Source organism: Aulonocara stuartgranti (genome assembly GCF_965226115.1).
Source record: "Aulonocara stuartgranti genome assembly, chromosome: 7".
Taxonomy (NCBI): domain Eukaryota; kingdom Metazoa; phylum Chordata; class Actinopteri; order Cichliformes; family Cichlidae; genus Aulonocara; species Aulonocara stuartgranti.
This window is the reverse complement of record NC_138945.1, coordinates 12821722-12893810: the sequence shown is the minus strand read 5'-3', so window position 1 is coordinate 12893810 and position 72089 is coordinate 12821722. Positions and strand designations below refer to the sequence as shown.

Below are 72089 nucleotides of genomic sequence, written 5' to 3'. Positions count from 1 at the left end.
CTGCTTTTGCGTCTTGGAGCTGAATACAACTGTATGTAAATCTTTGTTGCTCATGACAACACTGAGTGTTATTTCATATTAAAACATAGTAATCTTAAACTTTGATTTGTTGAAAATGAAAAAAAAAACCTGCTCTTCTGAAACCTTATGGTTATTAGTTTATTATTATTATTGTTAAAATGATTAGTTTCAGCAGTTTGCTGAGTAAATAAAAATACCCCAGTTCCACCTTCTCATTTGTAAAGAGCTTATTTTACCAAAAGCAGTCACACTAACACATTTTATATCGTAAGGTAAACCCCTCTACAAGTTAAATTACTAAACCATTGTAAATTACTGTCTGTAAGCATATAGGCTGTTCTAGGAGAAAGACACAGGGACAAGTGATACATATTGTGCTTTTATGGTTTATTTACATATGTTTTTGTTTTTCAGCGTATCCCACCACACTGATAAGTATCCGTTTTCGGCAGTCAGTGTATCGAGAGACAGGACACACCATTATGAATTTATTGGCTGTAAGTAGTGCAAAATAAGATTTTGCAATAAAGAAAATAAGATTTATTTATAATTGAGAAGCTTGGCAAAATTTTGTTAGAGCTAAAACTACACATAATTCTTAACTCCACTCAAGCCACATTTTAAGTAATGCAGATTTCATGGGTGTCTGGCAGAGTAGTTTTTGATTTTGATGATTGACAGTTTAAAATTAATTTGTTTTATACTGGGCTTTTGGTGAAAGGTTTTTGAACATAAATGTTATTAGGACAACAGTCATAGACACTTTTTTGATGCTGATTATTGGCAGACTTGAAAAAAATTGATTAGAACACTTTGATGAGTTCAGATTCTATAAACTGTTCTCATCCAGGATCTAAGGAACTACCAGTATAGCCTGTCAGTGGTGGAGGGCCTGAGGATCCACATGGAGATGGGCCACAGCTACATTGATATTCCCAAAAGTAGCTTCAGTGAGGTAAGAGTTCCTTTAATTTTGTAAAATAAACTTGTTCAGATTCTGGTTAGGATTTAGATAAACATTGATAATGCTTGAATATGTCATTTGTCACAGTTGCAACTAAAAAAAGAATAACTTCTCAGGTGTTTTAGTGCCCAAGCTTCATGTACTTGGTTTCAGTAGATGTTGACTTCTTTATTTACAAGTGCTTTGGGTTAATTTTTTGGTAATCAAACTACAAACAACCCCCAAAATTTCTGTAACTTCTAGAAACATATTGGTTTAGAAATTAGGTTTTTGTGGTCGTCCTCTAACTCCCTTCAAAGGATAACTGAAAAGGGTACAAAGTAGATTAAATCAGTTGAATGATCAGTACAATATGTTTTTCTTTACTTTCTTTCGTAAATTGTCCTGCCACATGTTGAGAAATTGTCTTGTACAAACAAGTCAAAGCTACTTAGTTTCATATAGTTGTATCGTGGTGTTTTAGGGCCATCATTGGCAAATAAAAATACGTTTTGGAGGCTGAATATAGAGGTAGCATTTAGAGAAAAAAAACCCTAATAAACCCTTGATAAATTATCTATTAAAGAGTGTGTAGTAAGATCTGTCTTGAATGAACAACCAGAAAATGATTCCCTTGTCGTTTTAAAATTCTCTTTACAACATAAAACCGAAGTCCTCTTATGCGCCCCAGATAGACATATACCCAGTATAATAAATGCTCTTGGTCCTCTTTCAACGTTTGTAAAACCATCTGTCAGGAACTTGGGGATTATCCTTGATCCTGCTCTTACGTTAGATAGTCATGTTAAATCTCTTGTTTGGTCTTGCTTTTATCATTTAAGAAATATTTCTAAATTGAGCTCTATAATATCCTATACCGAACTGGAGATTGTTATTCATGCTTTTATCTCTTCACGACTGGACTATTGCAATTCCCTGTTTACTTGTCTAAACAAAGGTTCTTTGGAGCGTCTGCAGATCGTTCAGAATGCTGCAGCAAGACTTTTGACGAAAGCTTCTAAATATTCACATATAACACCGTTGCTTATGCAGTTACATTGGCTTCCTGTCGAATTTAGAGTCCATTTTAAGATTTTGGTTTTAACTTTTAAGGCTCTTCAACATCAAGCACCACCATATATTATTGAACTTTTACAGCCCTATGCCCTTAGTAGGTCTCTGAGGTCGAGTAGTCAGGGCCTACTTGTCATTCAGTATACGAGATTGAAAACTAGGGGTGATAGAGCTTTTGCTACTGTGGCCGCCAGACTGTGGAATTCCCTTCCTCAGGACTTACGATCCGCTGATTCATTGATTACTTTTAAAAAACAGCTAAAAACACATCTTTTTAAAATTGCTTTTTGCTAACTTTGTTTGTATTTTGTCTTTTTAATCTGTTATATCTTGTAAAGCACTTTGTGATCTCTATCTAGAAATGTGCTATATAAATAAAATTTTACTTACTTACTTACTTACTTAGGCCAAAATCAAACAATGTATGTATGTAAAAATAATAAGTAAATAAAGCAAAAGTTGGCACACAGCAGTGTTGTACAGAAATGTATATTTTTCTGTATTTTTCAGGTGCAGAAGGTGATAAATGCATCCAATGAACATGTCATCAGCATTGGAGCAAGATTCAGCTCGGAGGCCGACTCTCACCTGGTCTGTTACCAGAATGAGGAGGGAAATTACCAAACCCAGGCCAACAGCATGCCTGGGAAGTCTCGGACAGGTGAGTGTCTTTAGAAATGTTCCATACTCCTCTATTTTTGAAAAATAAAACATTAGAGGCAAGCATTTTGTTGTACCATGCATATATGAACTTCTGGGGGTTTGTGTTTTGTTACAGTCACTGGGGCCAGTTTTGTGGTGTTCAATGGAGCACTTAAAGCCTCCTCAGGTTTCATTGCGAAGTCCAGCATTGTAGAAGGTACTGTGACTGGTTGTTGGCTCTGAAATACTTATGTCCATTCTGTTATTGCTGGGCCAGACTAGTCAATTGTTTTGTTTTTACCAGATGGGTTGATGGTGCAAATCCCTCCAGAGACCATGGAATCTCTTCGCTCTGCCCTCAGGGAGCAGACAAACTTCCACATACCCTGTGGCAAGATTAATGATGAGCAGGTCAGAGAGAATGTGACTGTCCGCTGGGTGGAGTGGAATCCACCTGTCAACACAGGGTAACTGCACGCAATGATTTACTCCATGTGTGTATGTGTTTGCCAATGCCAGTATTTGATCATATTTTAACTAAAACACGATGCAGTTTAAATCTCTGGGAAAACAGTACTTTCTACTGTGACCCTGTGAATTTGTATTCCTGCAGCAAAACTAGTGGAGTTGATGGAAGATCCCTAGATGGAGTGTGTAGTGTGAGGATGCAACAAGACACTGAGTTTGAATCAGACAATCGGCTGATTACATGCACTGAGGTAAATTTTCCTTTTTTCACATCAAATTGTTTGCTCCTATCTGACACCTTCTGTGAACTGAATGAGGTTTCCATTCTGAGTTCTAAAGCCATCTAAAAGTTGTGATGTGTGCATGACCTGAACTGTATTTCTGTTCAGGTATTCTACCAGCTGAAGTCTCCAGACTGCAACCTGGCATCTGTCTTATCGTCCTGCAGTGTTTTTCAGAAGGAAATAGCGTTGGCAACCTGCAGTGCTCTCACTCCTCACCTCGCCGTTCTCACTTCCAGCGGAATCAACTCACTCTCACTGTGTGTCTCGACACAGGCTGACATGGTAAACAAGCAGTGATTCAGGTTAATATTGTAAAACCTTTTTAAGACGCAGAGTGGTCTTACAAGGTATTTGAAAATGCAGATGCAACAATAGTGATGTATTAATGATGACTGACTGTATTTAAAAATCACACACTAGTATCACCACTCTAATGGTCATTTTTGAATTCTCTTGGTCAGTTATGGTTACAGACTTTCTCACCACCTTCATATGCTTGTGTTTTGAGTTTAACCATATGTGTGTGTGTGTGTGTGTGTGTGTGTGTGCGTGTGTGTGTATATGTATTAGGGGTGCAACGATATTCGTATCGATATTGAACCGTTCGATACAGTGCTTTCGGTTCGGTACGCATATGTATTGAACAATACAAAATTTGTAATTTATTTTATCAACTTTCCTTCTGACAATGGTGTCTGTGTTGAGTGCTCAGTGAATCTGCGTTCGACTACTCCGCCTAGGCTGCACTGTCGAGCGCAGATCCACTGAGCGCTCAACGCAGAGAGCATCTTCAGAAGGAAGAGCGCAGGGCAAGCTAGCGAGAAATGGTAAATGGCCTGTATTTATATAGCGCTTTACTAGTCCCTAAGGACCCCAAAGCGCTTTACATATCCAGTCATCCACCCATTCACGCACACATTCACACACTGGTGATGGCAAGCTACATTGTAGCCACAGCCACCCTGGGGCGCACTGACAGAGGCGAGGCTGCCGGACACTGGCGCCACCGGGCCCTCTGACCACCACCAGAGAAAGAAGTTAAGCTCTGGTTGCAAGCTCTGGTTCTCTCCTCCTGCTACCCCCCCAAAAACCCATCTCCATAGAGACTGTGTCAGCTCCCAAACAGACAAAAAACTAACTAAAAACCAGCAACAAACAACTTAAACATAAACAATTACAAAGAAAGAACAATAAAGTATCCACATCTGAACCAAAGAGTAAAACAGTGAAATGTGGATTATTAAATATTAGGTCTCTCTCCTCCAAGTCTCTGTTAGTACATGACTTAATAATTGATCAACAAATTGATTTACTCTGCCTTACAGAAACCTGGTTGCAGCAGGATGATTATGTTAGTTTAAATGAATCAACACCCCCGAGTCATTCTAACTACCAGAAACCTCGAAGCACAGGCCGAGGGGGCGGTGTGGCAGCAATTTTTCACACCAGCCTGTTAATCAACGAAAGACCAAGACAGACTTTTAATTCATTTGAAAGCCTGATGCTTAACATTCTCCACCCCAGCTGTGAAACTCAGAAACCAGTCTTACTTGTTATCATCTATCGTCCACCTGGGCCTTACACAGAGTTTCTGTCTGATTTCTCAGACTTTATATCTAATTTAGTTCTGAGCTCAGATAAAATAATTATTGTGGGTGATTTTAACATCCATGTAGATGCTAAAAATGACAGCCTCAACATGGCATTTAATCTGTTATTAGACTCAATTGGCTTCTCTCAAAATGTAAAAGAACCCACCCACCACTTTAATCACACTCTAGATCTTGTTTTAACATATGGCATAGAAACTGAACATTTAACAGTGTTTCCTAAAAACCCTCTCCTGTCTGATCATTTCCTGATAACATTTACATTTACAATAATTGATTACACAGCGGTGGAGAGTAGACTTTATCAAAGTAGATGTCTTTCTGAAAGCGCTGTAACTAAGTTTAAGAATATAATCCACCCACTGTTATCATCTTCAATGCCCTGTACCAACACAGAGCAGAGCAGCTATCTGAACGCTACCCCAACAGAGGTCGATTATCTTGTTAATAATTTCACCTCCTCACTACGTACGACTCTGGATACTGTAGCTCCTGTGAAAACTAAGGTCTCTAATCAGAAGTACCTGACTCCGTGGTATAATTCTCAAACACGTAGCCTAAAGCAGATGACTCGTAATCTGGAGAGGAAATGGCGTGTCACAAATTTAGAGGATCATCATTTAGCCTGGAGAAAAAGTTTGCTGCTTTATAAGAAAGCCCTCCGCAAAGCCAGAACATCTTACTATTCATCACTGATTGAAGAAAATAAGAACAACCCCAGGTTTCTCTTCAGCACTGTAGCCAGGCTGACAAAAAGTCAGAGCTCTTTTGAGCCAACCATCCCTTTAACGTTAACTAGTAATGACTTCATGAACTTCTTCACAAATAAAATTTTTATCATTAGAGAAAAAATTACCAGTAATCATCCCACAGATGTAATATTATCTACAGCTACTCTTAGTACCATTGATGTTAAGTTAGACTCTTTTTCTCCAATTGATCTTTCTGAGTTAACTTCAATAATTACTTCCTCCAAACCTTCAACGTGTCTTTTAGACCCCATTCCTACAAAACTGCTCAAAGAAGTCCTGCCATTAATTAATTCTTCGATCTTAAATATGATCAACCTATCTCTAATAATCGGCTATGTACCACAGGCCTTCAAGCTGGCTGTAGTTAAACCTTTACTCAAAAAGCCATCTCTAGACCCAGCAGTCTTAGCTAATTATAGGCCAATCTGATATGTTTAATATGCTGCTGAGAATATAGCCCAGAAGAAGCGTATAGTATAGCTTTCATTTTGGAAAGAGCCATTTCTCTGTAATAAACTCTTTTCCAAAGATGAGTGATTTCTCGATCAGATAGATTAATTTTTTTATTATTATTTCGTTGTTTCAGCAGCATTAAATTTAAAAACTGTACTTTTGAGATAAAATAGATATTTATAATTTTAATAAATGACAAATTAAAAAAGCATGAACATTTTTTTGTTTCGAAAAAAGTATCGAACCGAACCGAACCGTGCATTTTGTGTATCGTTGCACCCCTAATAGGTTTTGGGAAGTTTTTTGACCACAGTAATTGTGAAGTGAACATCTGGTATTGTGACAGCCCTATTTTATTGTGTTTAGCACTTAAAGCCTTTTGAATATTTCTTTACTGTTTTTTCTCAGGTGGAGTACCAGGCTGGCTCCAAAGGCAGTCTTCTCCCACAGCGCTACATGAATGAGATGGACAGCGCTCTAATCCCTGTCATCCATGGGGAGAGTGCAAGTGTGCCACAGACTGCCATGGACATGGAGTTCATGTTCTATATCACACATGCCATTGAATGTGCATGTAGACCATGACACACTCAAAGTTTTGGAGGCAAAAAAACAAAAACATAGCTGCAGCTTCAGGCAGGATGCTTGTTCCCAGCTGGAGCAGCAGCCACCCACACAGGAAGAAAAACATTTCCACCCTGAGGTTTGTGATTTAGAGGGATCAATGATTGGATGATGGTCTTCTGTTAAGAAGCCATTGTACTTTTGAGTGTTTCATGTTCACCAAAGCTGCTTTAATACAAGAAGCCAAACACTAAACAAGAAATATGACAACATGACCAAAAGCAACCAAACTATTCAAAGCGCTTTCCTCTGCTCTGCCTTCCAGACTCCCTGCTGGCCTCCGTCAGTGTGGAGTACCTCAGTGAATGTTTCCTACAGACACTATGGAAATGGCTCTCATTATTTTTACATTAAAAGTAGGGACATTAATGAGCGTAGACATGTGATCAGGTGCTACTATAGAGCTACTTGACATACATAGTTGACTTGTTCTAAATGCAGACATCACAGGGCTCACTTTCTCTCAAGGTACTATGCTCTCATTTGACATGATGGTTGTGATGATACTGCACAAGAAAACAATGGGCCTTCTGCAGGAAACCTTTTTGTAACTATGTCCTGGGGCTGGGCTGATGAATGATATTTGATTGAAATTCCAAGTTTGCCTTTTAATGATAATTTATAAAAACTAAACCAAACTTCATTACAGTGCACTGCTCTAAAGGACACCTATCCACGTGCCCAGAGTTTCTCCCGGTTTAACTCAACTCAAGCTAAGAAAAGTAGAGTGTTTGATCAACAAGGTCTATCTACAGGGAGGATTAACAATCGCCAATTGCTCAGGGTCTGTTTTTTTTTTTTTTTTTTTTTTTTTCCCCCTCAATTGAGTCTGCTTTCTGCAACAAGTAACAGTTGGATAGCAGAGGCTTCAGCTCTCTTCCACTCACAATGTAACTGCTATGCAGGTCTCTTGGTGCACACACATCCACTGCTGCTCCCTGCCCCGTTTGCAGCAACAATCTCCCAACCAGCATGGCATGGACCAGTGATGCTAATTTTAGCTTTATGTTAAAAACAACTCCCAATTATTTCCCAGCTGCCTACTAAAACACTCTGGTACTCTCACGACTCTCCCCTTTTTTCATTTATTTATTTGTTTTTCATTTAAATTATATTTGACATATAATTTATATGTTAAATTATATGGCAAATATAATTGACATATAATTGTTAACTGTTAACAATTATTGAGTTTTTACATAATGCTTAAGTGTGTTCATTTTGTGTGACAGAATCACTGGTTTAATTGACATCTAGACCTGTCATGCTTTGTTACTTGTTCTGCTTTATTTATTGTCAGTTAAGTGTTACACAACAACTAATCATTGATGCACAACAACCTAACAAGCTGACAGTGAATAACGTGTACAAGTTACCAATCTTATATTCGCCAATAAAATGTCAGACTTTAAAGAAAAACGACAGCCATTATGACAAAAAATCCAATGAAGATGTATCCAAGTCAAAGAAACACATTCCAATGTGGATAAAAGCAGAGACTGTGCACTACATTAAACGACAGGTCTAGAATATACATGAATTTCATACGACAAAAGTGCAGGATGCAACTCATTCAGGGGAGGCAGTCTCACCAGTGTAAACGGTTAGCTCAACTGAGCTGCCCAGATGTTTGGCTAGCTCAGTGTCTAGATGACACTTCGTAATACTCTCAGCTGAAAGCATCTGAAAAACATTTCTCTGAGCCCTGATTGTACAACAGCAGCAATAATCAAGGATTTATTTATTCTGTCAATTATAATTCGTAATTATAAGGCCACACTTTCCTTACAGGCAATGAGAGTGATGGAAACAAACCTGTGGGAGTGAGTCTTTCCTGCATGAGGCCCAGTGTGTGTGTCAGTAACATGGCTGAAGTTTGCGTCTGGAACTTTACAAATGTTTTTTTTTATTCCTAAAAAGTGAACATATGACAGGTATATTTTGGCAGGATTAAGAGTGTTGACCTACTGACCTTGATGAAACTACAGAACTATTTGGATAATAGTATTACAACTGGTGGAGGTGAGGGGTTAAAATATTCTCTTGTAGTTGAATATGTCTTTCTTGGTGAGTAGCTGACGTTAAAGCTGCTCATTACTGAGCTTGCAGGTGTAGCTCTTCTCAGAGCTTTAGTTTCTGTTTCCATCATCCTGCTGGCACAAAATTGATCCAATAGTATGTTTGTCTTAAAATCTTTCCGTTATTATTTGATCATCCATCTTCACACTGAGGTTTCATTTCACACTGAGATCTTACAAAAGAAAAGATGATGTCAATCCCGACAGTTTTTATTTCTCAGAAGGAGGTGTAAATTTAACAAAGAGGATGCTATATTAATTGTACACACTCTGCTTCTGGATGAAAATGTCCAGTCAGGGGAGTTAAAACAAAAAAATCCCTCCTGTTTTTCACAGAGATGCTCTTTCAGTGTTGATGACTTCTTGCCAGATCAAACACAAAATACTAATGATTATTTTCTCCTTTAAGATGTTTTACGTTATCTGCTTCAGTCTCAGTTAAATGTTGTTTTTGCACAGCTAATGAGAACTCTTTCATTCAGTTCATCTCACAACTTTTACTAGTTATTTAAAAAAATGAAGATGATTCTTTCAGATGAGAAGATTGATTACACTATTATCAAGTCACGAACACAGATTGTATATAAGCAATGGAATTGGCCATAGTAATGTCACCAGTTATGTGGGACTGAAGGTGCCTGTTTTCATTGTGAGCATTGTAGTGTTTTTGAATTGGATGTGAAGCGTGATGGATGGATCAGACTGAAACTATTGCTATTCAGTCTGGTCGCCTCCTGTTGGCCATTTATAGAAATTCAGAGTTAAAGCTCTTCCACATTGGCTCCACTTTACAAGCCCAGAGGCTACCTCTATCTTTTATATAGTCTATGTTCACGAATTAGCTTAGCTTAGTTCAGTGTGATTGGTAGAAACGGGTGAAACTGTGTAGCCTGGCCTCATTCAGCCTTCAAGAACCATCAAAGCTTACAAATTATTCTGTATATTTTGTTTGATGTTTAGAAAGAAGGATGAAAACCACTGGAGTTAATTGAGTTAATTGGTGGTTGGTTTTTAGGCTGTTTACATGGATAGAGCAGCTAATTGTCTTTACCAGCTAACATCAGACTTAAGGGCTGCCATTGACTGACACATTCAGTGACAGGTAACAATAGCAGTGACACACTCAAAAGTATTGTCACCTTAATTCTGTGCTGACTATAAGATGCTGAAACAACTGGTTATTTTGTTCTAATGAAGACTTTGGTTTCTGTTGCAGAAAAGGCAGAACAATAACATTTTAATTATCAGCCAAATTATTATTTTTAAGTGTTGTTATTGGCCCAACTTTTCAGAGCTAATTCTCTATTGACCATTTCTTTTAAGATAAATAATTCCTATGCTTGGTCTCAATTTCGTTCATAATATTAGTTCACTTCATGTAGTACTAAAACTACTACTACATGCTGACTTGTCTAGTGTGTAAGTTTGGACTGATTAATTCTCAAATGGACATGTCACGTTCTGCTCTTAAATGAAATGACATTCTGAATGTTGGACTCAGGTTGTCCCGCGATTTACTGCATGTTCTAAACTTGTTCTGCCTTTTACCACCCATATGGACAATTTGCTGTCTGCTGCTGTTAGCTAGTAAGCTAGCAAAGCCACTATCATCAGTGCTGATGATTACAGCCTCCTGCTGGCTGAACCTTGTTTGGTGGTCCTTTTCTATCATTCAAGTAGCGAAGAACTGAGACACGACGGTGGTTTCCAGTCTAAATTCAAGTCTCATCTAGCAGCTTTGTGGCTTTAGTTTAAAATTAACACACAAATATAAGAGTGGTATCAATCTTCTCATCCAGGTTTTGTGCAGAAGGACAAAAAAAGCTAATTTCCTCAGTTTATTGATTGGAGTAGGAGCTGTTTTATACTGGGTTCATATTTTAGCATTATTTAATGTCTCTATAACAGCTTTAGGCACTTTATAAATATCAGTGTGCTGATGTGTTAGAAAAAAAAGGTTTGGTTTGACAGATGCCCGAAGGCAATCTGTCAAACCAAACCTTTTTTTTTTTTTTTTTTTGGTAATGATATTTCTGGATCCAAACTGGCAGTTATCTCTTATGAGTCGGAATAATAAATGCTCCTGAAACTCAGAGTACACAGAGGTTATGTCCCTGTAAAATGCATTCACTTTTGTGTCCACTGTTTGTAGCAGTGTTTTGCAGCCTCCATTTGTCTAAAGCTAGGTCTGAGTTTGTTTGTTTTGTTTTGTTTTTTAGGGCAAAGTGCATTGTGTCGCATCTCATCTCACTTTTCAGTTAGGACTTTTTTTCCAAATGTATAGGTGATATCCTGTATACATAGAGATTGTATCAAACCTTGTGCATTTTTTAAATATTAAAAGTTATTTTTGAAATGTTGGTATATAAGAAAAAAAAGTTAATATTTTTGATAGAAGGTTGGCTACATTAATTCTGCAGTTTGTGTAGCAAGCTGTTTGAGAGGAGAAACAAATCAAGAAATGAATTAATTGTTAGAAGGTGGAAATATCTAATCTCAAAACACATGAAGCGCTTTCGTTTGACATGAATGTTTTTGGTAAAAATCTGAATACTGAGCTTAGTTATGAACTCTTCTGCAAGTCGTGCTCTAATTCTTAGCAACAACTGCGTTATTATGAATACTCGTGTAAAGACTTGTAAACCTCCAGGTTGATTGCAGTCTTCTAGATGTATGAAGGTTTATACAGTTTTTTTTAATCACTGAAATCTGTGAGTTGTTGATTAACTTCTCCATGTGAGATATGTTTATTAAACACTAGAAAGGTCAACTGCCGTAACTGACTGTGTTGATATTTAGCCATGCATGCAATGACTGAATGTTAAATTGGGAGGCTTTCTAGCTTCAGTAGAAATCTCTCACCCTTTGGAGAGGCCGTGATCTATTGCCTGAAAACTGCATTTATGTACACCTAATCTGCAGATGATATTTTCTGCTAACATAAAAGGTTGTCCAAAGATTTAAATTGGCTATAAATCTGACCTGTAAAAAACCTATGCAAACGAAATGTGTTCAGTGGACTGAATAAGCTGAGTCTGAATCTGTATTTATATTGAATCTGTATTTAAGGTCCTTTACTAAACACCAACCACACTTTAATCAGGAGCTCACAAAGACTTACTATTTTCCACCTAAAGCCGCTTTTGTTCTTTATGGTGGATTATCTAAAGTTGTTATTATTACCATTACCACCATTATCATCATTATTATTATTGTTGTTGTTATTGAGTAGTTTGAAAAAGGAAAAATGTGAGTTTTGATTCTGATGTAGAAAGCGGGTATGAGGGGAAATTGTGCCGTTTATACTGCCGTGCAAACATCTCTGAAACGTACGGCAGTGGTTTATGTAAAACTTATTGAATTTTACAAAGTCCACCTTTTTTCCCCTCCATTACAAAATGGACATGTTCTCCTTCCACAGTCCAAAGCCTAATAGCTTTGGATTTTGGGACGAGAACATGTCCATTTTGAGAAATATTTTGGGAGGGATATTATTCAAATTTCTTTCTCTCTCGTTAAAACAACCTTCCACTGTGTGAAAATGAGAAGTATTGATTGATTTTATGTAAGTTTTTGTAAATCATCCATTTATTCATAAGACCAGCTTTACTTTTTGAGGACCCTGCGGTCTGCATCCTAACCAGTTTCTGAATAGCCTGTGTATTTAAAGAATAAAAGAATTTTATGAAAAAACAAAACTCAACCTGCCTGTTATCTTTCTGAAAGTTAAAAAAAAAAAAATAATAAAATATTTAACTGGAGTTTCCACTTGCTTCACAGAGTCAGGCCCACAGACTCGCCACTGTTGTATGCTGCACAGCCAGGCCCTGATCATATGCTGGGGATGTATATATGTAAAAGTTTTCCAATGTACACTGCTGCATGTCTATACAAAGCTCTAAAATTCAAAGCCCCAATATTAAAGTGAACTCCAAAGTTAATGGGGATTTGGTGTAACTTAATTAGCAATGGTGTGATAAGTGAGCACTTGGAAGAGTTGCACTTATGGGCCTTACTGAACTGGCCCAAAAGCGAGGTGAAAGTGAATTAGTTTATCGGGTATTCACCCGACTCTCCCTATTAGTCATTCCATCCCTGCCCACAAATCTGTCAGGGGGAAAAACAATGACTTCTGTTTTAACTTCATTCAGTTGAGAACAAACAAGCAAGTATCAGCTGAAGAGATTCAGATATAACAGAGACCTTTAAGACCTCAAAACAGAACCTTGAGGTACACCATAGGGAGAAGTGGAAGAGGAGCTTTACTTGGAAGCAGCCACAGAAAAGGGTCATTTAGATAAATAAAACCACCGCAAAAGCCAAACCCCTGTACACACAGTATCTCAGTCGATTGAGCACAATGTGATGGTCAACAAAATCTAAAGCATTTTAGCAAAACTCCCAAATTACACTTATAGATCACATAAAACTACACAGTATAAATGAGACAATACTGTCCGATGACATAACACATGCCAAATAACAACAATAAAAAAGGCAGACTTGGTTAATAGAATAGAAGCGCATTCAGTCTGCACTAGCCTTAAACTGGTGGGGTTTTTTGCACTTTTTCTTGAAGGTAGCTATAGAATAAAAGCATTTTATCTCTGTTACTTTTATTGCATTATAACATATTACATAATTATTACATAATTATACAAACTTAATTATTTAATTAAGTTTGTATAATTTTTAATGATTATCATTAAAAACATGGCGTATTATCAAATTTTATTGATCCCTGGGGGAAATGTACAAGCTACCCAGCAGTGTATGAAGCAAATCAAAGTAGCAACATTAAAAGGATTACACTGGTAAATGGGCATGCCCTGTATAATTAAGTGACAGGATTATTTGGGGGTTGCTCATTGTGCAGTAATGTGAGCCTTTTTGAATGCCTCCCCTGTAATCAGGTTTCACAAGGTGACAAAATATAAACAGATCTTTAAGCTAAAAGATGAAAGTCCACCTATTTGTGTGAGTGTTTGGTGTGTGGGCAGATCTCTGTGTAGGGATGGGTCGGTGTGTGTGTGAGGGGGTGTGGCTTTTTTACTATTCTATCTCAATTTCCCCCAAGTGCTGTTCATTCACATAGGCTGCTTCCATTAAACACACAAGGTCACAGAGATGAGTGGACGAATAGGAGACCTGAGCCCAAAGCAGGCTGAGATTTTAGCCGAGGTAAGACATTTACAATTAACGTTATGCAGATATATATGTTCAGTTGAATGGTTTAATTGTTCTTATCTATCAAATTGTTGTATCTGTGGGCTTGAGGTAGTGTCATATGCAGTAACTCATTGACACTGGTCTTTGGTCTCATCAAAATTGGTTGATATTATGCTGTGAGTTTACTGGGGTGTATCTTTTTTTTTTCCACACAACGAAACACACCACTTTATGTTAATGTCTTGTCTTGTAACATAAATTTAGGGTGGTGGGTTAAGCCTAGAGGAAAGTTTAACTATTCTCTTTTTGAATAAATTGAAACTACAAATAAATTTAAAAAATCATTTTGTAGCTTGAACTGATGAGGCCAAGTTAGTACTTTTTGGGCCATTAACAGTCTTTATTATAAGTTGGGTATCTCCTGGTTGTAGTTTCATATATTTGTATGACCAACATATATTTGATTGCCTGTGATTGCACACTGTTATGTACAGACATGAGAGTGGTATCAAACCTCTCTTACTTTGCAATAAAGCGACCAAGTCTAATTTTGCAAATGTAAAACTGTTCCTTAAATAATAAAATAACTTTGTCTTCTCTCTGGTTCTCTCACTTCCAGTTTCGGGAGAGGATTCAGGACATCCTTCCAAGCTTGCCTGCGCAGCATGATCACTACCTCCTGCGCTGGCTCAGAGGTGAGACTTGCATTTATGTACAATACACACTGAAACCACCTGTTTATAGCAACAATCACCCAAGTCTAGAGTGACTAAAGACGAATGTAAAAAAAACAGAACCAGCTGGAAAAGATGAGTGACAATTAACAACAAAAAATCACGTGGAAAGGAGAGATCTTCGATTCAGTACACTAAATGTATGCCAGTCTCTCTTTTAAAGAGGCTGCCATATGTTTAATAAATCGGTTTTACTTTGACACATATTTCATATATGTTAGTGTTCTGTGTATTTACAAAATATTTCAATGAAAGTGCTTAAATATTGCCACTTACTGTTAATTTATTCTTCTGCCCTACTACAAGAATGACTTTGTCAATCCAATTACTTATCAGACTCCAACCCTGATACGAAGTGTGCATTCTCACTGTTCAGGTGTGTTGAGAAGCTGTAACTATCTTAAGATAAGAAAGATAAGATACTTAACGTTGAGTGAAACACAACAAACATATAACAAAATAAGTGGAAAGGTATGAGGGTCAATAAAAGTTAAAAACGAAACGTAAACCAAAGTAAATTGACTCAAATAAAATAAGGATGAAGTCGGATGCAAATATGAAATTATTTATTAAATAACAAAGTAAAATGTTTCAAAAATCAACAAAGGAAAAATCTGATTTCAAACGGCTTAATGAATATAAACAGCACATATCAGATGGCCCAGCGTAACAGAGGCCAGAGCATTGTGTTTGCATCTGTTCTCTGCTGTAACAGTGAGCGAAAAGATGATTCTCTGCTACCCAGACATGTTGTATTGTAAGGACTATTGGGTGACATATTAAAGATTTCCTGTATCAGTACTTGTGGCAGCTAACAGGCATAAAAGCTGTTAAAGACCCTCATATAGAGGCTAAACAACTAATAATGCTATAAATTAGAAGATTTCAGTAACAGGGGATATTTTTGCACAGAATGAAAGCTTGTGGTATACCACGAACTTTTCATGGCTGCCATTATACTCTACAAGTATACTGGCAGCCTTATAATGCCTGAGGCTACCTTCAGTCTCTGGTAAACTCTGATATTTAAAGCAGTTGAGTAGGAATAAACAAACAAACCTGTTCCGAACATGAAACTAAATCCAGTTTCAGTGCAAGAGTGTAGCCATACCAGAGATGGAGGGTTCAGTATCGGCAGAATACTTCTTTCAAGGGACTGATCTCATAAATATAACCTATGCGTTCATGTTGATTATCTATTATTGCCTACAAATTTGAGTTTTTCTTTTCTTTTTTGGGGGGGAGGGAATACTGCATTATATTAAATTTCATGCCTCTAACACAAGAGGGGCAAAACCTTTTACGTAGTAAGTTTATTGTGTCATTTTACTAAACGATCTGAATCTGAAGTGCGTGGTATAAGGACTCCAGACTTTTAATAAGGTGGTTTTAAATCAGTCTTCTTGTTAATTTCCACTGCCAGTGAAATAAAAGTCATTGAGTAATGCATTAAACATGTGAGCTTAGAATGAGGGAGAAGGCCTCCCTTTCTCTGAATAGCATTGGAATTGCTTCTATCTGATGCTGTGTTTAAGGGTCCAGTGAGACCTAAAAAGAAATCAAACCTGACTGGAGATAAAGAAACATAGTATTTTCACATGGGCTTATACTTGGAAGGAAGTTTACCATCCATCCATCCATCCATCTTCATCCGCTTTGTCCGGGGCCGGGTCGCGGGGGCAGCAGCCTAAGCAAAGAGGCCCAGACCTCCCTCTCCCCAGCCACCTCCTCCAGCTTATCTGGGGGAATACCAAGGCGTTCCCAGGCCAGCCGAGAGATATAATCTCTCCAGCGTGTCCTGGGTCTGCCCCGGGGCCTCCTCCCGGTGGGACATGCCTGGAACACCTCACCCAGGAGGCGCCCAGGGGGCATCCTTGTCAGATGCCCGAACCACCTCAGCTGGCTCCTTTCGATGTGGAGCAGCAGCTGCTCTACTCTGAGCCCCTCCCGAATGGCCGAACTTCTCACCCTATCTCTAAGGGAGAGGCCAGCCACCCTTTGGAGGAAGCTCATTTCTGCCGCTTGTATCCGCGATCTCGTTCTTTCGGTCACTACCCATAGCTCGTGGCCATAGGTGAGGGTAGGGACGTAGATTGACCGGTAAATTGAGAGCTTCGCTTTTACACTCAGCTCCCTCTTCACCACGACGGACCGGTGCAGCGTCCGCATTACTGCAGCTGCAGCCCCAATCCGTCTGTCGATCTCCGGCTCCCTTCTCCCATCACTCGCGAACAAGACCCCGAGATACTTGAACTCCTCCACTTGGGGCAGGAACTCATCCCCGACCCGGAGTGGGCACTCCACCCTTTTCCGGCTGAGAACCATGGCCTCAGATTTGGAGGTGCTGATCCTCATTCCCGCTGCTTCACACTCGGCTGCGAACTGTTCCAGTGCGAGCTGGAGGCCCTCACCCGATGAAGCCAACAGAACCACATCATCTGCAAAAATCAGAGATGAGATTCTGAGGCCACCAAAGCGAAAGCCCTCCGCCACTTGGCTGCGCCTAGAAATCCTGTCCATAAAAATTATGAACAGAACCGGAGACAAAGGGCAGCCCTGGGGCAGCCCATCACCCACCGGGAACGAGTCCGACTTATTGCCGGCAATGCGAACCAAGCTCTTGCAACGGTTGTATAGGGATCGAATGGCCCGTAGCAATGGGCCAGACACCCCATATTCCCGCAACACCTCCCACAGGACACCCCGAGGGACACGGTCGAATGCCTTCTCCAAGTCCACAAAACACATGTAGACTGGTTGGGCAAACTCCCATGCACCCTCAAGTATCCTGGAGAGGATAAAGAGCTGGTCCAGTGTTCCGCGACCAGGACGAAAACCGCATTGTTCCTCCTGTATCCGAGGTTCGACTAACGGACGAACTCTCCTTTCCAGCACCCTGGCATAGACTTTCCCAGGGAGGCTGAGGAGTGTGATCCCCCTGTAGTTGGAACACACCCTCCGGTCCCCTTTCTTAAAGATGGGGACCACCACCCCGGTCTGCCAGTCCACAGGTACTGCCCCTGATCTCCACGCAACATTGCAGAGGCGTGGCCAAGCGGAATGCGGCACTGTCCGAGCCGCATTCCGCTTGGCCTGTCGATACCTGTCGGCTGCCTCCGGAGTCCCACAGGCTAACCAAGCCCGATAGGACTCCTTCTTCAGCCTAGTGGCTCCCTTCACCTCTGGTGTCCACCATTTGGTTCGGGGATTACCACCACAGCAGGCACCAACCACCTTGCGGCCGCAGCTCAATGCAGCAGCTTCGGCAATGGAGACGCTGAACATGGTCCATTCGGACTCAATGTCCCCAGCCTCCCTCGGAATGCTGTTGAAGCTCTGCCGGAGGTGTGCGTTGAAGATCTTGCGGACTGGGGCCTCTGCTAGACGTTCCCAGCACACCCTCACTACGCGTTTAGGTGCACCAGGTCTGTCCAGCGTCTTCCCCCGCCACCTGATCCAACTCACCACCAGGTGGTGATCAGTTGACAGCTCAGCCCCTCTCTTTACCCGAGTGTCCAGAACATATGGTCGCAGATCTGCTGATACGATTACAAAATCGATCATCGACCTACGGCCTAGAGCGTCCTGGTGCCACGTGCACTTATGGACATTCCTATGTTCGAACAGGGTGTTCGTTATGGCCAAACTGTGATTAGCACAGAAGTCCAATAACAGAGCACCGCTCGGGTTCAGATCAGGGAGGCCGTTCCTCCCAATCACGCCCCTCCAGGTCTTGCTGTCGTTACCCACGTGAGCATTGAAGTCTCCCAGCAGGACAACAGAGTCTCCAGGTGGAGCACCCTCCAGCACACCCCCCCCCCCCCCCCCCAGGGACTCTAAGAAGGCTGGGTACTCTGAACTGCCATTCGGCGCATAAGCACAGATGACAGTCAGGACCCGTTCCCCGACCCTAAGGCGCAGGGAACAAACCCTCTCATCCACCGGGAAAAACCCCAACGTACTGGCAGCAAGCCGAGGGGATATTAGGATACCCACCCCAGCCCGCCGCCTCTCACCAGGGGCAACTCCAGACAGAGACAGAGTCCAGCCCCTCTCCAGGAGACTGGTTCCAGAGCCCAAGCCATGTGTAGAGGTGAGCCCGACTATATCTAGCCGGTACCTCTCAACCTCACGCACTAACTCAGGCTCCTTCCCCACCAGAGAGGTGACATTCCATGTCCCTATTGCCAGTCTTGGCAGCCGGGGGTCAGTCCGCCAGGGCCTCCGCTCCTGGCCGCCACCCAGCACACAATGCACCCGACCCCTATGGCGCCTCCTGCGGGTGGTGGGCCTGCGGGAGGATGGGCCCATGTCTCCTCTTCGGGCTGTGCCCGGCCGGGCCCCATGGACTAAGGCCCGGCCACCAGACGCTCGCCCTCGGGCACCCTCCCCGGGCCTGGCTCCAGGGCGAGGCCCCGGTGACCCTATCCCGGGCAGGGTAAACTGTTCCCTCGGTGTCCTTTTCATAAGGGTCTTATGAATCGCTCTTTGTCTGGTCCCTCACCCAGGGCCAATTTGCCATGGGAGACCCTACCAGGGGGCAAAAGCCCCCAGACAACATAGCCCCTGGGATCCCTAGGGGCTTTACTAACATACAAAAAATAATTAAAGATTTTATATAAAGGAAGTGGAGTAAATGAAGTAAACATAATTTAAATGTGGAAATATACCTACCTCATACAGTACTCGAGTAAATTCAATTATCGCAACTGATTATGTAAAGTGTAATAAATCAGAAATTAGAAGTAACTTCAGTTTTATTATGCTAACTTGTGTTTCCAGTTATTAAGGTTTAATGAATGGTGATGATTTTTATCCCCATCTATTCTTTCCATACAAGCAGAGCAGCTGCAGGAAGAGCTGATATACATCAGAAAACATTGTTGTTGTTGTTTTTAAAAAAAACAAAAAACAACCTTTTCTGGCTGCATTAACTGACTTTCCATTCTTTGGAAAGCCAGTTTATCGAATAACCTGTCAAATTAATATTACTGAATCATGGTTAGTGTTGGCTCAAACAAAAGAGGACCCTTCTATCATAGAAATGTATCAGGATAAATTCTGAATGTATTTATTTGCATGAATAGTCAATGAAAATGTGCCATATGTGCAGTTTTCACATATGGCACATATAATCATTTTAGATTTTTTTGTACATTGCAGTTGATTGGGTCATATTTATTTCAGTCAAACTGTTAATTTTCACATTTTCTGTTTCTACATTTTGAATCTAAATTTCAGATTGATGTAAAAATCAACCTGAAATTTGACCTCATTCACTCTGCATTCACTCTGAAAACTTCTAATCTGACATATTATTCTGTGGTTTGCATGTGACATTAGTTTCTGTTGATGAGTAACTTGTTCCATGTGTTAAACAGCCTGTAGCTCCTGGTACCCAAACACCAAGAAGCACTGCAGAATGAATGTAAACGTTTGTATACTTATAAATACTAAATTAATTAATTATTAAGCATTTACTTCAGTGATAAAGCACAGAGAGGGGGGGTTTACAGAGGGAATTCATTTGTTGTTGAACAAGTGCTCAGATGTTTCATTTTTGGGGAATAAAAAAGAAAGCTTACATGTTCTTTTGCCTACTAATGTTTAGATTAAACAGCTGATAGATGTAGCATATTGTCTGATTTGTAGTTAAATCGGGATTAACTGCATGGCACGTGTAATAAAAGATATTTAAACCTGCTCACATACTCCCAATGGGTATAAACTACCCAAAAAATCAAAATAAGACAGACAAAAAACAAAAAACCTTTTTAACCTACATATTTGAAGCATGGGTTCAGTTTGTATCAAAGACTGAAATGTTTTTTATTTCCTGTAATCTGATGGAAAACATGTATTAAAATGAAGTGCATTTACATGCTGTAGCTACAAATGTCACTCTTTTGTTTACCCTCCATTCCATGCAGCTCAAGAGGGAAAAACTGCCCAGAAAAACAGACATGAAACATGTTGTCCCGAAGACACTTGTGTTTTTAACAGAACTGCATTTTAAATTTCTTGTACTGATAAAAGCTGGAAAAGACTCACTGCTCACTGTTGCACTCTTTAACTGAAACATGATGCTCAAACTTGAAAAGACTTTCCGATAGAACATGTCTCCTCCAGCTTCTTAGCACAGACAGGCTACATGATGTATATAAAATATGGGCATGGATAAACCTGGACTCTTTCTAATGGCCAGCAGTGAGCCATTACTGAGTCAGACTCAAAAAAGTCTAAGCTATTGACTCATCAACTCTTGTGATCTGTGACCTCAGTAAACAGTTTGTGGTTTCAGTGGCTTACTGAACACATCATGATGTTTACTTTTAGTTCAAAGGGAGGATAAAGCACAGTGAAACTGACCATTGGGCTTGCAGTGTCCCTCTGTTTCTCAGTAAGATCCACTCAACTTTAATCATGACTGAGTTTAAACACCAAGATGCTGACAGTGAAAAATCTCAGCCTGAGTTCTCTGCTGCTCAGTTTTCTCCTGTGCTTTTCTCCTGTGCTTTAGTTGGTATTTGATGATGTAAAGACAAGAAATCAGTAATTAACTGTCCTGCTTTTGACTACTTGCATCTGTTCTGTGTCTGCTTCAAAAAGTTAACCATATATTTTATACTTGAACCAGAGCAGGATGATGCATTATGATGCATTCAGGGAAACAGCCCCCCCCCCCCCTTGAAAAAAAACCCTGTGAACTCAGTCATGCCATCTGTTGCCTCTCTTTCCGCTAGGCTAATGACCTACTGGCTGCCATCTTTACATGTGACCTGTTGTCTTATGTAATGTTTTAGCATTTAGTTAGATAAGCTTACCTTCCAAAAAAGTTGTGATATACTATTTTTATGTGAGATATAAAGTGGCATATATGGCATAACACTCTCTACTAAATTGCGGTGTAGTAACAACAATACCCTTTGTTTGTTTGTTTTTAATCAGGTTATTTATGAAAGCCTTAGTCGTCTTTCAGTTAATAATTGATTTCTTACCTATCAGTTTTGTCTGACAGTTTAAAGAGAATGAACATGGAGTCAATGCCATTCTCAGTGTAAATGTTTGTTTTCCACCACCACCACTCACAGAGGCTGAGCAGTTGGCTTCCACATTTGTGATAATGTTGGCAGCATCACATATGATCTTCACAGTGCAGAGAACACAAATTAGCATCCATTACTATAATGAAATAATTTGTTAGTTTGAAATGCTACAGGGAACTATGTACCTGTACATTAATGCTGTGGAAAGACTTCCTGTTCACATAGTCTCCTTCATTTACTGAAGGAGCAATGATTGGAATGTGAGTGCCATCTATACAGCCAATCACGCCTGGGAACCGTGAGAATAAATGTAAAATTTAAGTAGTAGTTCAAGTATCACCACATCATGAATTAAGTTTCGTTCATCCTGATACCTGCAATTTTGTGGAATCCCTCTTTGATAAATCTTGTGGGTCTATGACCGGGGAACACCACAAATGAGTACAGGAGACGTTTCAGTGCAACTGTAACATTCCTGACTGCCCGACAGACGGTAGCCTTGGAAACGTGCTCAGCGTCACCAATATTATACAGAAAGCTCCCGTTTGCAAAAAACCGAAGTGCAATACAAATAATATGTACAGAACTGAGAGAATGTCCGCGATGTGTCACATGAGCAATATTAGGCCTGAGGATGTTATTCAAATGAATTGTAGATTGTGCTGAAAAACGGTAACGTTCACACAGAAAATCATCAGGAAATGATAAAATGTCCAAACGTGCTCTAATCACTCTCTCCCGGCGGAGAGCTCTGCGGAGAATTTGGGCTTCAACATCTACTGGCTCTTCAAGGAAGGAGCACGCCATGTCTGACACTTCCTACTGTCAGGTTTCCGACAAAGAGGCGGAGAAAGTCAGGGTTAGTTGAAGTAAACCTGCTAGGGGGCAGGTTAGCTTCACAGAGTGTGTCGTCATAGTGAATCACTCAGAATTAATCTAAACTCGCTTTGTGAAACCGAAAACCCAGTTTTCGTTAACTCAGGGTATACTTACTCAGAGTTTGCACTAAACCGGCTTCCTGAAATAGGGCCCAGTTCTACAACAACCGCAGTCTGACACTGCATATTACCATCAAGGTCTAAATTCCCTCACTCCACACCACGCATGAATTGATTCCCTGAATCCAGGAGAACATCTGGATCTGAAAGCCTGTGATATGTTCTTGACAACCTCAAGAAAATGTCTCACAATTTTGCTTATTTCAATTTGATATGTATTTCAAAAATGGTAAATAAATCTTTGGTGAATTTGTTGATTAGGATTGCGTCCAAAAGTCACATTGTTACCTTTTTTTATTATAATTTTTAAAATAATCTGACAAAGAAACTAACTAAAAGACACACAACACCAATTAATTTCCCTGTTGAAGCTAATAATAGGGTAAAATGTTTGAAAGAAGACACTTTTCTAGCAAAAGTCAGCTCTGACTATTTCAGATCTTTCTGAACAGAGAGCACAAATGCTCAGAAACAGTGTTTTCTTGGTTGGAGATACTGTTACGGCATTTTGAATCAGTGACTTAGGTGATTTATGCTCTGATCAATAATGCAGGGCCCTGTCTGTTCACTCAGCTGTTTAAAGGTCCATAGTTCAGAGGGACTCAGATAAACGGGGTCTCTGTGTCTGCAGTTCAATATTTGTGTTAACCTTGGCCAGTCTCTTTGCTTGAGTAAAAAAAAAAAAAAGTATCATAAGGTTTCTGTTTTATGATCATCAGATATTGTTGATGGTCTTTTAAGTTTACTTTCCTCTTCTGTATGCAATCATGATCAATCTACTTAAAGGGCTAATTATTTGTATTAAAATGTTTAATATTGCTTGGATAGTATCATGGCTAACTTTTTAAGGATTCTTTTTGAAAACATTTTTTTCTTTATCTTTTGGTGGTGATTTGTTGAGATGTTTGAGAAAAAAGGGGAGGGTGAAGAAAGATTTCTTTTCAGGTGTCCTATAGTTTTCCATTTAAAAAGTAATAAACTGGCAACCACAAACCAAATTAAAAAAAAAAAAAAACTATAAAGGAAGAAATGTATTTTCTTTGTTCTTAGTTAAAATAGGTATTTTATTTTCCCAGAAGATGGTGTCTTCTCATAGTGTCTCACAGTAACCTGGCATTTCAGTGTTACAGAAGTGGCGTTGTCAGTTTGATTGTATGTGTCTAATGTGGGATTTTTTTCTTTTCTTTTTTCCAGCCCGTAGCTTCAATGTTCACAAAGCTGAAAGCATGATCAGGAAGGTAAGCTCTGTGTTGTTCAGACGGTGAGAGCCTGTTTGCTCTTCAAGTACCCAACTAACACCCAACACGTATTTCTACCTGGTGCTGCTTTTCAAATCTCTGTACTAAATGTATTAAATCCATTAAAACTGTATTTACCTTTTAGATATTACATAAAATGACGAGTTTATATAACACAGTGCAATGTTAAAGATTAATCCAGTGTTTGATTTGTGGCCCTCTTTCTAGGGAATTTAGTTAGTGACTCTTTTCATGTTCAAGGACAAAGTAATATAGGACAATGTATAGTAAAGTAAATTCATGGAATTAATGGATCAGACTTTATGCCTATAGTTTTAGGGAACCTAGTGCACATATTTCCAGCTATATATCTTTTCAGAATTCACAGTTTAAAATAATCCTCATTGTGATTGGCTGAGTGATAAAGTGATAAAGGCACAGGTGAGTTGGGCTTATGAAATACACCACCAGAACTGTGTAGTTGAGATGATCATATTAGTGATATCTGCTCTCACTGACATCAAACAAATCCAAGAGTGGAAAAACTTAGTGAAAGCAGAATGTTTAGAACAGTCTGAGGGCAGAGCATTGGGCTCACAGAGGTTACTTAATGGACTCTTTGTCTGAAATTCTAGACATATTTAATATAAGCAGCCAACCATTGTAACAGTATATACTGTGTATATGAAACAGAAAATAAAGTAAAGCATGAAAAAAGCTTCTTCCATTTCAAAACATGAAATCATTTCTAGAATAATAGCTATAGAGTGTCTTTGACAGCTGGAGCATTTGTGGGGAAACACATTACTCTGTGTTTGCCTGGTTTTTGTAAGCTTTAGTCTTTAACTTACCCAGCCTTGTTGTCTTCGACCTCTGCAGCATGTGGTGTTTAGGGAACAGATGAAAGTAGACACCATCCTATCTGACTGGAAACCTCCAGAGGTAACCTACTGCATTTTCTTTTTAGCTAATATTTGTGAAAAAGTAGTCTGAACTGAGGATGAAGGGGACTGTTGTTAAATGAGCAGTCTTTCAGACTCTTTAGTTTTTGAAGGTCACATTTTTTTCTTTATGAATCCATCTCTCAGGTGATTGAGAAGTATGTATCTGGAGGGATGTGTGGCTATGACCGTGAGGGAAGTCCAGTCTGGTACGATGTGATTGGCCCTCTAGATCCTAAAGGTCTGCTGATGTCAGCCACCAAACAGGACTTCCTGAAGACTAAGATCCAAAACACAGAGATGCTACGGCAGGAATGTCAAAAACAGTCTGAAAAGGTCAGCCAGGAGTTCTCTGTTCTTCCCTTTCCACTCCTCTCTGCTCGTCTCTTCTAATGTTACTGTGTCTCTCTCTCAGTTGGGGAAGTACATTGAATCCATCACTCTAATCTATGACTGTGAAGGACTTGGATTGAAGCACATTTGGAAACCTGCTATTGAGACCTATGGAGAGGTTTGTTATCAGCTTTTGTAACAATCACCCACTCATACACACGAAACATCTATGTGTCATTACTGCTTTCGGCCATGTAGATCCTCGCCATGTTTGAAGACAACTATCCTGAAGGCTTGAAGAGGGTGTTTCTCATCAAAGGTACATAAGACCATTTGTCTGCATATTTGATTTCCACGTTCTGTTTCAGAATTTTGGTTGATAATTTGTATCTTTTGCTGCAGCGCCCAAAATGTTTCCTGTGGCCTACAACCTGATCAAACACTTTCTGTGTGAGGAAACACGGCGCAAGATCATTGTTTTAGGAAGTAAGACAACTTTTCTTTATCCCAGTGTTTTCTGAGTCTTTACTTGATCTTGATGCTAACATTAGCATGCTGAAGTAACAAAGTACTTGCAAAAAGCAGAAACGGGATTCTGAGACCACCCATGTGAAAGCCTTCCATTACTTGGCTACGTCTAGAAATTCTGTCCATAAAAATTACAAACAGAATGGATGACAAAGGGCAGCCCTGGCGGAGATCATCATGAACTTATCGCTGGCTATGCGGACCAAGCTCTTGCAATGTTTCTATAAGGACTGAATGACCACAGGTCTGGTGATACAATTATGAAATCGATCATCGACCTACTGCCTAGAGCTTCCTGGTGCCATGTGGACCACCATGTTTTAACTTATGCTAAAACATGGTTTTTGTTTTGGAGAAACTGTGGTTTGCACAGAAATCCAACAATAAAACACAGCTTGGGTTCAGATCCAGGAGGCCATTCCTCCCAATTATGCCTCTCACCCAGGGCAACTCTAGACTAACACAGAGTCCATCCCGGCTCCAGGAGACTGGTTCTAGAGCCCAAGCCGTGCGTTGAGGTGAGCCCAACTATATCTCATGAGGATGAGCTGGGACGAATCTCTGGTGGGCTCCTTCCCCGCCAGAGAGTTGACATCCCATGTCCCAATTTTGGTAGCTGGGGATCGATCCACCAGGGCTTCTGTGCTACCTGGCACACATTGCACCTGACCCCTATGGTCAATATGCAGTCTTTCTTATATTTACTATTTAGAGTTTATAATTTTACTCTTTTCATCTACACGAATGTCAACCTATAAAGGAACTAAGGTCATGAAACAAAGCAGTCTTATTAAACTAAAAAGTTTTAAATTACAATATTGTGTTTACAGGTAACTGGCAAGAAGTGCTACGTGAACATATTGACCCAGATCAGCTTCCAGTGGTGTATGGAGGAACTCTGACTGACCCAGATGGAGACCCCCACTGCAGAACCATGGTGAGAACAGAGGGAAAGACTGATTAAATACAATGCTGTTCCTCTAAAATTGGAGACTAAAGTGATGCGTGTTTTTGTGTATTGTGGTTGCAGATCAATTTTGGTGGTACAGTTCCCAAGTCCTACTATGTGCAGGATTCAGTGAAGGTTCAGTATAACAAAAGTGTGACCATCAGCCGTGGCTCTGTCATCCAGCTGGAGTTTGATGTTCCTGCAGCCAGCAGCCTCCTGAGGTACAGCAGGTTTATTCTGTGTTCTGAGAACAATGAATCACTGACTTGTAGTGTGTGTTTGTGGTGATTTAGTGATATAGACTTTAAAATTAAATTAAATTAAAAAAAAATACTAAAGCTGCCACTCATGATGAATTCTTTATTGCTTGTCAGGTGGCAGTTTGCCAGTGATGGAGCAGATATTGGGTTTGGAGTGTACAAGAGGACTAAAGAGGGCAGCCAACAGAAGATAGCTGACATGCAGCAAGTTCTACCCAGTGAGCGCTACAATGCACACTTGGTCCCTGAAGATAGCTGCCTCACCTGTCCTGAGCCCGGAGTCTGTAAGTAACTCACAGCTGTGTGTACAGGTACTTTTGCAGTAATGTCTGCAAAATTAGTCTGTAACAATGAAAATTGCTCATTTCATTTTGCTTCCAATGCGCCAGACTTTCTTGTTATTTTTTCTTTAAGTGGACTTGAGCAACAGTCCTCCAGCTTTCTAAAGATCTTTCAAACTCTATTCAAAGACCGTTTATATAGGAATCCTTTTTGTTTGTTTGTTGAGGCACTTTAACAATTGACATGTGAATCATTTAAGCATATTCAAGGCTCCTAACTCAATGGACATAACGGATAACTTAAATTCAATTTTAAATTGTAACTTTACGTACCTCGTTACTAGCAGCCTGTTGTAAAAACACAAAGCACATAATTTATTCCCTTTTCCTTAGCTAAATGTCAGACTGCCTTTCAAACCACCAAAGATAACAGTTTAATAGGCATACAATAGTACTTTTGCACTAACAAGGTGATTCCCAAAGAGCTATTGGCCAAAAACTTGGCATATCTCAACATTGTATGCAGTGGGTCCTTAGAAAATGTGAGGAAACTGTCAAGTGGAGGACAAAAGAAAATGTGGCAGACCTAAAAAAAATTACCTACAGCAGATGAGAAGTTGAGGTATACCAAATTACATAAAAACTGGACTGAAAATCAAGTGCCAATAAATGTTATGTAGTGATGACTCCAGATGTGAAATTTTGGTTTAAATTGTCATTGATATCAGGACAGAGGTACAACAGTGAGTGTCTTACAGTCATAATACAGTGAAGGCTCTCGCTAATCCAGTATGACCTTTATGTGAAAGCAGTGAGGGATCATCTGGACAGAGAATGTAGCAAAAGGCTAGCTCTTCTTTGGATGCTATAGGGTGTTCACATATTCAGAATCAACAAAATTCTTATTAAAACACAACCTGTCACATTTATAGAGTGATTTAGAAGTGTAGCTGTAACGCGGTGATTTCCCTTGTGGGATCAATAAAGTATTTTATGCGTTTACAGGATGATAGCTTTTCTTAGCTGTTAGTGACTGTATCCTTTGCTTTGTGCAGATGTGCTGTGTTTTGATAACAGCTACAGCATCCTTCAGTCCAAGAAAGTGAGATACAAGGTTGAAGTTATTCCACCGGCAGATGTTCTGATGCAATATCCACGCAGCAGTGGTGATGGAAGGCTACAGTGAGGACACCCACAGCTGAGAGGACACAGTTCTGATCTTTGTTACTAGTTAGCTATGTCATCCCATCGGGGCTAAATTACCTCCACTTCTTCCACTGCGTTCAGTATGTATGAATTCATGATACACACATGCATACATTTGTTGTAATTTTATTACGAAGTGACTTAAAACCAGGCTGAATTTGGGAGTCACAGCTGAATCTGCAGCTTTCTTTATCTTTATAGAACTTTTCACTGATTAAAACTTGAAGTTTACCTGACTAATTGCTAAACAACCCATGATAGCTGATTCTACTGGTCACTTTGAATCAGCAAAAAAGATGTTTTTGTATACATCTGATTCATTTTGAGCTCTATTTTTGGCATCTACCCCCTCTCAAGGGAATTATCGCTGGGGGGGGGGTTCAGCCCTGTAGTCTGTGAGTTAAGCTTGTGAGGGAAGTTAAACAAAATATCTAAATCATCAATCAATATATATTTCTCAATCAAACGCTAAATCATGAGATCATTTCTGAACATGTATTTACACATACATTTAGGACACTGTACACATTATAATTAAACACTGTTAGGTGTGTTTGGCTTGTAGTTAATGTAACAGATGAGTTACTTTAATTGGAGAGCTTTCCACAGACTTCTGAAGGTTTACTTCAGCATCTTTTAGTGGTAGCTTTAGCTAGTATTGAGTGGTACATACAGTATTATTAAGGGAAATATTAAACAAATTGAGAGAAATAACAGGGTTGGTTTGCCCACGGTGTAATGTAGCCATTGTTTTCCACTGCAAAGAAGAACCATTCAGAACAACAGTAACAAAAAGAAATGTTTACTTTATACAGCATTTCAAACCAGAACCACAATTAACTGTACAAGCTCATCATTTAATACTGAAGGACCACATTTGTAAAGATTTACTGTGTTCTAGTAATTTTTGTAATTAATATGGTAATATATTAGTAAGATGTTCATATATACGTGCTTTGTGAAATATAGTATAATATAAGTGCTTTGTATAAGTGCGTCAGTTTGGGATGGATACAAGAAAAAAAAGCCCTTAAGTTTTAAAAGGCCCACAACATCATGTTTTTGTTGCCATATTTGTCTCTTTATAGTCATCCTGTCTGTGTAGATGTGTTCAGCTCCTTGTGGTAGTTTTGCATCTTGTACATAGTTTCTCTGTCTTAATATTGACATGTTTTGTTTTTGTAATCTGGGCCTGTTCTATGAAGAGAGTTGAACATATCCAGGGTGTCTTTTTGTAATCTGGATTCATCCACTAACCTGGTTATTAGCTGGTTATCAGCTTGTACATTTCATTATTTTTTAAAAGAGAGTTTTAGGTTTTATTCTGCTGCCTGGATTGTTATTAGCTGTTTGAGAGCATGTAAAGAATAAATATAAAAATTGAATTCAAATGAATGCTTAGAGCTGGAATTTGGAACATATCCTGCTCAACAACAGTACAATTTACCATGGCAATATACCCTCATAAGAAGCTAACTACCTTCATGATACAAAACACGCCAGGATTAACCAGTGGAAATATGGTTTAAGAGGTTAAGTAATACAAACTTCCGTGTTAGAGAAAACACACTGTAAAGTAATACAGTATTACAAGTGTGCATTTTAGGCACTTTGGTGGGTAAGATTGGAACAGAGCTACTACATTTAAAAAAAAGTTTAGCCTATTTGAAAGAAAGGTGTCATAAATGTAGACTGTGTAAATTAACCAACTTAGCAATATCACAATTCTATCTTTTAGACATGTGAGAATAATGGATTGTAACTGACTATTTCTTTAAATTTATATTTAAAAGATAGTGTTAATTTTTCACCTATAGACTCAGTTGTGTTTAACAGCCTAAGAGTAAAAAAAGAAAAGAAAAATAACACCAGAACGTAATGGGTAGGCTTAGTTTATGTGCCAATTGCATATAAAGTCCACAAGTACAAATAGTTTTTCTGGTACAAACATGCACAGAGGCAAAACAGTCAAATTACTTTCTGGGGCTATTTATCAAATCAAATTCTGAAGTTTTGTTTGATAAGTGTACCTCCACTCTGCTCAAACTGGATAATAATGGCCTTTAAAATTACTGATTGCTGCACTATAATCTCTTGAAATTAAAGATGTACATAATTATAATTGATCCACAATCTAAAGAAGCATGACGTCATGATGTAAAATGATGCTGGTTTATTTCTTAATCATTGGAAACTCTGTCATTGTGGAATTTTAATAAATAAATTTTTATTCATAAATACAAACCTTTTGTACTGTTTTTTATTACAGTATCCCTTATGTTCAAGCACATGCAAGTGTGGTATTACAGAAACACATAATAATCAGTATGTGACTGCAAACTTTCAGCTTTAATTCTGTTTGTTTAACAAATACTTTAGATTAGACACTGTTGGGGAATTACATACATTTTTTTACATAGTCTCTCATTTTCTGAAGCGTCAGTGACTGCCTGAAGTCTAGAAGCCATAGACATCACCATGAAATCAAACCATGTGAAAGGAACAAACGTTCATTTCGTTTTAAAATTCGCATGCTGTGACTAAAGAAAAATGTCTGTGTCTGTGCACATCGCTTTAAAAGAGGAAATCGGTCAGAATGCTTCGTAATGTGTTCAGTTAGGGTTGTTCCCTGGACCCAGGCATCGGCAATACAAAATAACAACAAATAAACACAAAAAGACTCACATAAAGAGACAAAATAGACAAAATGGCACGGAGACAAGACGATATGATAACCATTGTATTTGTATTAATTTTGGCACGCTCGGCCCCTCAGAAATAATTTTACCTCAGACCTAAGTACAGTTTTGATAAGTGGTGTGGCCACTGGGTGACGCTACAGGAAAGGACTTTTAACGTTATTGGCTTATTACATAACAGCTAATTAGCGAATATTAGGATCTAATAATAAATAAAGATGGCTAATAAACACTGCACTGGGAAAAAAATCCGTGACAATGCAGTGATGCAGTAATGTAATAGTCAACCTCGGAAATTATTAGGCTTTTCCACATCTTAACTGAACTGATACAGACAGCTTATGTAATTATTATCATTATACAAACGGGCTATATCCTGGCTCCACAGAGTTTGTCTCTCAGGAAATAAATAAACGTCCCCTGCATCTAGCATCCCTGGCCGGGCATCGTGCCAGCGGGATGCAGGCTGGTGCAGGATGAGGATGGAGGGCGGGGGGATGTACACAGATGCCATGTGCCTTTACATAACCGCAACTGGCTTTGGATACAATTGGATGAGAAATCGGTGGCCAGGGACAGCAGCAGCAGCGTCCGTCCTGCTGTGTGCCGCAGTGCCCCGAGCCCAGCGGGGAGTAACGTGGCCGGGCACTGAGGCGGGGGGAGTGTGAGTGTTGCTGCAGAAAAATGATAGCGAAGCGTCACCAGGAGCGTGTGTGACCTGCAAGGAGCGTGAGTGTGTTTGTTTATCAGCTCTACATGTCGCTGTCCGGCAGTCGGTGTTAATGTGTGTATGTGTCCGTGTATGAGTGAGCGTATGTGAGAGATAGCGGGAATGGGGGGAGAGGGAGGAGCTGCTTGGACATGAGTAAATGACGTCAGCTCCCAGGTCGCCGAGCACAGAAACAAACATGGCGACAGAATGGAGTGGACAGCAGGGTTACATTCTCACCGTGGTTATCTGTCTGTGGAGCGGTCGGACAGAGTTGGTGGCAGCCGCTGGGCCCGGTGTCAGCGGTGGAAGGGGAGGCGGCGGCGGAGGCGGTGGGAGTCAGGTGCTCGGCATGAGGCTGGAGAGGAGCAACAAGCCGGCCAGCACCACTGACGAGGGTGTCATCCAGGTGACCGAGGAGAGCTCCGTGCAGCTCCGGTTTTACGGGGTCCAGCTTCACTCGGGCGCCTGGTCTGAGATCCAGTTCACAGAGGTCAAGAAGGAGGAGGAGGAGGAGGAGAAGGGGACGGTGGTGGCGGCGGCCCTGGGCGGCAGCGGCATGATGGACGCGCTCGATAAAACTTGTGCGGATTTCACGCAGGACATCACCGTCGGGAACTTCATAAACGTGAGCAGCCGGGGCACGTCGGGACTGCTCAACGTGCACATTAAGCCGCTGCGCAAACGCGACCAGAAGAAAGAATACGCTCTGTGCACGTTGAGCACGGACGGCAGGTGGGTGCAGCTGGGGGACAGCGATGGCCGGATGCTGGTGGTGGAGGAGAAGAAGTCGCTGCTACCCATGTGGCTGCAGGTCATCATGATCTCGTGCCTGCTGGTCCTCTCGGGCATGTTCAGCGGGTTGAACCTGGGGCTCATGGCGCTGGACCCCATGGAGCTGCGGATCGTTCAGAGCTGCGGCACCGACAAGGAGAAGAAATATGCGAGGAAAATCGAACCGATCCGCAGCAAAGGCAACTATCTCCTATGCTCGCTTCTCCTGGGTAACGTTTTGGTGAACACCACCCTCACCATCCTCCTCGATGACCTCATCGGGTCAGGTCTGGGCGCCGTGGTCGCCTCTACAATTGGCATTGTCATATTTGGGGAGATCGTCCCCCAGGCGCTGTGCTCGCGTCACGGGTTGGCTGTGGGAGCAAACACGATCCTGGTCACAAAGTTCTTCATGTTCCTTACCTTTCCTCTGTCCTTTCCCGTCAGCAAGCTGTTGGATTTCCTGCTGGGACAGGAGATCGGCACTGTGTACAACAGAGAGAAGTTGGTGGAGATGCTTAAAGTGACAGAGCCTTATAATGACCTGGTCAAAGAGGAGCTTAACATGATCCAGGGAGCCCTGGAGCTCAGGACCAAAACTGTGGAGGATGTGATGACTCCCATAGCCAACTGCTTTATGATCCAGGCAGATGCTGTGCTGGACTTCAACACTATGTCAGAGATCATGGAGAGCGGATACACGCGCATACCCGTGTATGATGAGGAGCGGTCCAACATCGTGGACATCCTGTATGTGAAGGACTTGGCCTTCGTGGACCCGGACGACTGCACAAACCTAAAGACCATCACCAAGTTCTATAACCACCCTGTGCACTTTGTGTTTCATGACACAAAGCTGGATGCCATGCTGGAGGAGTTCAAGAAAGGTGGGTGTGCATTGACATAATCTAACACCTGATGATGTTTTGTTCTGAAAATCTGCAACCTTCATATCACCAGGGACCTAAACCTGTGTGAGCTCGACAGCCCCCCCTCTCTCTGTTCACCAGCACTATTGATTAGTGGAACACCACAGCCTACACACACACACAAAGCACATTTCATCATCGGGGCACATGTTGTACTACTCTTATAAGGGGTCAGGGTTGAGCTTTTAACCTGCACACACCTGATAAGGCTGTCATGAGGGCAGTGTATGTTTATGCATTCACTTATTAAAGATTGGAGAGCTTTAATTGTCCCATGCACAACAATACAACTAGCATAGCTGCAGTATAAAATTGAAACCCAATATGAAAAGGAATAAAAAGAAACTAGACAAACACTTATTTGGATAAACTGTCATATAAATGACAGTTTATTAAAAAAAATCCATAATATGTTTCTAACATGTGAAATAAGAAGTGCATCTAAGTTAATGTTATCATTGTGTCTGCTGAATATTTCTTTCATTAATCAAGTGATTAAGTCAAACATAAGGCCTAGATTAGTGGCTACGTGGCTGTTGGCCGTTTGGTGCCACTGGCTGATTTTGCAGGGTACAAAAATTAGCAGTAAGGTACATACATACATTTTTCACTGTATGTGGAAAAAAAGTAGTATCAAGAGATAACGAGATTAGCTGTGGTCCACCCACCCAATTTCTGAAATGCTTTTCTAATTCGGTGCACATCTGAATATTTGATAGTTTTCCCTTCATCCTAGTGACCAAAATACTACCCAGAGCTTAAACCACAATAAGATGGTTACAGTCAATGTGCGCTGCTGGTGGTCTGTTTGATATCCTAGCATTTTTTTTGTAATGATGTTAGCCTGGCTCAGTGTGGAAAAAGTTATTGACCACATAAAGCTAATCTGAGAATCTAATTGAGCTTTATGTGGTGAGGGTGACACCCCCAAAGTGTTGGGTCATAAAATTGCTTAGCAATATCTTGAACCCGCAGTTCACACTGATGTAAAGAAATGCAGCAACTTGCAGTTCAGACCTAAGAAAAAGTTATCTTTTCTATTATTTTTGTTTGAAAAACATTAACAATTAATTTCTAGAAAAACTGCTGATCTTGTCCTTTTCAGTGTCAGATAAGAAGTAGGGCAGCATTTACTTTTCTTATCAGTAAATACGCATATTTAGATCATTAATGGCAATTCATTTTTGCCTTCGAATAATTCAGTATACACTCTTCAGCCACTTGGAACACTAGAAATCTAATACACAGCTTATACTTTGTTTTCCAACATTTTAGTTCTTATGTCATATTCAGATATATATCAATACATTTTAATATAAGAAACAACAGTAAAAGGTCATGTTTCTGCTGTTATATTTTTATAACCGATAAATCTGTTCATTCTATATTTTTGCAGAGAACTGACACATCTCTATGCTATAAGAGTGCAGTTTCCTTGATTTCAATTATATCCACCCCTCATTTGTTCCAAGACACCATGATTGTTATGACAAAAATCTTCATTTAAGCCTTCGCAGTGGAACTTAATGACTCCCATGGGTGATGTCATGGTGGCTATCTCCATCTTTTCTGTTCATGAAGAATATGCCAAACTTTAGATGTTCTTAACATTTTATCCATTTTCAGTCATTTTTGGTTATTCTGGTAACATTCTGGCTGTCTGTCAGGGTTATATTGTTGATTGTCATTTATGCTTAGAAATATTTAACCATATATGCTTAGAGGTGTATAATCGATTGTGTAGTGATAGGATGTGTGATCCTTAGTAGTCTGCAAAGACTTTGTGTGCATTCCAGAGTGTTCTGGCATACACACTCACACCCTAGGGTCATGAGAGATCTCGTATCTTCTCTTACTGATATTCTGACCCCACAGTTGGCCATATTATTTTGCAAATTATTACATTAAAATGCTCCAGAAGGGATAGACAGTGCAAAGATAGTGTAGAGGACCAGTTCATTGACTCCAATCAGGTATAACTGATCCCGATCAGTTATACCTGATACCCAAATTAGCCACACCACTCCAGCATCCAAATGGATATATTGGTTTTTTTTCTTTTTTAATGTCACCCACAGTACATTTGTTATGAAGGAGGAAAGGGTTCATAAAGGACAAAACCATTTTTATGCTAAATAGTAAAAATGCTTTTGATAATGTAAAGTTGGGTATCAACCTCAAGTTACTTCTAGAGGAACTGCAGTTTTTGTCACTTCACATTTACTTCATTTTTCACCCCAAAGTGAACATACTTGAGCTGTGCAAGTTTGCATATAAGCACAGCTCAGTGATAAAGATAAAGCAGAATCCGCACCATTTAAAACAATGTCAGCAAAAGTTAAAAATGAATTTGTGGCAGGGCTGTGATGTTAGATTGCATTGAATCTGCCTAGTAAAGTGGCTTTAAGTGAATGTAAAAGTAATTTTTAAAAAATGGGGAAAAATCAAGAATACAAATGTCACCATCAGAAGCATTTCAGCTTACCAGAAACGACAAACTAAAATATTTATAATTGTGTGCTGCAATGACTTAAACCTAAGTGGCCACAAGTTACTCCTTTAATTAAATCTGGCTGTGGATACCACTGATCATCTCTAGTCAGAGATCATCTCTAGCCTAATCACTCAAATCATCTGATTTGTGCTGTTTGATGGGACGAAAATCGGCACGTTCAGCCGTACAGGAGTAGTGCCAGAAATCCACTGATATACACACCTTGAAAGCTGAGCTTAATATCATAACAGCCTTGGCGCTGCAGCTGATTGTGATGGTCTTGCAACATATCAATGTGGTTTTTTTCCCCAGAGACATTAAAAACATTGCATTTCATTCTTTGACATTACATTTATAAGACTGTAGATATGAAAAGAACTACATTATGAAGCTCAGTCATTGTGGAACTGGCTGCATGCCTCATTTCCACCTGCTGCGAGATCGATCAACTTTAGACCAGACAACAAACTACGGAGGCTCCGGAAAAGTGCAATCAAACGATGAGTTTTATTATCACAGGAGAACAACCAACCATCAGCATACGGAATGGGTTGCTCTGACAAGAATACATTGGGTTCTGGTTTTATAGGATAAAATATCACACCTACGTCAATACAGTTCAAAAATACATGGTGACAGACGGGCAAAAGTTCAACCCGTGCAGACAAGGGTACATCACGTACACTTCTAATAACCATACACTGACATATTACTTCTCTTTTCTACATTACTTGCCTTTTAGGGTAATAACTTCAGGTCTCAGCATCTCTGAGAGCTAATAATGGACCCTCGTCCTTAATCACTAAGTAGAGTCCTTTGCAGCCAGTCTCAAACTGAAGCAGAAGACGCTTAGGCCTTCGCTCAGACCTGCTACTAGATTAATATGTGTATCGTAAGCGTGCATGCAATTAACCTGCTATGTTCTCATCTCCCCTCAGCATGTATCATCTGGACACTCTCACCAGTGAAGCTTAAAACCTTCTAGAATGGAACATCAACTCTAACCAAGCACATTTATGCATTGTGTATAAAATGAACTCAACCTGTAAAAATAGAAAGGTCAATGTGATGACAGACATATTCAATGCAATATAAACCCTGTAGGAAATATTACTGATAAATGATACTGTGAAACATGTTATTAATACATTCTTCATAAGGCAAATTATATGGTAGCAATAAAAGAATCTCTGAATCCCAACACACCCCAAATTGCAAAAGAATTAGTGTAATTTCAGCTGTCATTGCAAATAAGCATCACCTTCAGCTGTGGCTTTTTATAGCATCAAAGCCCAAGTCCTGCATGCATGATGCATAAGCCTAAATAAAGTGCCATTTGTCAAATTACCATGATAATAGCAAAACAGGAAATCAAGGTCTCCATAGTATTTTAGGCAATCTGATGTCAACAATTCAGTTTAAAAAATTGGATTTTTATATTTCAGCCCATTAATCTTCAACAACATGAGCACATTTTTGATGAGAGACACTTTTTGTTTAAGGTTAGAAACTGAACTTGTCTGCTAAAAATGTGCTGCAAGGAGATGGCGTTCAAACCTTCTGTGGGGGGTGGGACTGATGGTGGTAGTAGTGCTGTCTGATGTATGAGTCATGTTTTTGGCTGCTGGCTACCACATTGCTAGGACTGCACACTACAGTGCTAGCAGTCGTGGCTTTGTTTGGTCATGGTAGGCTGTCTTTATGATGGGTCATAAGAGACTAATTCTCACTTTAATAGTTTCATAGTTCCAGGTGAAATATTTTGAGTGGGAGGGAATAATTTATGGGAGCTTGAAGCAAATTAGTGAAGCATCTGTGGTTTTGTGAGTTACCCAGTGGTCTATTTTCCTACCTTTACAAGTGGGTACAAGTGGCAGGAATGAACTTGCTTTGAAGGGTGCCTAGGCTCAGCATTAGAGATCATCAGGAAGGGCTCAGAGTAGAGCTGCTGGTCCTCCACAGTGAAGGGAGTCAGTTGATGTTGTTCAGGCATCTGTCTAGGAAGCCTCCTAGGTAAGGTGTTCCAGGCATGTCCAAGTAGCAGAAGACCCTGTGACAGACCCAGGACATGCTGGATGCGAAAACCTCTGTCTCCCCAGGCGTGGAGGAGGGAAGTGGGCATCTCTGCTTAAACATGTCAGAAGAAAATTGAGGGATAATTTTTTTTTTTTTAATTTTAGAATCATTTCTTAACACAGAACATTTTTTAAAATGTTTTTAAAGCACATGTAGGAAGAAGAAAGCTGTTTGATAGAAATCTTGATGTCAAAGTCATTTTTTTTGCCTCATGGGGCAAATGTTTGAATCTGTTGGCTGAAGCTGCTCACTATTCAAACTACTGATGATATATTGATGCACTGAAAGCACTAAGCCTCAAACAGTGGCTGTTTGAGTACATGAAGAACTATAAATTATATAATATATTTATATGTATGCCGTGAATCATTCAGTCATATTCAGGCTCTTAACACCAGGGATAAACCAGTGTCATGTCTACACGTAATGGACAGCTTGGCAATTAATCAATTTTAAATTAAATTATTAGGCACCTTGTTGCTTGGGGCCTTTTGCAAAAGCACATACGGTAAGTTGTTTCCTTGTATTTACTGAAACTATAAAACTTGTGAAAGATAACAGTTTCACAGGCATGCAATAGTATTTTTGTACCATTAAGATCTCAAAAAGCTATTAGCCCAAAATCTGGCATATCTCAGCATGGCATGCAGAGTGTCCTGACAGAGGACCTGAGAGATACATCAGCCTATGGTGTCAAGGTTGCTGGTGAAAGAGTGGCTTTCAAGAAGCTATACTTAAGGATGGGAAATGGAGAGAAAAAGCTGAGGTATGCCATTACACTAGAAATGGATTGAAATTCAGTGGTAACAGGTTTATGGAGTGATGAATCCAAATTTGAAACTTTTGGTTCAAGTCACACAGAGGAAGTTAGAAAAGAAGTACCACAGTGAGTGTCCACAGACATCTAGAAAACATGATGGAGGTTCTTTCATGGGTTGGGGTTGCATTTCAACAAGTGGTATTGGGAATATGGTCAAAAGTACAGTCCCAATTAAAATAAATTAAAAATTTTGCATGGTGGTAGAGCTTCAACATGCAACAAAAAGAAATGGGAGTGAGACAAAAAAAATTTTGAGCATTTTACAGCTGATCAAAAGTTTAAGATCACATGCCTTTAAAAGGCCAAATCTGTGCAAAAATGTGGATTAATTGTCATTTTCTGTCAGGTAGTCACACTGACATTCTCATTGCAAAGGCAAAAAAAATTTTCCCTTTTTGAATGTGTTCGGTTGTTGAACTGCATAAGCAGTTTCTCTCACAGTGTGCCATCACTGCTGAGGTGGGACGCATTAAGACAGTCATTTGGAATTCCTTAAATGATCCGGAGGATTATGGAACAAGAAAGTCAAGTGGAAGACCCCCAAAAATTTCAGTGCTGGTGTCTTGACAGACAGCCACTGGACGATTCTCGACCCAAATTAAAGCCGTTACTGGTGCAGGCTGCAGCCCAATAACCATCAGATGGCATCTGAGACTGAAGGGCTTCAAAAACAAAAAACGTCTTCAAAGGCCTCGTCTCCTTGAACTCCCACAGAACCGACAGTTTGGACTTTGCAAGAGAGCAACAAACATGGGATATTGGAGGTTGAAGAAAGTTTTATTCTCTGACGATAAAATTTTTTACCTTGATGTTCCTGAATGTTACCCACCCCAGCCCGCCACCTCTCACCATGGGGAAATTCCAGACTGAGACAGAGTCCAGCCCCTCTCCAGGAGGCTGGTTCCAGAGCCCAGGCCATGCGTTAAGGTGAGCCCGACTATATCTACCTCTCAACCTTACACACTAGCTCAGGCTCCTTCCCCACCAGAGAGGTGACATTCCATGTCCCAATAGGTACCGACATGCAAAGCGGAATGCGGCGCGGGTGGTGGCTGAAGCAAAAACTCGGGTCTAGGAGGAGTCCGGAGAGGCCATGGAAAAAGACTTTCAGGCTGCCTCGAAGAGATTCTGGCAAACTGTCAGGCGACTCACTAGGGGAAAGGGGTGTTCTACCTGCACTGTGTATAGTGCGGGTAGAGTGCTGTTGACTTTGACTGAGAAAGTTGTTGGGCGGTGGAAGAAATACTTCGAGAACCTCCGCAATCCCACTGGCTCGTCTTCCGTTGCAGAAGCAGAGTCTGGGGATGAAGGGGATGACCCGCCAATCTCTGGGGGCGAGGTCACTGAGGCAGTTAAACAACTCCTTGGTGGCAGAGCCCCTGGGGTGGACGAGGTCTGCCCAGAGTTCCTGAAGGCTCTGGATGTTGTAGGGCTGTCTTGGTTGACACGTCTCTACAATGTTACGTGGAGATCAGGGGCAGTACCCCTGGACTGGCAGACCGGGGGTAGTGGTCCCCATCTTAAAGAAAGGGGACCGGAGGGTGTGTTCCAACTACAGGGGAATCACACTCCTCAGCCTCCCTGGGAAAGTCTAAGCCAGGGTGCTGGAGAGGAGAGTCCGTCCGTTAGTCGAACCTCGGAAACAGGAGGAACAGTGCGGTTTTCGTCCTGTTCGTGGAACACTGGATCAGCTCTTTATCCTCTTGAGGATGCTTGAGGGTGCATGGGAGTTTGCCCAACCAGTCTACATGTGTTTTGCGGACTTGGAAAAGGCATTTGACCGTGTCCCTCGGGGGTCCTGTGGGGGGTGCTCCAGGAGTATGAGGTGTCTGGCCCATTGCTACGGGCCATTCAGTCCTTATACAACAGTTGCAAGAGCTTGGTCCGCATAGACGGCAATAAGTTGACTCGTTCCTGGTGAGTGATGGGCTCTGCCAGGGCTGCCCTTTGTCACCCATTCTGTTCATAATTTTTATGAAATTATAATTTTTATGAACGGAATGTCTAAGTGTAGCCAAGTGGGAGAAGGCTTTCACTTGGGTGGTCTCAGGATTTCATCTCTGCTTTTTGCAGATGATGTGGCTCTGTTGGCTTCATCAGGTGATGGACAGCTTGCCTTGGAACGGTTCGCAGCCGAGTGTGAAGCAGTGGGAATGAGAAACAGCACCTCCAAATTTGAGGCCTTTGTCCTCAGCCGGAAAAGGGTGGAGTGCCCATTCCGGGTCAGGGACGAGTTCCTGCCCCAAGTGAGGGAGTTTAAGTATCTCGGGGTCTTGTTCACGAGTGATGGGAGAAGAGAGAGGGAGATCAACAGACCAATTGGTGCAGCGGCTGCAGTGATGCGCACACTGTACCTGTCCCATGTGGTGAAAAGAGAGCTGAGTGTAAAAGCGAAGCTCTCAATTTACCAGTCGATCTACGCCCCTACCCTCATCTATGGTCACGAGCTGTGGATAGTGACCGAAAGAACGAGATGGCGAATACAAGTAGCGGGAATAGGGTGGCTGGCGAGAAGTTCGTCCATTCGGGAGGGGCTCAGAGTAGAGCTGCTGCTCCTCCATTTCGAAAGGAGCCAGTTGAGGTGGTTTGGGCATCTAACAAGGATGCCTCCTGGGCGCCTCCTGGGTGAGGTTTTCCGGGCATGTCCCACCGGGAGGAGGCCCCAGGGCAGACCCAGGACACGCTGGAGAGATTATATCTCTTGGCTGGCCTGGGAACGCCTTGGTGTTCCCCCGGACAAGCTGGAGGAGGTGGCTGGGGAGAGGGAGGTCTGGGCTTCTCTGCTTGGGCTGCTGCCAACGCGACCCTGCCGCGGATAAGTGGAAGAAAATGGATGGATGGATGAATGGATGGTCCCGAATGTTTCCAACGTTATTGGCATGACTGGAGGTGTGGAGGTGTGGTCCAAAACTTTTAATCAGCTGTATAGCAGCCTGCTTCAGTGTAAGAGTTGTTTTCAACAAATTGCATGCTCAAAAAATGTTTTTTCTCTCTCCCATTTCTCCTTGCTGCATATTGAGGCTCTACTTGGAACCTTGTTAAGATCCAAGCATGCATAATATGCTTTTTTCTTTTTGTTGTTGTCATTTTTCGTGTGGTCTTAATCTTTTGATTTGGGCTGTATCATCAGATTTTAATCTACCATGCAATACGAACTGGAAAGTGTATGATGGGCAACTGCTTCGGTTTTCAGTATGAAAATTATCCAAAAGATATTGTCAATGCAGTAAATGCATAACCTGGACATAAAAACACACAGCACTTCAGTAAGTCACTGTGCCTGTTTCCTTGCAAAATATAAATAAAAAAAATGGGTTGCTCAAGACCTTTTCAAAGCAGATCAGGTGAAAAAGGCTGGGAATGAAACACTGTTTAAAGGTTCACCACTGGAGTTGATGAAACCTATTGAAACAAAATAAATGTTTTCTTGCTGAAAATGGACGTTTCTGTTTCTTTTACTTCATACAAATCAGTGAGCACCATGGAGGCCAAAAGTAGATAGTGCTTCTGCTTCTGCTGGTGTTTGATGACCATGAACTGTGACAGGTTTCCATCCTGCTGACCTGATAATGTTTTTACTTAACTCTTACTGGCAGCCATTGCTCATCATGTTGTATCAGGTTTAGTTGTTTGCACACAGTGCTGCATGCAGTCGGTGCATGTGGGGAGTGTTGTGAGAACAATGCAGAGTCATGAGTGCAATAATGCTTTGTGTCCTCTTGTTATATACCTCTTTCTACTTAGCTTCGTTCTCCTCCTGCCTCTCTCTCTGTCTCACTTCTCTTTATCTCATTCTGGCAGTCCTTCCAACTCTTTTCTCTTCAAAGCTCTTAGCCTAGTCTGGGCTATATTAAGGCATGAGTCTGCCCTCTCATCAGTCAGGATAAATCCACTGACAGATCAAATAGCAGTGTGACTTTTGTAAAACAAAAAAGGATGTTTTCTTGTAGCAGGAGCTAAATCTGTCTAAAGGCTAGATGCTGAAGTTAAAGACGCAGCAGCTGCACTGAAACTCGCTAACTTCTTCTCCTCTGTCGTGTTTGATGCTGCCCCACTTTCATGTTAAATGATTTCTGGAAACATAGGGAATTTAAAATGATGAGAAAAATGATATGCATGTTCTACAGTGCTCTTGTTTCTCATAACCTTTAGGTGATCTGTGTCCTCACCAGGTAAATCTCATTTGGCCATCGTCCAGAAGGTGAACAATGAGGGGGAGGGAGATCCTTTCTATGAGGTGCTGGGATTAGTCACCTTAGAGGATGTTATCGAGGAGATCATCAAGTCAGAGATCCTGGATGAATCTGACCTCTACAGTGAGTCAGCTCTTGCTAATTGCTGACTGCAGCACTCACATAAATGTTATAACACATAAACACTCACTCACCGACAAAAGCACTGGTACAGTGATACAGCAGCACATGTACACAGGACCTGTACTTAGAGATGATTGCTGTGTTGTCCTACTCATAATATATATAATTGTATATAATTTAAATGTTAAATAAAATCCCCACAGCCTCCCATGTTAAAGTGTCCAACTTTATGATATTTATATTGTTAATGATCACATTAACATGACTAAGGTCTGAAAAGCTCAACCTTTAATAACTCACATGATGGAGTGTTTTTATGTCCCTAATAATTTGACTTGCTGTAAGTTGCAGACCACAAAAGTTGTTCCTTTAGTTTTAATGAGTATATTTTTAATATTTTATTATTCATTTGCCTGACACGTATTGCTTTGCGTTACACCTGTATAGCTTATGAATTCACCTTGGTAAACAAGCTGACTAGCATTACCTTATAACTTCTCAAAGTCAAAGTAAACTTTATTGTCATCTCTGCTATATACAGTACAGTACAGACGAGGCTCCAGTTCCATTCAGTGCAAAAGACAACAATAAATATAAGAAGAGAAATAAATATACGCTTAGGTACGTAAGGTAAAAGGATCAATAACAATTTTAAATTTACAATTTACAGGTTTAATGATTTAAAGTGACCAGTGTAGCAGCTTGTAAACATGAGATTCTTGAGGGTAGAATTGTCCATAGAGCAGCATCTGCATTACAAAGGCAGTGGTATGTGGAGTGCAATAGAGTCAGTTAGTTAACGGTTTGTGTGGGACACCGTAAAAAAACACTGAAATTGCCGGAGTGCTATCAGCTGGTGCCTGCTCGTGCTGCCTCCTCCTCTTTGACTTTCACCTTTCTAAGTTTAAACTTTTTTGAAATTTTAACAGAGCAAAACATGACTTTTCATTTAATTTCATTCATTTTTACTATTATTTAAACTCCTATTTCTTTTCTTTCTTGCCACAGCTGACAACAGGAACAGGAAGAAGGTGGATCCCAACAAAAGCAAACGCGACTTCTCAGCGTTCAAGCAAGAAGGGGACAGTAAGGTGAAGATCTCTCCTCAGCTCCTACTGGCAGCTCATCGTTTCCTGGCCACAGGTGATATTCACTAGGCAATAATCTTACATTTAGCCAGCACACATTTGTTTCAGTGCCACTGACTATTATCCTCTGCTGAATCACAGCCACTGTCTGTACATGCTATCTTTTAGTATGCAAATTAACAGGGCTTAAACTAATCAGCTGATTTTTATTTATTGACTGTAAAATGCTATAAAGTTATCTACTAAAAACCTCTCAGTCAATAATTAGTCCAAGGCCTGTATTTTCTGCTGTTTTAATTTGATCGTTTACAATGCCTTTTTTTCTCTCCCATTAGAGGTGAGCCTGTTCAGCCCATTCCAGATCACAGAGAAAGTCCTACTGAGGATCCTCAAACATCCGGATGTCATCCAGGAACTAAAGTTTAATGAAAATGATAAACGATCGCCACAGCACTTCCTCTATCAGAGAGGCAAACCTGTCGACTACTTTGTTCTCATTCTGCAGGTAAAAACACATTCATATAGTCTGTAGAAATGGTGACATCACCTATATGATTTGGTGGTAATCAGGAGTATGTCTGGGACTTTTGAAATACTGTTTCACTACCAGTTGGTGAGTAATTGGTGAGTGTTTGCAGACAAATTGTCATGTTCCATACAACCTATTGACAATCTCCTGAACACCAAACACCGTTTTTGATGCAGCACCATAAAATTCTTTATGACCAAGTACACTTTGGTCAAGTTCTCACAACTGGCTGTGGAATAGTCATTTTTTCCCCTAGAGCATAGGTGTCAAACTCTGGCCCGCAGGCCAAATTTGGCCCGCAGCCTAATTACATTTGGCCCGCGAAGCCATACCAAATTACTATTAGAGCTGGCCTACTGGTATTATACAGCTAGTATATATATTGTTTAGTATTAAGCTTTGCTTGTTCCATATTCAGTTTTTCAGCAAAACGTGTTTTAGTCCATAAGAAAAGATTCATTCTTATATCTGGAGGAATAAATATATTTCAATAAATATTAACATTAGCCCGCGACTTTGTTCCAGTTTTGAATTTTGGCCCACTGTGTATTTGAGTTTGACACCCCTGCCCTAGGGACTGGTGGTTCCCAGCTAGTCTCTATGAGATTTCTGCCCAAGTATGCTAATAAGTTAAAAACACTAAAGTTGCACACCACTCCAAACCTAGCTGACTAACCAAAGATAAAGTGACTGTCATTGCTAACAGAGTCTGATGGCTTTGAAGCTAGAGATAAAGCCTTGAGTTGCGCATTGGTGAAAATATTGCAAAAATATCATACACTTAGACTGATAAAGATCATTTAAGGGGTGACTACAATAACAGTATGTTTTGTGGTTTTACCACTGCTCATTCATCTTAACATCAGTCAGATAATAGGCAAAAATCTGACTCCATGTGACACTTTCACTCATTGCCTGCTTCATTTATATATCAAAAAATAAATGCACAAAGAAATGTAGAAATAAAAAATCAGAAACAATGTATGTGGAGAATGATACAGGCAGAGAAGTACAAAATCAAATGAATGAATACATAGTGTAAGTGTTCACTTCAATTCAATTGTATTCATTTAGCATCAAATCATAGTTATCTTAACGTGCTCATAGTCTCCTCAAACCACTGAAAATGTGAAAGTTTATACATTTGTAAACCAAATGTCAATTAAATTGACACTAAATAAAAAGTACTCTACATTGTATTTTTGGGATTCATGATTTATTCTTTTTTGAGTCTCTTATTGATTTATCGATTCATTTATCTATTTTCATTTTGGCATAGATTTCAAGGGTCATAATGTAGTCAGACTGGATGACGTAGATTGACCTGCTTAATCTGGTGACCAACAGGTTTATCTCTGGTTGTTAGAGTGGTTGGTGGGTGTGTGTGTGTGTAGGGGTGATTTGCACACATGCAGGCTCTAAACACCTTTCGAGTCTGTACCTGACTTAAGGTACTTACAGTGTACAACAAAAGTGTGCATGCCCTTAGGAGGGTATTTGGAGAATTGAGTACGAATTCTCTATTTAGTGTTTCAAAGCAAGATGCAGATGAATACACATACGATGGCTGTGTCTGCTGTGCTGAGGCGAAACTGTTGTTAGTTTCTGTAGGCTTTGTTGTCAACACCTGAGGTGTGGATAGAGGGACTCTACATGCTCAGTGTGCAACCTGAGCAGAACTGCTCCCATTCCATCACTTGGCAATGTGTGTGTGTGTGTGTGTGTGTGTGTGTGCACACGTGTCTGTCTTGGTGAGGACCAGTTTGATCCTTATACCTTGGAAAATGTAGATTTTAGCTTGTCTTTATTGACAGACCTCGTGGCGCTGCATTGAGTTTTAGGTTGGAATCAGATCAGTGCAGCATTTATGTTAAAGGTTAAATTAAGGCAGTGTATTATCGGGAGTCCTGAGAGCAAGGAAAGCACAAACGTCTATGTGTTGATTTGTTTGAGGTAAAGAGACACTGAACCCTACACTGGAGTGCCTGCGGCAGGATGTAATATTTATAGGAGGCTAAGGTGTTTCTCTTACATGCCATAAGACCCGACTCGTGGATTTTTCACTGCAGAGGCTCCAGGTCACACATGTATCACATAGACAGTCTGGTTCCTGCAGGTCCTGGAAAGCCTGAAAACCTTTTGAGGTTTTGATTTACTGCCCTGGAGGACAATCCTGGAAATAAGGGAAATAGTAAAATGTCCTGCAAAACAGGGTGTGAGGAAAGATGTTCAGCAACATGATTAAGGTAATATAGCTGGCTGAGAGTATTACTGGAAATGTGATACATTCAAAAGTGCAAAAACATTTGGGCTTTTGCATTACTAATCATGCCAGTTTGGTAAAGGCAACATGGATCATTAAACAACAACCCAAAACAACAACTAATGAAATGCTATGGAAGTAACTCTATTTTACGCCCTTTTAAATTCAGTAAAAGGACTAGATGTTGTACTCCCTGATAATGCATAGCTTTAAATGGCGAGAATCTTGAGGGATGACTGTTATGAGGAAAGGCAGCCCAGAAACGTTACCAGCAGCACACATCGTTGTGTGCCTCAACTTTTGGTCTTTTACCAAGCTAATCTGCCATTGTTTGGGGGGGGGGATTAGAGATCTGATCTAGGTTATCATATTAAGATTTGGGACACATCATCAGTAATGGACAATCCAAGGAGGTCCTGCCAGGGTTGGTCAGGCCCTGCAGTGTGTCACTGGTTTATGTTAAGTTGTTATTTCTCCTATTCTTTCTTCTGTTTATTTTTGTACAGTTTATTTTCTCCTATCTATTCACTGCAACTGAGAAATAATACTTACCTCTTTAGCATTTATGGAGCTTCACTTCTTCAAAGGGATAGAAAAGGTACAAGATAGGAGAGAGCAGAGAGGAGAGCCGGAAGGGGGGCATCCGATCTGGCTTCCCACAGCTGCCCGCTGGATTGGGCTGTACGCTCTACCTCCCCACCGCCTCCCAGAAAAGGGAAGAAGAGCAGAGGGGAGAAGAGCATAATATTTTCTTTTCTCTCGCGGTTAGCTGACTGCTGTAGCTGCCCAAGTGATGTCAGCCCTTTTTAACCATATCCAGTGACTGGTCCTCTCAGCAGTGTTAGCTAGTTCTCTTATAGCCTGCCGTTGCGCCTGTCCTCTGATCCCAATCTCTCTAAGCAGTTTTGCTGTTGTACTGGCAACAAAGTCCGTGCACTCCACTTCCACCTTGATCTTCCAGCCTCTGTCCTCTGCCTCAGCTGCCAAGTTGGCATACCACAGCTTCTTATGCTGAAATGCTTCCTCTAAAAAAACATTTTGGATCTTTCAGACTTTATATATTCATAAAAACAAATTGACCATTTCTCATAAACAGTAGACCAAGCCTAGCGTTGCTGACATATTGAGTCAGGATGTAGTGGTTTTAGATCTTAATGTGGTCTGCATGGTAGAAGTGGAGGCTGTGTGGTTACAGAAGCCAGTAAACAGGCTGATGCTAAAGTTGTGCACAAAATTTTCTGCAGGAGTCAGATGAGTCATTAAATCATCGTTTGACTCAACCCAGCCGGACCAGTGTTGTTATTGTGGTTTTTTCTCTTGTCTCCATCCCCAATATTTTGAACCTTAACATTTTCAAGGAGATGTCTCTGTTATTGTCTGATGGAAAATCTCTTTTGGTCATTAAATGATAGACATATAGAAGACCTTTCCACAAAGATAGTTTTAGCTTAGCAGCCTGGTCCCCATCTAAGCCTTGTGTTACTGAAAATGTTTGGAACGGTCACTTCTTCATCAAAGATTTCCCTAGTTTGTGTTTGTCTCTGTGTTTGTGTATTTACGTTTGCATTCGTATTTGTATTACAGGGACGGGTGGAGGTTGAAGCCGGAAATGAGAACATGAAGTTTGAAACTGGCCCGTTCTCCTACTATGGAGTCATGGCTCTAAGCACACCAACAATGGGTGAGACACACGTATACCAACACATGTGCATTTACATTTGTACCATTTACTGACCCAAATACAAAATTGAAGCTGTGTTCTTCCTATCCCAGACAAACTTGTCAGTTCAGATAAAACTGAAGTCTCCGTGATAGTCACTGGGTTAGAGTGTTATAAGCTGTTTCTGCCCCTGTTCTTTGTGCCAACTTGGAGGTCTTGATATTCGTGTGTTTCAAATATGAGCATAAATGGCTTTGAACTTGTGCAGCACTTCAGTTTCATGGTCTGTAATGGAACAACCTAAGAATAAATTGGGAATTGATAAGAATTTAGCTATTCTGATTCCATCATCCATATCACTTATGTGTTGGCAGTATAATGCAAGTGTTTCTGTTCTTTACACTTTACCATTGCACTCTTGTAAAAATAAAAGTAATCTCCATATCCACACAGTAGACTGGGCCATTAATTTCCTTCTCCAGCACACAAACTGAAACCAACTGACAGACTAAATATTCCAAGGAATTGAATTTCTGGGTTCTCAATTTCCATCATGGAAGGACCGGCCCCTGCATGTTATGCATCACCGGCAGATGGAAGAAGTGGCTGACATCCAGAAATCCTACCAGGGGCTGGACTGAAAGACAGCACAGGAACAAGCTCTAAGTATAAAATCCATAGAGGCTGGAGTCTACCACACCAGGCAAGACCCCAGTTGCAGGCTGTGTAAAGATGCCCCTGAGACACTCCAGCACATCACAGCAGGATGCAAGGATGTTGGCAGGCAGGGCATACGTGGAACGCCATAAACAAGGCGCCGGCATAGTGTACAGGAACATCTGTGTTGAGTATGGCCAGGAAGTCCTGAGGTCAAAAGGGTGGTCGACAATGAGCCATGCTAAGATCCTTTGGGGCTTCCAGATACAGATGGAAAAAATGGGGGTGGCTAATCAACCAGACATAATAGTGGTGGACAAGCAGAGGAAAACGGCTGTAGTGATACCGAATGACAGCTACATCAAGAAGAAGGAACACGAGAAGTTTGAGAAATACCAAGGCTCAGAGAAGATGTGGAGGATGAAGGTAACAGTGGTCCCAGTGTTAATCGGAGCGTGTTATATAGCGCTCACTCCGATGGATGAGCAATTTGGGGTTAGTATCTTGCCCAAGGATATTTGGCATGTAGACTAGGGGAAGCCAGGAATCAAACCACCAACCTTCCGATCAGTGGATGACCTGCTCTACCACCTGAGCTACAGCCACCCCTATATATACCAACTCTTCATGTGAATCAAAAGGAATGCACATTGCAAGAACTAAACACATTTTCTTGGCTCAAAGTTTCTGGGTGATAACTATGCACATAAGAATAATTAGTCACATGTAATTATGTCTGGTACCTTATTTGATAGAGATCTTTATGTTTTCCTGGAGGCTTATGGAATCTGAAAGTTTAGAATCCCAATTCCCCGATTCCAAAAGAACTTCGATGCTGCTTGAAATATTAAAAAAATAATATTTCCGAAACTCATAAATCTATATTTATGTGTTCGCAAAGATTATGACATGTGGGGAAAAAAGGCAAATGTAAACATGATCCAGATCCTGATTCAAAGCTCATTTAGAATGGATTTAAGCAAAACCAAAAACTGTTTTGCGGTCAATGAATCAAAATGAGAAATTCTTTTGGAAAACATGGATGCAGCATTATTTTGAATTTTGTGCTTCATATGCAGGTAAAACTTTGATTAAATTTGAGTAAAGTTACGCAAGGCTATGTAAAAAATTTCTGAGTTCATGTAAAACTTATTGTCAGATAATGTAAAAGTATAGCAATTAAGGCAAATCTTATTTGGAACTGGCACACAAATCTTTTGAGGAAGTTACGTTACCTTGTTGAAAGGTAATGTTTGCAAGGTAACTCTAAAATGTTGTAGAGTTATGTTAAATTTACCATGAAGTTGTGCAAATACATTCCCATGTACAGATCTCTCACTTGGTTTTGGCTCTCACTTCACTATCTCATTACCTTCTTTTATAACTCATAGTAATGTTTTGTGTAGCTTCATCTGTGTAGATTAATTAATTTCAAACTTTCATATAGTGACTTATTTCATATAGTAACCTATATGGGATTTATCAGAGATGTTCCTATCACATTTATCAGCTGTACATTCTTACTGTTCACCTGTTGTGTCACAGGTAATATGGCCTGCAGTTCTCCAGCTGTAGACTCATCTGTGTGCTTCCATAGTGTTGTCTGTTTGCTACAAAGATTTAAATGCATGATGATATTGCTTGGGTTTGAAGCATGTCTATCTGACAGATTCCAGTTTGTGTATGTAAATGGGGAGTCTTCTTCAGCAGGGTTTTGTGCTGGGACCAATACTTTTTACATTATACATGCATTCCTTAGACAATACTATTAGGAAACACTGCATAGGTTTTCATTGTTATGCAAATGATACCCAGCTTTATTTATCCATGAAGCCATATGATACAAATCAGCCTGTAAAACTACAGTCACGTCTTAAAGATATAAAAGCCTGGATTGATCTGTTTTTTTGTTTTTTTTTAACTTTTACATTTCAATAAAACGGAGGTTATTGTACTCAGTCCTAGGAATCTTAGAAACACGATGTCTCACTAAATACTTGAGATGACATTACCGTGGCCCATCACTGTGTCAGAAATATGCTGAAAAGCTAGCTTACATTTATTACATCTAGGCTGGACTGTTGTAATTCAGTATTTTCAGGTTGCTTGAAAAACTCCCTTAAAAGCCCCTCAGTTGATCCAGAATGCTGCAGCGAGGGTACTGACAGGGACTACAAAGAGAGAGAATATTTCTCCTACATTAGTGCTCTTCACTGACTCCTTGTTAAAATCAGAATTGAATTTAAAATAATCTTTAGATTCAAAATCTTGAATAATCAGGCCCTGTCATATCTTAAGGACCTCATAATACTTCAGATATATCATATCATATATCATCCTATGAAAGCACTTTGCTCTCAGACCGCTGGCTACTTGTGGTTCCTAGAGCTTTTAAAAGTAGGTAGAGCTTTTAGCTGTAAGGACCCATTTCCACGGAACCATTTCACAATTTGGATTCAGAAGACAGATACCATTAATATTAAACTTAAAACTTTAATTTTAGATAAAGCATATAGTTAGGGTGGGTCATATGACAACAGGCTGAGGCTGCAGTGGGTGCCCATAATACATTTTTATCACTTTTTACTATCTGTGTTTTTATACACCGCTTCTGTATTTATTAATTAGCAGTTAATTGAATTAAACTCTTGCGCTCTCTCTCTCTCTCTCTCTCTCTCTCTCTCTCTCTCTCTCTCTCTCTCTCTCTCTCTCTCTCTCTCACTGTACTTTGCCCTCACCCACAACCTGTTCCGATGAATTGCTGCTCCTTTTCCTTCCAAGTGCTTGCTCATAGGGGGGCTGTGTGATTGTAAGCCTTACTTTGAGGCAACAGTTGTTGTGAATTGGGGCTATTTGAATGGAATTGAATTGAATCTCATGTTCCATCCATCCTATAAATTGCGTCTCCTATTGTATCTGGAACCTACGTAGCTTGAATTGGATCTGTAGGAAATTGTCATTTCTGTCATGAGTGTGTCTGTACCCCTGTTAACAAAGGGTTGACAGGAGACCAACATGTTAGACAAGCTGCCCCTGACTCTGCTTGGAGATCAGTTACAATCTGCATGTTATTATTCAAATACAAAAATATGGAAACAGAAGTAGCATTTGCAAGTAAATTAATCAGTTACTCAGTGACTTGTAATCTTAACACATGAGTTTTCTCACACCAAACATATTGGTTAACTTGTGATGTAGAGGAGTTAGAATGTAGTCTATAGAAGCTTTTAATAACTCTTTCAGCATAATATCTGTTTCTTTCTGTAAAACTCACTGCACTCCATCCTGTGCTAAAGTTGCAAGTTGACGCAAAAGAATTATGTAGTAATACAAGTGTTATTGTAGTAGTTATGCATGTATTGCATGATAATGTCAACGTAGTCCTCAAAAGAATTCTAGAAAACTGTTCTAGCTTTACATTTTTTCAGAACTTGTTGAAAATGTCTAAGAAATGAGAAATGGCCAAAATGAAGGCTCTAAAAAAACCAAAAGAAAAACCAATAGTCTGGTGGTATTTTCTGTGGCCAGTTTACAGATTAGCTGATTGTTTCTCCTGAGTTGAACCTCCCAGGCTGTTGAGAGGATTTCTGTTATAGAAGGTTAAAAGGTTAATCCAGCAGTTTAGCACTGCACTTGCCCTGCAGTGACATATTCTGTCCATAAGTGTGTGTCCCTATCCACACCTGCTCTTTTATATGCTTTTTGTTGTAAAGTCATGTTACTGCAGCCTAATTAGAGAAAAAAGCACCTTAAGGTTCGCCTTTTTGAGAAGTTTACCTGAACTTGTGTGGATGAAAGAGAGTCCTTAACACTGAAGCCTGTTTTTCATTGTATAAAGGAAGCATCAAATACATTAACACTTAGACCCGAGCTTTAGTCCAATTAAATGGCGTCCCTTCAGTGCTGTATTACAAGTTTTATGAACTAGGTCATGGGTTCACCATCATTGCTATAAAAACAAGGTATTTTTGATCAGTGTATCACAGGGACAACTAACAAATCATTTAATCTCACTTTTATACCTATGGCCAATTTAATATTCCCGCTTAAGATAATCTATGCATGTCTTTGGATGGTAAATGAAGGTTGGAGTGCCTGGAGAGAGCACACTGAAATAATTTCCCCTGTATTTTTGTAGGGTCTCTACCTTGGAATAAGCATCTTGAGGCTACTACTGTTGTAATTCGGTGGTGTATAAATACAGTTGAATTGAAACAATTCAATAATTGAAAGCACGGAGAGAACATGCAAACTTGACGAGTTGACGAGTGAATTTGAACACAGAACCTTCTTGCTCTGAGGCAATAGTGCTAATGACTGTGGTTAGCACTGAAAACAGGTTGACTCAATGACTGCAAGATGCTCAGGTCCTATGGTTGCAAAACAAGTCCAAATCATCACTCCTCCACCATACTTGACAGTTGGTATGAGGTATTCGTGCTGGCATGGTGTGTTTGGTTTTGTCCAAACAGTTCACTGTGCACTATGATCAAACATTCCTACTTTGGTCTCATCTGTCTCAAGAATATTGTTCCACGAGTTTTGTGGTTTCTTTAAGTGCAGCTTTGAAAACTGAAGCCATGTTCTTACTCTACTTACCCTCTTAATTCCTGTGGAAGCAAGTAAGGATGTACTTGGTTTTTCACAGGGCTCCACAGAGTCATGTGAACCAAATAGACCAAGTAGATCATAAGAACAAAGTACTTTTTCACATGACTGTAGGTGACAAAAATAAGGAAACAAGGGATGTTGCCCTATGGAAAGACACCTACAGACTCAAGCTAAGTTTGCAAGCTGACATTAACATGTATTTCAAAGTTTGCAGAGGTACATAAGCTTTTATTAAACTTTGAAAAAAATCTGCATAAGGAAAATGAGAATGAAAGATTTGTATTTGGAAAAAAAGATTCAACTTGTCCTCCTTTCTGTAGTTTTCCATGCACACTTGAAATATGCCAGCAGAAAATATATCTCATATATCTTACACTTATTATAGTTAATATAATCTATAGAACTGCAGAAGCTACAGACACTGAAGACTGGATCAGTGCCAGCACCTTTTTTTTTAGATCAGCAAGTCACAACAGTTTCCTATATAATGGCTATTAAATGTGACAGCTACTGTTTGTCCGACAGAGATGGAAACGGGGAGATGTATTAGCACACTTGAGTTGAAACAAAAGATCCATTTACAGTATGAGTCAGTGCCACCTTACATCCTGATAATATGTCCTGGAAATTTGCCTTGGGGCTCCCACAGAGAGAACAGCTTACCTCCTCATTGTACCACTGTGTGATATTCAGTGTTGGGTAAGTTACTTTAAAATAGTAACTTAGTTACATTACTAGTTAATTCTCTCAAAAGTAACTCAGTTACTTCAAGTTACTCGTTACTTTCAAAGTAACTAGTTACTAGGGAAAGTAACTTTGGTTTTACTCAGAATTCTCTTGTTAATGTGTTGCTTCCATAACTTTGCCAGTCTTCTAGCTTGCTTACTTGCCACAAGTGCACTGTGCCACCTACCAATAGAAAGGAAAAGATAATGTGCATATTTCCATGAGAGAAATCCCACACCTGGACTGTCGTTGACTGCTGCCATGATTCTAGCCTACGTCACAGCGTCATGCGCGCCTTTTACATCCAACACATAAACTGGAGTCGTGGTGCTTTCGATTGTACTCAGAACTCGGAAATTCTGCTTTCTGAATAGGAAGATGTAGGCAACACCAGACTGCAGATGAGCTGCATACAGGGCTGGATTGGGACAGAAAATTGGCCCGGGCATTTTGACTAGAGACCGGCCCACCATTATAGGAAAAATCATAAAGCCTTTGAATGAAAATAAACACTGTTGTGAGAGTGATGTTCACTGTTTTGATGGTATATATGCATCAATCTATCAATCGTTTGTTGTAAGATTCAGATAATTATTTTTTAAAAGCTAGACATTTTAAATGAGAATAAGAAAGAAAAGTATTTCTTTGTGCCCCCCTTTCCCTGTTAATGCCCTACATGCCCCCCTGGCAACACTTTGCTAGATCTGCACCTGCACAGTTACCAGCTGTCAGCTACCTAAAAAAGGATCCTGGGGTTATTTGTCTCTCAGAAACAGTTCATAACTTCCCTTCAACTCATTCATGTCACCTAAAAGGTAAACCTGTTTCTCCATCACCTGTTCAGCTCTGATGATCCAGTAAGGACATCTCCTGGTTTCATCTTCATGTTTCCCTCTCACCAGATAACCAAACCATATCATGACCAGCAGCTTTACAGCTGTGGCTCCAAGAAACGTCAGCTGATACTAGAAATTAATATTAAATAAATTCTAACAATAGCTGATCAAGCTTAAACGTGCTGCTGTTGTTTACCGCGACATCCGCTGGTTTCCTCTTTCGGCAAAGTGAGCGATAAACAAACAAGAGAGCCGATCAGCTGATCATTGATCAGTTTTCATGATTGAAGCAGAAACGGGAGAGGGAGGGGGAGAGGATGAGAGAAGAAGAGGCAGCTGTGCAGCAAAGACACAGAATAACTCCAGCTTTGTGCCTTTTCCATTGTAGCTGAATTACGGGACAAACTGTTCCTTTTCACCTCAATAAGAAACGCTTAATATTTTCTCTGAATACCAGGCGGGACGGTTGGCAACTCTAATAACTTATGAACAAAATAAAGTTCAACATCATTAACTTCATAGCACCACCCAGCTGTATAGAAACTCCGTCATGCTAGCTAGCACGCAGTACGGAAAAAGTCAGAATAACGAAAATAAACTCCACCTAAACTTGGTTTATATCTGACCCAGAGAGACTGCAGGTCATAACTTCTTACCTGAGGTTCAGTTCACACTTGGACCGGCGGCCGCCTCGGGTCTCTTTTCCTTCTGCGTCCCTTTTCCTTCATCCACCTGCTGGCCTCCACCACTTGCTAATGTTACTGAATCTGTGGAAGCTCCGCGATAGCCACTACACGAAGTAACGAGTAACGACCCTATCTAAATCCCAGTAACGAGTAACGCGTTCCTGATTTTGGCATAATAACTAGTTACCGTGCTCGTTACCACAATAATAACGTAGTTACTGTAACGCGTTACTTAATAACGCGTTAGTCCCAACACTGGTGATATTCCAGTGGCATGGGAGGGTGTCATAGGTTTCCCTTAAAAGGAAAGTAAGTCTGGATTGTGGCATCCTCCAGATGTTAATAGCGGCATCCCATCTTGTCCAGGGTCCTTGGTGCCATGGAGGCAATGAGAACCCAATGACATCAAATCGATAAGTGAATCGGAATCACTAAAGTCTTATCAATTCCCATCGTTTGATCTTGTCCCACAGCTCCTTCAAGTGGCTTTCTCATCTGCTGCAGCTTTCCCCCAGTTCTGACAGAGCTGCCGGGTGTCTTTGATAACGTTTTTCTCTCTCTCTCTCTCTCTCTCTCTCCCCCTCTGTCCTTGGGGCTGTGGGCTCCATTCAACTAACCTCACCAAACCTCTCTCTGCATACCTTGAAGATGAACTTCCCAACCCTGTCATAATCTGTAATAAATTAGAAACATGGACGTGAAGGTCTTAAAGTGGATATCCTGCAAAGTACTGTTAAAAGTTTGTTGTCAGTGAGAACATATATCCCTAATATGGTCATCTGTAGCTGTGAGCACAGAACCTGCTTTTCAAAGCTTAAGTTTTGTAAGGGGCAGCCAATCAAAAGAAAGTTGGCTGAAAGCTTGAAAAGCTTGTGTCAAATAAAGGATGAACTGATGGGCTCCATCAAGGCCCAGTATGAATACAAATTTATCTTAGACTTATTTTGAGTTGTGAATCATGCAAAGCTACTCTTGTGCAATCCAAGAAAAATAATGTTTTAAAAAATGTTGGTCAGTGCAGTCATGTTTTTTGAAAGACTTTTTTTTTAATTTAATGAATTTCTGTTCAGACAGTCCTTGACTGTCTATAGCAGGTTACACTGTGAACATTTCATCTCTTTGTGCCACTAGTCACAAAATTCCAGACATTTACATTAAAGATTGAATCAGGTCACAAATATCTAACACTGTCAGTGACTTGTGTCATGGTAATAAGATGTCAAACACTTAAAGGGAGCTGTGATATAGCTACTGTCCCTTCTTCTCTTGTTTCTCTTCCCTGTTGGCCTGTTTCTGTTGCTCTGTCACCACTTGATAAACCGCTGCTTTATGTGCACGTTATCCACCTCAGTGTGTGGGATGTAAATGTCAAACACTTGACCATTTCTAATCCTGAAAACAGAGTAACTTTTATTCCAGTGATGCATTCAGATATCATGTAATCTAGACAGAGAGAGAATTATAAACTTGAACATTCCATTTATGTAGAAATTGTGGTGGGGTTGTTTTTCTGTAGGACATTATCTAATGCTTTGTCTGTTGTTTGTTGAATTTTACAATTCTCCCTTTTTAAGGGCTTTGAGTGTGTGAGAACTCGGATGTTGTGGTGTGTTGCTGAATAAGTTGGAAGTTGAAAAATTCTGAGTCTGAATTTTTTTGTGGAACGCCCCCTCAACTCTGAGGGGGCGTTCCACAAACCCAAAATTAGTAATCCAAGATGGCAGCACTGAACATAAACAGTAGTCAAATTGTAAACTATTAACTGTCCATTTTCCCCATTTGGGCACAAACCAACAAAATGAGCATCATGTTACATTTAATAGGACTTTAAACTAGCAATTGAGAGAATAAAGCCATTTAGAAAGTGTTGAATTATAGGTCAAGGGAGTAGGAAGAAGAATGAAGAAGACATTCAGAGAATCTCCTACGTTATCCTCAGAGTTCAATGGAACAAACTTCCAAGCTCTATGGTAATAAAAAATGAGTACGTAGAGTGATCCAGTCTAACTAAATCAGGAGAAAAATCATAAATAAATAAATAAACCCGCTCATGTCTCTCTCTGCCCCCTTTCTTTCTCTCTCAGCTGTCACCCCTCCTCTTTCCCCGTCAGTGGCCTCCCCCCCTCCACGACGCCTCTCTCTTAAGAGATTTTCTCTGTTCTCTCGTTTCCCAGGTAAATACTTGCATGGACCTGTGGAGGCAGAGCCCCGGGGGCCTGTATTTAATCAGATTTTCTCACCATCACCCCGCCCCCTTTCTTTTCTTGCATCATGTTCAGAGTCCTGATCCAACAAGTCAATGTTTTAGAACACATGTTTTGTAGGAAGTAAAGGTGTTTTGCTTTTTTTTTTTTTCATGCTGTCCCTTTTTTCTGGGTTTTTACTATTTCTACCAACAATGATTATATTTCTAAAAGGGTTATAAGGTGTAAGGTTTTTACACTGCTCAACCAAACTCATGCTTTCAAATATTTCAAACTTCTCCAAAGTTTGTGTCTTAAAGCAAGAGCTGGAAGTAAGAAAATCCCAAAAAGGAGTTGGTTAGAAAATTTTAAATCATAAATGAACCTTGGAAAGATTCAAAGGTTACAAAAAGCATGGTAAATTAAACATTTTTGACCTCTGATTTTTTTATTTAGCAGAAGAAGTTAAATGAAAACTGTTTGCTTTCAGCTTTGAAAACTCACAATAGGTATTTGTGATCATTTTCAGACATCTTATAAAGTAAGCTGATAATATAATGTCCTAAAATGTTGACAAACAGCAGCTTATCATGTCTTCTAATTGCTTGTGTTGTCTGATATACAGAGCGAGGATATTTAAAAAAAAAACATTTAATGGTCTCACAGGAACACTGCAAAATGCGACTGAAAGCTATGATCAGCTTGTAAATGGACCTTTAGTTAATATTTGGTTTTATTGTCCATATTCATTGATAGATAATTGATTATTCTGTAGTAAAATCAGTAGCTGGGTGCTGCTGTATATTTTGAACATGCTGAAGCGCTCACTGCTGATGCTGCATGTGGTCTGTTTGTGTCTTCTTCTGAAGGCAGGTGTGACAGTTAAATGAGCAACTTGTTGGATGGGATTCTTGATGCTGTGACCTCTAATTTCTAACCCTGTCAAAACTAACACCTCCTGCTAACCACTGATCTACGTTCAGATGGTTTTCCATCACTCTTGTGATATTTACCAACAGCTACACTAATCTGACTGCAGAACTCTGGTTAACAAAATAGTTTTGACACTTTGAAGAATGTGCTTATTTGTCTTTCAGAGGGCTGAATGAAATGTGCAAATCTCCTGTGATTTTGCCCATTTCCTCTACAACAGAAATGGGAATAGTATGTATTGTAATGGGAAAGCTTAAGAGCTTTGAACTGGATATCATTAATTTAATGGAAAAGCTCACCTCTCATCCCAGAGACTTTAGCTCTTCTTAATCGAAGAAGCTTCTCAAGCTAATCACACATGCAGTTTTTGCTAAATCCCACTGCAGGTGGTATCTGCCATCTTATGAAAGTGGGAGTTAATTTCTAAGTCTGAATTTCAGTGCCTCTTAGCTGTAATGTTCACATTGCATGAAAGCTTTTGTTCATAATCATCTGTATTTGTGGGTGGAACTTTGTAGAGTCTTTTTTAAGTGGCAGATTCTGTGATTTTTCTACAGAGGTAGGCTAGCTGTTCAACCCTGTTCCTAGTCTTAATTATAAACTAAGCTAAGCTAATTTTTATTACCTAACTCTAAAAGAAAGAAAATCAGCATTTTTTTTTTTTTACAGTATCTCCTCACTTACTAAACTTGCTCATCCAATTATGATAGGCCGTCCTCTACCCTAAATCATCTGTAAAACCAATGACAGAAATCTGTTCTCAGAGCTCAGCTGTAAAATGCTCAAATGATGCTCTTTGCATCATCACACAGCATGTTTGGCGCATTCTTTGCGTGACAAACAGTCTCCCCACATTCATGCAGTCATAGCACAAGTATGACATTTATATGTTTTGTGTGTGTTTGTGTGATCTGTTGCACTGTGTACTCATTACACCAGCCCTCACCACCTCATTCACCCAGCTGCCTTCACTTTTTCCTTGCTCATAATTATTTTTGTTTCCATTTTTCATTCATGTCAGCTTTGTTAATTACTTTTCTTTTAGAGACCCCTTGTCGTTTTTTGCTCACTGTTTTCTCTGTTAATCCTTAGAGTTCCGTTCTCCGTCACATGGGGGCAACCTCAACCGCTCGGCATCTCTGAGCTGCACCGAACGGGCTCCAGAGAGTGGCTCCGTCTGTGGAAGCAACACTCAGATCCCAGGCACACCCTTCCAGTACATACCAGATTTCTGTGTTCGAGCGCTTTCAGATCTTCAGTTTGTCAAGGTAACTCCCTGTTTGACTGACAAACATTTTTATATAAGCTGATTTTTAACTTACTATACTTCTGTATAACACAGACACCCATAGGAAATGAATTATTTATAATGGTTCTATTTCAAGTATAAGAAAAAAATATTTAAAAATTGCTTCCCACAATGCAAAATCTAAACATTTCTTCTAAAAGCTACATATTGAACAGTATTTAAATAACACTGAGCAGATGGAAGAAATAAGATTTTGTGGCATTTAAATCAGGCAAGTACAAATAAATGCTTGAAGTAGATGAAATCTTTCAAAATATCAAATTGTGAACCACACAATTTGTCGACACTCTCTCTCTGACATAACTATGTCCTTTTTGTGGATCAGTGAGTCAATGTCTCACTTACTGGCGAATGGTTTGACATCGCTAGTGTTCACTCCACTCCTGAATCTATATATTCGTATCCACTTTTCATGAAGAGGTGAATTAGGGGGTTACATTCACACAAAATGGCATAAGACTGGAATAAAATTTATTCATTAACTGGAAGACTCTATTAAAGAGACCGTGAGTTTACGCACCAACACACAGCAAAGAACCCAACAACCTCTAAAAGCAACTGGCTCCATTTTATACTCTACCTGATTCCGGTGAGCATCTAGAATAGCCCAAGTCTAGAGTTAGCAAACCAAATGAAAACATAAACATCCACATGAGCCATCATCAAACCACAATACAACACATGAAAGACACATTTATATTTTTACCAAGTCCTATAAATAATTAAATAACATATAGACTTCAACCACTTCTTTATAAATTAAACACCTTAACCACACTCCCCTAACTTGGGATATTGGTTTGCTCCAGGAGCTCATAAGCAGGTGATTGAGCTGCTTCTACTCTTTTGCTCCACATCCTGCAAAAGAAACAACCAGGAAAGGTGAGTACTGTTAACACACTTATCTTAATACTTATATAAAGAATTTAGGTTACAGACAAATGATAATGATAAAATGTGAACAGCTCTAACTAAGGTTCTTTTTCCTGACACAGGTCGGATGGCCAGTCCCCCTGTTTCTTCACCTTCCACAAGCGATTCACTTAAATACTAGAAAATGAACCTAATAAAGAATCACTAACCACAAATGTGTTTTCTTTCTTTTATGTAGTTTTTAAATATGTAGTTTTTAAATACAAATCACTAAAATTAATAAAAATACAGGTAAGGGCTTCCAGCACTGTCACTGCCCACAGTGAATTTCATTAGCTTTTGTGTATTTCTGTGTAGGTTCTCAGTTATCCAACTCATACTAGTTTAAGGAGATTAGTAAGAATGTGACTAGATGTCTTTAAGTTTTGTGAAACTTGCAAAAGTCCTGCTACTTTTTTCCTAAGCTCCTTAGAAAAGCTTACTTGTAGTCAGTCCAGGCAGTGCTGAGATTGATATGTCTTGGGGTCCTGATCTACTGCTCTGTCAACCAGGAGCTGGTGCTTTGGTGTTATCTGCCATGCCCTTTTAACTGTGCTGTGTGTTGACTTTTGCCTAGTCAGCTTGGTTGCTATGATAGGAGCTTCCATGTTGTGGCGAGGTAGGTAATTCGCATGTGTCATACCTTTGTGGAAAACCTTAATGATCAGGATAATTCTTCTTGTTCTAGGAAGTTGTTGTTCTCTTAGGTTATTCAGCTACTTTCTCTTAATTATTCTTACAGGATTGGTCAGTGTCACCTCTGGGTGAATCAGTATTGGTCCCTTTCAGCTGAGAGTACACTTTGGATGGCTCTTTGGAGAACATGCTAGTTATTTTCTTGGCTCTTGATTTTCTGGGTATCTCTTCAACATAGACACTATGGACACTTGTTTGGCCTCTGTTATGAACACATTATGGTGCCTGGTATTCATCCTGTTGTTCTGTAGCCTGTCTGTCATGATGGCGTTTTGCACCCTCTGTTAGCTGACTAACGTTCTTCTGGGCTAACAAGTTGAAATGAAAGCAGGTAGAATATCACCCTTAGGATGTTACATGAATAGGAAATTGTATATTTGGTAGTATTTGTGATATAGCACAATATTTTAATAAGGAAAAAAAATCTCAGTTATGTATGTAGCTACATTACGTTGAGCTATAAATTAGGTAGATCTCTAATGGAAACAGTTACATATCTGTTCTATGGGAAGCAGGGAAAGCTGTGATGAGAGGTAAAATAATTTCTTTCTCATCACATAAAAAGAAAGAAGAAAACAAAAATATTCAGGAATTAGAAAAAAACATTAAATCACTAGAAGAAACCTACGCGTCCCACCAAGATCAGGAAACATTGAACAAAATACGCAAAACAAAACTAGAATTAAATGAGATAATTGATAAAAAAAAAACAAAATTCTTAGTACAAAGACTACACTTACAAATTATGAACATGGTAATAAATCCGGTCAATTTCTAGCAAACCAGCTAAAAATAAATAAAGAAAAAACAACTATATGTGCTGTTCAAGATTCATCTGGGAACACAGTATATGACCCGAAACAAATAAACAACATTTTCAGGGATTTCCATAAAAGATTGTATCCACCACAAATAAACCTGTCTAAAAAGGAAATTGATCAGTTTTTAGACAACATAACTCTTCCAAAATTATTAGACACTCAAGCAATGGCACTGGATTCGCCACTGACATCAGGTGAACTCCAGGAAGCCCTGATAAGTATGCCCAATAATAAGGCTCCAGGTCCAGACGGCTTTCCTGCAGAATTCTACAAAGAAAAACGCACAAACCAATATCTCTGGGGTGATTTAATTGATAAACTCTTTTGCAAGAATATCAGATTACTCAATTAACTGGTCAAAATCTACAGTCCTTCCGATTAATTGCTCCTTCCATAATTTTTCTTCTACACCACTGCAATCGGGAAATATAAAATATTTAGGTATTAATGTTTCTCCCACGCTTGCAGTTCTAACTAAATTAAACCATACCCCACTTTTAAAGAAGGTAGAAGGCGATCTGGCTAGATGGAAATGTTTACCCATATCACTCATGGGAAGGGTTGCCGCTATAAAAATGATGGTCTTGCCAAAAATAAATTATTTATTCTCAATGATCCCAACTAAACCTCCACAAGATTGGTTCAGATCTCTAGATTCATACATGTCCAAATTCCTTTGGAAAGATAAACCCCCACGTATAAGCTTAAAAACACTACAAAAGACCAAGGATAAAGGAGGATTAGAACTACCTAACTTTCAGCACTACTTCTTAGTCAACAGGCTTCAGTTTATCTCAGGATGGCTAAAACATACCTTCTTAGATGAACCTTGGCTAGATGTAGAACAAGCACTTTGCAATAATCTAGAGATTTCAGATCTACCATTTATCAGCTCAAACATCCAACGACATGAATGCTTCAAAAGCGTCAACATCAGTTCTTCTCTGACAGCATGGTGGGAGTTTCTAAAATTGACAGAGTCTTCATTAATCCCATGCAAACATACACCTATCTGGAACAACCCTGACATATTACATAACAATAATATGATAAACTTTTCAGATTGGAGTGGTAAAGGAATCAAATATTTAGAACATATATTAGAAGGAACAGAATTTATTTCATTTGACAGACTAGTTACACAATATGGGATCAACAAGAATTTTCTTTTTAGAATATCAACAAATTAAATCCATAGTAAAAAAAAGAAATTTAAACTGAGTCAAGTTGAACGACAAACACCACCAAGTGTGGTTCAATTTCTTACTCTTAAAACCCCCAAATTACTTTCCAAAATATACAGAATGTTCTCGTTTGGCTCTCAGCGAAGGCGGTCACACTTTTTCTCCTCTCCTCCTTACCCTTATCTTCCCTGCTTAGCCTCTTGTGTCCTTGTCTTGTCTCGTGTGTATTACTTTCCCTCGAACAGTCTCTCACTGTCGTTCTCTAAAACCTAAAAGAGAATTATGGATTTGATCAACTGGTCTCTGAATGCTATTGACACCGTTTTCTCAACGAGAAGTCTGGGCTCGGGAGAGCCCGAGTGCCCTGGAGGGACTTTCCCTGCCGGATACACGATGGACGGGTGGCAGAACTGGAGGGTCATGTGCCTGGCGGGACTGTCGATCGAGGACGCTGAAGATATCTACCTATTCGGAACCATGATAACAGGGTTCTTGCTGATCGGAGCTGGCTTGGCCCTGACTTATCGGAGAAATAAGAGAGTGGAACCAGCTGTTCAAACCCCCCCCCCCCCCCCCCCCCCCCCCCAAGGCTGACCGCTGGAATTGAAGCGATGGGATGAGGCGCGACCTCTCACAACGAACGCAGCATGGTTAACACCTTGGAGACGCTTACGGCTGCCGTGAAGACTCAACGGTGCCAGCTGCTCAGGCCCAAGGCTGGAGCCAAACAAAAAATCCCTGATAACGACTGTGTGATGACTATTCTTCCCATTCCATGCAAGGCCAACTGGATTGGCTAGCAGACTGTTTACTTAGCCTGATAGGGCGAAGGACACTGTCTCAGCTGAACTATGGACACGCACACACATACACTTACACTGATAAGCACTCACACATCCCCCATCCCCTTCCAACGCCTTCAATGCTTGTTGCCTCCTGGGAACATGAGGCGGGTCTGAGCCCGCGCTGGAGAGTCGGCGCAGTGGCAGGATGGCTGCTGTGTTGCCTGGGAGAACTCCTTATCCCCTACCCAACCCTGTTGCTGGTCACGTGCTCTACAATGTTGTACTGTGGACATTTATGTGCTTTTCTGTGCAGAGGAGTTTTTTTTTGTTTCCTGTTCTCATGCTGTCCTCCTGTAGCCCAGCATGAGTAGAGGTCTCTTTTTTTCCTCTTGTACCTTTCCCACTGTAGTGTACATTTCAGTGTTTTTTCTGTAATGCAACCGTTCTCCGACTTGTATACCCATGTGATGTCTGTGTTGTATGTGTAAGGTCGGGGGGCGGGTTCATTCCACTGCAGGGCAACCTGCCACTGCATGTGGCGAATAAACTTTGAACTTGAACTTGAACTTGAGAATGCTTTCTAAAACAGATGAATCAATATCACTTCCTATTGCAAAATGGGAAGCGGATTTATCAGTTAACTTAGACTAAAACTTCTGGTCTCAGATTTGCTTAAAAACCTTTCATCTAATTAGAAATCCCAGTTTTCAATTAATTCAATACAAAATATGCACTATAAAGGTCATCGGATGTTCAAGATGGGCTTTACGTCTACCAACAACTGCTCACACTGCCAAACGAATTCACCGGACAATTATATCCACGCTCTTTGGTTCTGTCCACCAGTTCAGAAGTTTTGGCGCGAGATATGTGAAGACTTATCAAAGTGTCTGAAATGTAACATTCCAACTTCCCCTTTAGTGTTTTTGTTGGGCAGCTTAGATAATGTCACTACAGAAAAGAATATAGCCCATATGGTTTTCACTGCCCTATGCATAGCCAAGAAAACAGTCCTCATGAACTGGAAAAATAAAAATAATCTTAATTCTAACCAATATAGAAATTATCTATTAGATTACATTAGTCTTGATACAGCCTCTGCCACCACATCAGATCAATTGCTCTGGGCTCCTTTGATCAGCTCCATCACTTAGTGGGGGTGGGGGGTCATAGTTTAGTCCCACCTTTGCTGTTGTGATTGGTGTGGGGGTAGGGACAGGCTTAGGGCGTCGGGGGGTTCCCCAGGAGCATCTTCCTTGGAGGGCTCAACCCGGGGTAGCGGTCATGGCCTATTAAGGGCTCTGTTGGCTCTTAGGTGACGGTTTCCTCGTGGCTGCGTGCAGCAGGGCTAGGGGAGGGTCTGTGCTGACGGACGTGGGTTACTGACCTGGTAGCCTGGCTGGCTGCCCCTGGGTGGGTCCAGGACGGGCGTGAGGTTCTGGGGGCGCTCCGTCTCTGGGCTGGGGCCCTGGCTGGGCCTCGGGGGCTTGGGTCCTGGTTGGTGTGTTGCCGGGGTTGTGGGCGGGTGGGTGTATGGGGGCCCAGTCCTGGCGCAGGGTGCCGCCAGTGCATCGAGCCACCTGGGAGGCTCTTCTACTGGTGGGGGATGTTGTTACATCTTGCAGGAGCTCTCCTCTCTTCAGGAACTCACTATGCAGGAGGGGGAGATACAGGAGAGGTGGAGGAAGATCTCAGCCTGGGTGTCTATTGTCTTGTGTAGTGTGGAAGATGAGTGGATGACGGGGTGGGTGCAATTTTCTCTGAGGTGGGGTCGGGTGGGCTGTCCCGGGCTCTGTGGGGCCGGGCGGCGCTGCTGTACTGGGCCCCGGTCCAGATGGGCCTGGGCCCCCTTTCCCTGGCGGGTTGCAGAGTATGGGGTGCCTACTGGGGTCAGTGAGGGAGCTGGCCCCAGGGAGGGGTCACTTGCCCCTCCCTTCCTTCCCTCCCCATCTCCAGCTGCCTCCCTCTTTCCGCTCCACCACAATCACCCACATATGCAGGGCCTTGGGGTAAAGATGTGTCACAAGGGTGCAGGGGAGGCATCCGCCCCTCTGTCCCCTTCTGGCTGCCTGTGCCTCAATTTTATCTCACAACTTAAACATTCATATTACTCACACTCTCATAACACATACATGTAGGATCTTGGGGGTGGGCACGCTACACGGACTCCAAAAGACCATCAGGGTGTACAACCTCACCCCTGGCGTCGTTGCCCACCTCTCAATTTTAAATACATGTAGACATTGAGGGCTAGCAGGAGGGGCTATGCGGTTACCTGCTGCTCTCTGGCAGGTAGCTCCATGCCCTCCTGGGTTTTAAAGGCACCTTAGAACACACATGCATCAACACTACATATGAGCGGGCGGAGGGAGGTTTGGAGTCTTCTCTCACCCCCATTCTCTGCGGCCTGCTGGAGCGGGGGGGCTAGGAGGAGAAGTTGGCCGTCCGACTGGGGTCTGGAATGTGGGGCCTCCCTGCTGCTGCGGAGTCGGGGCGGTCTGCTTCTCCCCACCCCAGTGAAAAGGGTAACACCACCTGGGTCTGGGTGCAGTTCCCCCCTCCAGGGGCAAGGTTACCTAGACCCGGGGCTTAGAGTACACTTGGGGAGTGTGATTGTGTGTACAGTGTCTCTCTATGTCTGTCTCCACGTTGGGTGAGTGTTGAGTAATTGCATATGAGAGCATGAGGGTGGGAATGGATGTTTGTATCTGTGTGTGCCTGTTTGTCTGTGTCCATATGTCAGGTCGGGTATCAGACGCCACCTCTCTGGGGACATCCCAGGTCCTCCAAGGTATGGAGGCCTATCTCCCCCACCACTTCCCCTACCAGTGGCAGACACCCTCAGACATCGGTGCGTTGGTGGTTCTTTGTGTCCGGGGATGGGCGTCCAGGTACACACCGGCTCACTCCTTGGTGGCCCGCTTATCAGGGCCTGGAGCCTGGGGCTCGCTCGGGCCACTTCGGGGGTGGGGTGCCCTCGGGCTCTCGGTCTGGGGCTCGGTCACTCTGGCACAGCTGGCTGCCGGCGGAGCTCACGGGCACATCACTGCAACCCCCCCTGGCTTCTGCTCCGCGGCTGCTGAGTGACCCCTCATTTGGGACTCTCGTCAGCTCTTTCTGGGATAGTGGCGCGGCTGCCCCTCTGTTGGTCTTCCTTGGTCTCTTGTGTTCTGAGGGCCTCTGGATGTCTGGAGTTTTGATCTCCTCCATACCTGCTTGATGCCCTGGTGGACGGGGCTGTGGCTCCCCACACCCTCTAGCAGATCATTACATGAAGGAACCTTTTAAAACAAGCACGTTCATGCTCACAGGTGTACACACACACAAACGACACCCTTTTTGGCTCCTACCTCAAAGCACACTGTGCGCTGTCGATCTTACGTGCTGCACAATAATGTTTAATATTTAGTATTTACAGTTATATTCCCATATATGTGATGGTGTTGTTTTTATTATGTTGCTCTTTGTTGATCGTGGTGATCCAGGTGTTTTGTTTGTTTTTCTTTTTTTTCTTCCCCCTTTCTCACCATCTCATCTCCCCTCTATTTTTCTTTCTCTCCCTCTCATTCTTTCATTCTTTCTCCCTGTCCTATCCCCCAGTCATGTCTGTCCCGTCTCTAAAAAACGAAAATAAAATAAATACATAATTATAATAAAGGTCAATCAAATGGACCAATATGGCAAGGCCATGAGGATCCACTTGGTAAAGTAAATCCAATTGGCATCTTTCTTGGCTTTCAGACAGCAATTCTGATGGCTAAAGATCCAAACGGGACAGGCAAAAAAAAAAAAAAAAATCTATTCACCTTTGTTTTGTCTTGCATAGATCACTCGTCCTCAGTACCAGAATGGTCTGCTGGCATCGAGGCTGGACAGCACACCACAGTCTCCAGAGGGCAGTCACACACGCCTGGACACGTCGGTTTCTTTGCCCCCTGTGACGCCACCAGGGCCACACACCCCACTGCCGCTGGCCACACCTCCTGTGAAGCGCCCTGCATCCAATTCTCAGCCTACACCTCTGAGTGACCGTACCACACTGCCCCAAACCACCTCTTCTTCCTCCAGCAGAAGGCCAAGCCATTCTTTGCCCCAGGCCACTCCTTCTCCAAGCAACCACGCCCCTATCTCCCAAACTCCTCCTTCCTCCATGAGCACCGTCCTGTGTGCCCAAAACCCCAATCTAACTCTGAGCTCCACCCTTTCCTCCAAGTCTCCGCTATCTCCGCCCTCTGTCAGCCCAGAGAACGGGCCAGGAGAGACTACTTCTCTGCTCAGTGAGCAGCAGAACTGCATGGGCCCCCACCGGCCCAGCCACCCTCACCCACATGTTCACACAATCAGTCACGCACATACTGAAAGCACCATTTAACTCAAATCCCTCTGGGATTACCAAAACTACCTGTGCACTCACTATCTCACATTACATACCACACGGGCACTAATTCTGGTTCCTGTTTGCTTGCTGTCACCTGACCCTTCCTTTTGACAAGAAGCTGAGGAGATCAACAGTCTGTGAGACCAATAGACTTCCTCCTCTGTACCTTCCTGCATGTTTCCCTACCAACACTGAAAAAAGACCAAGGGGAGAGGAGAGAAAAAGGAACCCTAATGAGTATGGTATTGTATTCTTTACATGTTAAAATAGTATAACAGAGGAAAAAAGAGCAAACAAAGCAAGACAGAAGGAAAACAAAGCAATAATAATTATAAATAAATTGCATGTTCATAAAGGAGTAGGAAGAAGCATAAGCTTATTTAATCCCACTCACTTTCCAATATTTAGTAATTAATAGTCTACACTTTTTTCTGTTTATGCCCTGTCCATCAGAAATTCTTCATTACAATTACTTTACATGTTAAATGTATTTTTTAAATTATACATGTATATATGTATAAGTATATATATTAGTATATATATATATATATATATATATATATATATATATATATATATATATATATATATATATATATATATATATATATATATATATATCTTTTAATTATATATATTTTTCATTTACACAGGGTTGTGTCTGTACATCTTTTGAAGATTACTTCCCTTAAGTTGTATCTGTTATGCATATAGTTGTGGGTTTTCCCTCTCTCCAGGTTTTTGACATTTTTGCTCCCACATTATTATAATAGGGTAAAAAGAATTGGGGCCAGGCAATAAATACAATTTTGTTTTTGCTCATAATTTTGGATTCTAGCAGTTATGGAAGCAGATCAACAAAAATGAGCACTACATGTGTTTTGGAAGAAAATACTAAAAAATCTCTTCAAATAGAACTAAAGCTTTGGCTGTTAACATCATCACATTAATAGAACAGACATCCCTACTATAATCCTTATCCCTACTATGCAGTTTAACATAAGACGTTTTTGCTGTTGTTTTATTTCAGTTGCATGGACGTTTGAGTTTATCTTTATCAAGATTGACATTTCCAAAAGTACTAGAGTTAACAGTTGAGGCTTATTCCATTAGTGATCATTTATTCAGTTTCTTGTTAATGACAGCCTTCTTGACTTGTTTTTTGAAACTGAGGCTGATTCTAAGAAGTCATTGTTGTGACAGATGAACACTTTTATTTTTCTTATTTCAAAAGAACCAGATTCACTGTATTGAACCGCTTCTTCAGTATAAGTATAAGTAAGTATAAGTTGACACATACTGAAAAACTGGTGGTGATGCAAGTTGTAACTTGTTTTAAACCAAATAGACACATTCTATTATGTCTGATCTTTTGGGGGGGAAAGGCTGGACTTTTCCTTATTTCAGGAAGCCTATTTTTTTTTTTGAAAAAGTCGTTATGTCAGGTAAATCAATCAGCACAAAAATTACTTATGTATTTATTTTATAAAACAAACAAACAAAAAAACCCTGTGGCTTCCTGAAAAAAAGCTCGAAAATTGTAGCTTCAAATTTGTTAATTGGTAATAAAAATCACGAATTAAGGTGTAATTAAGGTGCTAAAACACTGGTACGGTCCTTTAATGCAGTGTCACTAGATCTGTGAAGGTGGGTGTCGGTTTGTGCCTACCTCCTTAATGCATTTTTTAAAATTTATTTAATTTCCAGGAGCAATATTAAAATATTTATTTTGAATAATATCGATCTATGAGTATTTGACATTTAATTTGTTATTTATTTGACTTTTATTTATTTTTTGCTTACTTTTACTTTTGACAAGTTAGAGGACAGGCAGGACAGATAATATTTATCTTGACTGTCTTCCACTTCCAGTACATATCCCTCACTGTGAATATAGTGTCCATCCAAAAGAGGCTGAAAGAACTGGACATCAACTGTTTGCAACACTTTGTGTTCACTGATATGTCTGATCTCTTTGTTATAAATTCTCTACTAAAGCTAAGTTTGATGCTGCTTAAACCTCAACAACATTGAGATGAGGATTTAAATATTCCAGAGCAAGTAGCATGTGTGCTCATGGTTTTTCATAGCAAGTGTATTCACAGCACATTTGGCTGCTTAAAAGAAACATTATCTGTTATCCAAAACTCCCAACCAAAGTCTGTGCTAGCTTCGAATGATCTTAAATAGGACTATAGTTAATTAGAAATATTGGTGCAATTTTTAGAATTAAACATTACATAAGCAGGTTAAAATCTGTTAGCTTTTCAAAAGACTGGAAACTGACTACCTACAAACATCTCTGAAGCCTTTGGAATAAAACAAAAACAGACTAACTGGAATCTACAGTGTATTTTCCTTTAAAACTGTAGTATGTTTATTT

At 40.6% G+C, this 72089-nt stretch overlaps 3 protein-coding genes across 5 annotated transcripts in view; all 3 read left to right on the top strand.

Moving 5' to 3' along the window:
* The window catches only part of zfyve16 (zinc finger, FYVE domain containing 16), a 43214-nt gene extending 30567 nt beyond the window's left edge, over positions 1 to 12647 (top strand). For 2 of the 3 annotated variants that reach the window (XM_082541435.1, XM_082541434.1), the window contains 9 exons: positions 1 to 31; positions 436 to 518; positions 872 to 976; positions 2549 to 2699; positions 2817 to 2897; positions 2985 to 3147; positions 3294 to 3399; positions 3538 to 3714; positions 6656 to 12647. The exon at positions 1 to 31 is cut by the window's left edge and continues 194 nt beyond it. In XM_082541435.1, the coding sequence (XP_082397561.1) occupies positions 1 to 31; positions 436 to 518; positions 872 to 976; positions 2549 to 2699; positions 2817 to 2897; positions 2985 to 3147; positions 3294 to 3399; positions 3538 to 3714; positions 6656 to 6832 (1074 nt within the window). In that variant the 3' untranslated portion in view covers positions 6833 to 12647. The remainder of the gene's footprint in view (positions 32 to 435; positions 519 to 871; positions 977 to 2548; positions 2700 to 2816; positions 2898 to 2984; positions 3148 to 3293; positions 3400 to 3537; positions 3715 to 6655) is intronic. The other variant, XR_014277918.1, reaches the window with a different exon arrangement.
* A 1343-nt stretch (positions 12648 to 13990) lies between these two features.
* On the top strand, positions 13991 to 30819 carry LOC309711259 (SEC14-like protein 2). Its single transcript, XM_082541455.1, has 12 exons — positions 13991 to 14130; positions 14738 to 14813; positions 24091 to 24134; positions 25014 to 25076; positions 25223 to 25411; positions 25491 to 25586; positions 25667 to 25727; positions 25811 to 25894; positions 26767 to 26873; positions 26967 to 27106; positions 27260 to 27429; positions 28482 to 30819. Exons 1-12 carry the CDS (start codon positions 14077 to 14079, stop codon positions 28610 to 28612), a joined length of 1215 nt encoding a protein of 404 aa, XP_082397581.1. The 5' UTR covers positions 13991 to 14076; the 3' UTR covers positions 28613 to 30819.
* Positions 30820 to 30975: 156 nt separating this feature from the next.
* LOC309711286 (metal transporter CNNM4-like) lies at positions 30976 to 70238 on the top strand. Its single transcript, XM_082541508.1, is given in 8 exon segments — positions 30976 to 33701; positions 43306 to 43449; positions 44458 to 44592; positions 44873 to 45042; positions 48914 to 49010; positions 60714 to 60889; positions 69155 to 69620; positions 69623 to 70238. Coding segments are annotated over 8 exon segments (2754 nt in total). The 5' UTR covers positions 30976 to 32200; the 3' UTR covers positions 69688 to 70238.
* Positions 70239 to 72089: the final 1851 nt, after the last annotated feature.

Coding starts and splice junctions, on each gene's coding strand:
- LOC309711259 (XM_082541455.1), top strand. CDS start 14,077: ATGAGTGGACGAATAGGAGACCTGAGCCCAAAGCAGGCTGAGATTTTA. Junction 24,135..25,013: donor CTGAAAGCATGATCAGGAAG/GTAAGCTCTGTG, acceptor CGACCTCTGCAG/CATGTGGTGTTTAGGGAACA. Junction 25,895..26,766: donor CAAGATCATTGTTTTAGGAA/GTAAGACAACTT, acceptor TTGTGTTTACAG/GTAACTGGCAAGAAGTGCTA.